This window comes from Anas platyrhynchos, chromosome 1 (assembly GCF_047663525.1).
Source record: "Anas platyrhynchos isolate ZD024472 breed Pekin duck chromosome 1, IASCAAS_PekinDuck_T2T, whole genome shotgun sequence".
NCBI lineage: Eukaryota > Metazoa > Chordata > Aves > Anseriformes > Anatidae > Anas > Anas platyrhynchos.
Window position 1 is genome coordinate 190,383,673 of NC_092587.1, and position 55,998 is coordinate 190,439,670.

Consider the following 55,998-nt stretch of genomic DNA (forward strand, 5'->3'; position numbering starts at 1 on the left):
GGAATTCAGTTCTCTCCCAGCTTCTAATGTAATTTAATCCTGGCTTATTTTCCGTTGCAACTCATTTTTCCCCAAAGTGATAAGTAGGTGTTGTTTGTCCACCTACTGGGATTCAGTTAAACTGAATGCCTTTTGATGTGCAAAATATTGCTTGCCCTGGCGGGAACAAGGTTATTGGTAATCAGTCATACAACACCATCTTGCTGAAATACATTCATATTATGTGGGCTTGTTAACAAAAATTTACTCTCTCTAAAACACAGAAATGTTTTCTACATGTCATTTAATATGAAGAAAATCAATTTATTACAGCTGCTTTGATCCTAGGAGCAGTGAGCTGTGGTACGCTGGAATTAACCCCTGGCAGAATAGAAGTTCCACTGCCTATGAAGGTAATTCATCACTCCTGGTTTCCAGCTGCCTGTGGGTATTACAGGCTCCCGCCCCAATTTTTTTTTTTTTTTTTTTTTTTTTTTTTTTTTTAAGGCAGGGACATGGTCTTGTAAAAATTTCTGCTATGTGCTTATCAACCTCTCAGAATTTTAAGCATTTGATATTAGTGTTAAATTATTGATTACAGTTTCAATAGCATCACAGATAACCTAACCAAGATGGCATAGGCTGCATTGCCTCCCACAGTGCTCTACCCCAAAGGCAAATCTCTCTCTGGGAGGAAGGGAACCTCTAACTCCCATCATTCAAATGTCTAAGAGCTGTCATTGCTATACCTGAAAAATAATGGAATAGAACTCTGCATAGAAGTTAATTACCATTATGTGTGAGACTCATAGGCAGTGATTATAGACATCCATAATAAATTTAAGAGAATCACAAAAGATACTGCTGATAGACAGTGATGTTTAATTTGCATTTATGGGTGCAAATTAAGAATATAGAATAAAACATTGAAGTGCCAGCATCTCTCTCTATTACTTGCTGTTCAGACAGCTCTAAAATGACTTGAACTGCTGCAGGTTCCCAAGTGCCTCTCTACAGCTTTTGGATCTCTACTGGAATTAGAAAGGAGTTTAGTGCTCCAACAGCACTGACATTTCTACATGATAACAGAGTCACTGCCTGGTTTTTCAAATAGTCTCCCAGGATACGAATACTTAGTTTAGCTTTTAACACAAAGGCATTCACACCACTGATCAAGGGAGATGTTCTGACCCACTCAGTAGATAGCTGATGTTCACAGCTCCCTTAGATCTTTCTCTTCATCCAGAAAATGAGGGTAGAGCATCATGTTGGGAGTATAGCTTTGCTGGGGCTCAGGGTCCCCTACTCTTTGCTTGCTGGATTTACCTCTTCTGGCCAGATTTGGAGCCAGCCTAAATCTGTGCAACTTCACAGCAGGCAGACATTACTTACACTGAGGCCTGTCTCAGGTGTAAAATAAAATAAAATAAAATAAAATAAAATAAAATAAAATAAAATAAAATAAAATAAAATAAAATAAAATAAAATCTATTCTGTGAGCCAGAAGAAGCTGATTCTCCTCGGAGAGAACTTGGTGGGAGTCTGAATGTGCTTTAGGGGCAGAACAATCCTATGAACCAAACTAGCAGCTCAGCTAGAGAAGCTCTGCTTTCCCAGTGCAGCCACATGCTTGTACCCCTTCCCCACAGCCCTCATGAAAGGGGCAAGACAGTTGGAAGCAGCAGCCTTGAGATGGCCAAGCTAAGAGCAACCCTCCTGCCTCTGGTGTCACGGTGGCACCCTGCAGGCTGGGGCAGGGCAGGATGTGAGGAGGGGGCTTGCCAGATCAGCTGCTGTCTCCTCAGACCTCTAATCCTGTAGTTCTTTTTCTGCTTTTTGGCCACAGTTAGTGACACTCACATCCACCACAAAAACGTCTTTCTGCCAAAAGTGTGCAAGAAAGGGTGAAAAAAAGAGAGGCTGGAGGGGCAGTGGGGGTAGAGACATTAAAACCCGAAGCAAAGTGTAAGTCCCTTGGCTTCAGTTTAAACTAGTAAACCCATGTGAATAGAAAACTGGGGGAAAGCAAAGGGGCAGATGATGACTTGGTCAGATGGCTTGGTTCTTGTCAAGAGGGTGCCTTGGTTGGACAAGGGCAGGTGACAAAGGTTAAGGAGCTGAGCTGATTTACTGCTGTTGAGGGCTTTTGTACTGATTTTATAGGATGTACTCACTACTGATTGGCCTGTGGTGAGATGGGAACTGCACAAGCACTTTGCTGATTGGACTGAAATGAATCTGCTCAGAACAGAGCACATCACCAGGGAAGATAGAGCAGAGCACTCAGCTGCCAAATGCCTTTGACACAAATCACCACAGCTGTTTTCTCAAAGTTAGTCTGGCCTTAGTTTCTGAGACAGTCCTCTCCTGCCTCCCACTTTCCTGGGCATACTGCCCTGAGTCCAGTGCAGGATCCTTTCTTTCCATGGGACTCTTCATGGGGCTTTGCCATTTTTTTATTTTTATTTTTTCCTCCTGCTTCCATGTTTCCTCCTTGGTTAATCATGTTTGCTCTGACAATGAGTCACAGAGCCCTCTCTACTCCAGACTTTCATCCTGATGTCCATATTGCAGTTCCAAGTTGTTCACAATTTCCTACCCCCCCCTCCCCTTCTTAAGCTTGGTGTGATGACAAAGCTCCTTCCCACTGTGGAGAACATTCCCGTCTTGTCTTTAGACCATGACCAAGGGCTCCTACTTTGCCTCTTAACCCTTTTCTTTACATCTGGGCTTTATCTACATCTTGTTAATGCTTTCTGACTGGCTTCTCTAGAGAAGCACAGCCTTTCCTATTTATCCCCAGAAGTGAAACTTGCCCCCAAGTTGTCCTTGTCTTCTCAGGCCCTGGAACCGGCAGTGTTGCCATGCTCAGTCCCATTCAGGATGCTGGCAGGCAGCCTATGCAGAGCTCTCTGTGTCAACCAGACCAGCCCCATGTTAATCAGACCTGCCTCCATATGAACCCCTCCTTCAACACACACTTCTGATTGCGTTTTCTGTCAAGGACCTCCCCAGCCAGGCTGTCCTCAATTCCAGCATATTACAGGAGTGGGCTCTGTTGTCCATTGCTTGTTTTTCACAGTCATCTCCATGTCCCTTTCTAGTTGCCCTTGCAATTGGGAAAAAGAGGCCATAAATATAGAGCAAGCTTCCTCGTGTCCCATTCTCCAGCTCTGCTTTGCTGAGCTCCCAGCTGTAGATGTTAACCCCAAGCTCCCCTGTCTTGCTCACTTCCCTTGTTTCACACTGTAAGCATTTTGGGGCACAGACCACCTTTAGTTACATGGTTTTACAGTTCTTCAATACAACAGAGCTTAAGAGGCTCTGAGAGGTCTAAGAATATGGCCACACAGATAAATCCTCTGCCATTCTCTATAGTTCTTTATGATCTAAGCTGCTCTACCCAGTTCTTGCTCGGAGCTTTAAAGCTAAATCTCTTTTTCTAATTATAGCTCCATATAGGGAAGAACAGTTTCCTTTACTAGAATAAGTAATGACCTGATTTCTATGCATGCTGCTCACAGGGGAACGCACAAAGCCAGTCCTACTATATTTCTACATGATCGTGTAGGAAGACTCCTGTCTAATCTTTGGCAAGTGTTATAGGAAGCCTGCACTGCTACAAACCAAGGAAAACAATGAATAATTCATTTTCTTATCTGTTTCAGGATTGTTTTCTGCAAAACATCTATTTTAATAATTTATGTGATTTTTAGCTGCACCATGCTGTAGATGCAAGTGCATAGAGGTGATACATTTTGTTTTTCGCAGCATAGCCTGGAGGATTCATTAGTGCAAAACTCCAGGTCGTATTGGACTAAAATCCAGGTAAGAACTAAGAGGTGAAAGTCAGGTCCATTAGCAAACTACAAAGAAAATAGGACAGTTCTCTGAAAATCAAAGATTATCACCATCATTCTCAGAGACCTCTTCCTATGATGCCAAGGTGGTCATATGTTGACGATGTCAAGGTCATCAAGAGCCAACTGTAGGACAGAAGGAAATACAGAGAGTTCCCAGATGTCCCAACAGTGTTTGCCAAATACCTGAAGTTAGCATTTATAAAACTGCATGTGATTACTGTTACAGCCTGTAACTGACTGACCTCAGCCAGATCTGTCCAAGTGCAAAGCTGCAGACCGAGGTTTCCTCTAGAGCTCACACAGGAACGACTCTGATTTCCAAGACCCCAATGGATAACCCTGAAATGCTGACTGCACTCATGGATGGATCAAAACCACAGGTCACGTTATGACAGAAATGCACAAGTTAACAAATGAGATGTTAAAAGCCAACTCTAGCTCACGAAGGGCAGGATCAAGAAGGAACCGATGATACAACTGCAAAAAGGAAAGCTGCACTTTGCTACCGCTGGTTCTTTGGTTGAGTAGCAGCAGACCTGGGCTCATTAACCCGAGCATCAGCACTCTGTTCACACACCTCCTGCTCCACCTAAGAGCACTTCTTTCAGCTGCTGACATGAAACATGCTGACGCTCTCTGCTTGCAGCAAAGTGCTTCAGCCAGCACTGCCGTGCAGAGCACCCAGCACAGACCACAAAGCAGGTACAGGTGTTTATAAAGATTGTTCTTCTTTTAATGAGGACAGTGAACTAATGCTCTTTACCCTCTACACCACAGGAAATTTTCCAGTCCAGCTTCCGTGCTGCTGCAGGAGACAGCCAGGAGAAACATTTCTCGAAGCCTCACTGCATGAATACAGGGAACTTTCTCTACTGCTATAAATGTGCGCAGAAATACACCAGCTGCCTAAAAGCTACTCTGCTCTTAATTAAAGCAAAACCTGCACCCTGCAGGGAGTATAAACAATAAGTCTACTTTACTGAAACAACTTTTTACACTTTTTTTGCCTCTTATTTTCTCCTCTCTAGAGAAAGCAGCAACCAGTTCCTCATAGGTCACAATTTGGAGATACATTGGTGGTAGAATGAATTATGATTTTTTTTTTTTTTTTTAAATGCTTCAGCCTGGGGCACAGCCACCAAGAATGCTCTTTGCCCCAGATTTGACAAGGACCTTGAGAGCAAGGATGTCACAGGCCACAGCTAAAGCACAAGTGGGCAGTAAAATAAGCTCCACAGGGGAGCAAGCAAGAGCTCTACAGGAGAAAGAACTTCACACATAGCTTCATTAAATCCATCTCCCTGCAAGACAGGAAGAAAAAAAATCACCCAAAGCAGCTAGATTATAGTGACACAATCTGACATGGAGCCAGATGACATTTGCTGATTTTATTTGAAGTTGACACCCTGGGAAAAGGCATAACAACTGAGAAGATCACACCAGTAAAAAGGTAGCAGGGGCCTTCACGCCAGCTCCATGAACTTCCATGCAGAAGATTAAAAATAAACCAGTGCAGACTAACGTGTTGCAGAAAGAATTTAAGTCACAGAGATGGGGAAGGAAAGGTGAGAGGGTAAGATTCAAAACAATGAAAACTGTTGTTAGAAAATGTTATAAGCATCAGGAGCGATACCCAAACCTCCTGTTTTATGTATTACTACCATGTATTATTCACAAGCTAAACATACATGCTTTTTTATTCGTTACATTTTCATACAAAATAGGCCATAGTTAATCTCTCCAGCTCTATTTCTGAAGTCATTGGAGAAGACTAGTTGTTGCAACAGCCCTAGAGTTCAGTTCTCAAAGAACACAACTTTTTAGCCCTGCAGGAAAAAAAAAAAAAAAAAAAAAAAGATCCCCATCTCCCATTTGAGCTAAGAAGTTTCCCAAGAAGTATAAACATTCCCCATTGCTTTATTTATTTAGTAAGCAATGCTCAAAGCTATAACCAGAAATACTAGAATGAACATGACCCAGGTCAATTTAAACCACTCTTCAGACTCAGGAAATACCACAAAGCTGTCACACCCACTTTGAACTGATCTATTAAGAGTTACTTATATCTGTATTACTGCCCATCCCCAAAATAAGACATGTAGTGCTTCAGATTAGAATGACATATAATTTATTCATATAATTCACAAGTAGTTGGACACTACTCAAAGTTTAATCTCCATATGCAAGTGATTTACACAAACATAATACTAAAATTGCTTGCTTAGAAGGTAAAAAATACCATGGGTATGAAATGCCATGGTAGATGCTGTTCAATATACTACACATTCTTTGTGTCAGACACTTTCACTCATTCATGTTTTTAGAAAAAACGTGGTTTGCCATTTTTATTTTATTTTTTTAAAGTAGTCTAGGAAACTTAGGTGGTTTTGCACTAAACCTTCTAGTCAATTACTTCTCCTAGTTCTTATGAACTGAATTGACAACCAAAGCTACAGTTTGAGTAGTTCAAAAAAATATATATATATTCATTTCTGCTCCCCTGAATTCACCAAGCATGGTGTGATCAAATCACATTGCCTTCCAACATGTGACACAGAATAGTAACCCCGGTACAGCCAAAGGAACATGCAGGAATTTATGCTTCAGCATGGTGGTGTTGGTGCCGACAACCAGTAGCTGCGAGTGTGTTTGCACTTCACTAGGAATGTATTAGCATCACCAGATCATTTGGTATTCATGTAGCTGTGGAGTCTGATTGTAATTCTGCATAAATCTCTTACTGAAACTTGTATCTCATAAGCCTCATTAATTCTGCATTAAGCATATATGGCTGTGTGGAGAAAATTGGACTTTAATGTGTTTGTCTGCATCAGATTAAGTTACACACATTATCTTCTAGACGAGGTCCAAACATATATTTTGCTTGAAATGCCAATAGTTACCTTAAAACATACCAAGAAGTTAAAAAGCTTTCACAATACAAGATCCAGCTACTTATTCCACATATACAAAAACACAGCTAGAGAAATACATTTCAATTGTTCAATGCTGAATTATGAGGAAAGTCTAAAAAAATAGAAAAAACTCTGATACCTGGACATCTATTCAGAATGTAACACTGCATAATGCCGCAATATGAGCACCCATTTAAAATGAGAAATCCCCCAAGAAGCATAAGGGGATCTAGTACTTGTGACAAAAATAGATGAATACTGCACCAAAAACATGCATACAATCGCCATGGTCTTTCAGTATGCTAGTGATGGTCTAAACAGTGACCTAACACAAGAGTGAGACAGTGTTCCCAAATAAAATCAAGTGAGTAACTACATATTGATTAAACTTTCTGATGCAGCAAAATGAGGGCACAAAGCCATCTCAGGGTTCTGGAGCTGTTTCAAGATTCGCTTGTGAAATTTCTCTCTGACACGGTTGAACTCCATTATATCCAGTGGGTCCTCTTCAACCCAGAATTTGTGGAATTCATGCATTAAGTAGCCTACAAAAAGAATAACAAAAAACAGATGAGAAATACAGTAAAGATTACAAAATTAAAAAAATACGTGATTAATAACTATGATGCACACAAAGAATTCTGGGCACTGAGGTCTGAGACTTCATGAACCTATAGCAGGGATAAGATTAAACCCACCTGCAAGACACCTGCTCCAACACTATATATGGCATAGCTTATGAAACTAAAACATCTGGAAGTGCTTGCTGCCATAGCATTGGCATTACACATGCTGGACATTTAACATAACAACTGAAGATTCATTTCAGGAAAAACATCTCATTTCATACTTATGTTTCCTTGATCTGGGAATATTTCCCCCTAAAAGAATTTTAGGGAAACTTTTTAGAAGGCTCACTCAGGGGCAAACTCAAGGCTTGATGAACACTGGCAGAACTTCTTCCAATAATTACAAGAAATCACCAAGCATCCTGACATATGGATGATGAGCTATTAATGTTATTTGGCCATGTTAAATGATACATGAACTAGAACATTAAACTAATGAGTAGGAGAAGATACTACTGATGATATTCCACTGGCTTTTTGTTTATATTGAAGTTCTGCCTCACTGATTTTTCCTCAATAGAAACAGCGCTTAAGTGCTTACTCTCCACTAAAAAACACATACGGGTAAGTAACTAACAGTTACAGCTTCCTCATACAGTTTTACTTGTATGTGCATGACCTTGCAGGAAGGGTTATTTAACATTTATGCCCATGATCCTGGAAAGACAAGCAAGGTGACACACAGAACAACTAGCTTTGGTAAGATATCCTTGCCTTAGGAAAAAGTTTGATGACAAATTGTGTTTAACACACAAGCTTTTACTGAGGCCTTTACCCTCTTAAATTTTGTGCCACCCTTGGGCTTGAAGAGGAGCCACCACCAAGAAAAACCTTACAGACGGTACTATCCAGTGAACTGGACACAACCTCTTGATCCCAGCACCCACAGCAGATGAACCACTGAGGATGCATAACCTTTCATCCCAATACAGCAAAATTTGCAAGTTATCTGTGCTTTCAAGAAGCAATGGCATTTGTTGTAAAAGGGGCTTAATTGCTTTTATTCATTTATTTCATTATATCCTAATCTGAAACAAAAACCACATATAACTCTAACTTAAATTTCACTATTTGCAAAGTCACATTTTTTTCCTTTCAACATTAATTTGATAAAATTTATTCAAAAGGTATCTTAAGCACATCTTCAAATCTTAGCAGATATTTAGGTACTTATCTGTCCTTTATTTATCAGGCTGACCACTGACAAAGACAGTGTAAAAGCTAAATTGCTGAAGCTTCTACCAGCCAGTGTATCTAGGGCAGCAACCCAGAAGCCATCACAAGAAGGGACTTCCCGCTGCAGTATGGAATCTGCCCATATAAGGTTCTGGGTGAATGAGTCTTGAATAGCAACCTCAAATGCCTGCATTATTTAACAGAAGATGTGCAGGTCACTAATATTCGCTATCTATACAGTCAATCAATAAAGAGTATTAAAACAGCAAAACAAAAAGGTCTGCTACCTAAATAGCCAACTTGAAAAGGTTTAGTTTTGTTTTTAATTAATAGGGAAAACAGTGCATCTTGACGTCTTATTATCAGTTCCTTGCCTACATTTTGAAAAACATTAGAAATGTAGCACCTGGTGCAGTGCCCTTCTGGCAAAGATGCACAGTAGGTCTGTGCTGTAGAAGGGATGCTCAATTACAGGGGAAAGGGCTGGGAAAAAAAAAATAATTCCCAGCAGGACAAGTCCACTGAAGGGTGCAGTGAGGCACTTGAATGTAGATATCTTAAAACAGATGGATTTATGGGGAAAATACCCTTAGTTTCTTATTATTTAAAAGCAGTTTAAGCAGGTAGGAAGGCATTAGTTCAGGCCTTTTGTTTTGTTTTACTCCCTGGTTTGATGGTGACATGCATCACAACTCAGAAGTGGATCCAAGTACTCTAAAGCCAGGACAGTAAGACCAGCACAACACTATTTGTGCTGTGTCAGCCAATTTACAGTACTCTTATCTGCAAGGGCAGGAAAAAAAAGCAGTACAAAAGTAGGAGTTCAAACTAAGTAGGTATCCCCCCCTCATCACTTACAGAAGGTCTGCTGAAAGTGGGTGAGTGTTGGTGCCTCTGGAGCAACATTGTAGAAGTGGGTCTTCAGAGCTCCACTCACGAGCAGGTTATATGCAAGGTCTGTTATGTTAATACCCACAATAGCAAAAGAGTAGCTGGAAGAAAGAAAAACATTTCTTGAGAGCTTGTCTTCTTTCCACAGGCTATAAGAAACTGTCACTGACATTGCAGGTTAGGTCATACTGAGGTGTATTGACTCTCCCTCTTGTGAGCTTCCAAGTGTGATGGAAAACTACAAAAACATTTGTCCTATCTGCTTTCTACTCTCTAATGGCAGTGTTTCCCTAGTGAAACATATGGTCGAAGTGAAAACAGGAGTTTCATCACCGTGCCAGTGTTCTCAGTGGAGCAGCACAGATTCATTCCTATGAAATGAAAACAAGCCCCGGAGTCCCTGGACTGACTTCTGATACAGGGTAAGCACTCCACACGGTGGCTGTGCCTGCAAGGTGACCTGACACTTGCTGTTTTAACCCATCTGCCCAACTGGAATTCAGTACGCACAGTTAGGAAAATAAAGGTTTATGCAATTGATCCCATGATGATATTCATATGGCTAAGAAGCCTGTGAAAGAGATTTAGCTGAATCACCTCCAATTTCTTCCCAACAGAGAACTAGCTACACAAGCAAAATCCTAAATCAGGGCTTGCTAGGAACAGAAAAAAGGGTATCTAACCTATGAACCAACACCCTGTCCTGCTAAGACAAATGAGCAAGGAAAGTATATTTAGGCACAGCAGAACTCAGAAATTAGAAGTTCTTTCTTAATTTGTAAACCTGTTGCATAAAGAGCTCAAGATTTCTGGCAATGACCATTTCCCAAGAAAACACAGTAAAGCAAACTTGCTTAGTTTTTGGATATTTCTTGAGGAAGAGTCCTTAACATAAGGCTTAACAGCAAGTTTCACAGAACAATGAAGTACTGGCATTAAAATACTGCATTACAGATTCTCAGTTACAGTCAGTTATACTTTCTTGAAAGCAGATCAGAAACTGCCTCTGACAGAGAGACAGGTGAGACTTGATCATATTATGCTTTAAGAAGAATTAAACAGATATTTATAACTGCACTATTCACAGCATGCACAAAAAAACCTTTTATTTGCTACAAGATTCCACCCCCTACTCCCAATTTTTACTTCGAAGTAGGTTTATCCTGAAATCTTTGATCAAAATGAAGATATGGTTAAGATGATGCATGTTAGCATGTACACTGAAAAAATCCTTAAAGAAGTAACCAAGCAATACCCTGCTCCCTTCAAATATGCAGCATCAGTGTTAACTGTTGTGTTCCTGGCTAAAACTTACCCAATTGCCTTATCAAACTTTTTCTTCTCCCATTCAGCTTTGCTGAATTGGCTGGAAAAAAAAAAAATCCAGATATTAACATGAATTGCTAGTTGACAGATCTCCTTCCAATTTCTTTGTTATTACAACATTAAACACACACAGACTATGTGTTTTACTTCTGTTGATAGGGCTAATCCTCTTTAACTCTGCTTCTGAGTGAATCGATTCGTATAGGGAGACTGGACATAGCTAGAAATATGTAGCTTGGTTTATGGCATCACTAGTAAACTTGGTAATGATGACAAAAGCCTACATCACTGCTCTCAGTAAAAGCCAGTTATTTTCTATATTGGCCATAAAAATAATCCACCTCAATTAATTTTGAGCTGAAAAAAAACAGTATACCAAATTCCTTTCAACAAATGTATGATGATTTTAGCCTTCATGTTCTCAAAGATGTGCATGACATTCATCACTGGAAATGCAATCCACTTGAGGAGGCAAACACGAGCTTTCTATCGCAGGAGTATTTTTAATGTCCCACCAAAATAGAAGTCATTCAACAGCCAAAATTAAGGAATTTCTTGTTGTTTAGCACAACAATGCAAATGTTTTCGAGAATACAGAAGATCCCCTCCCATAAAACAGGCCTGGAGAGGGAAGAATTAAATTTGTTGTACAACATTAAAAAAAGAAAGCTGCATGGTGCAACCATCAGCAGCTGATATTCTACTAACCAGGTTTTACCTGTATCTACTCAGAGTAAATTTAGAAGAAATCATTGCCTGCATTTACCACCAGCTATAAGCAAGCAAGGGACTGACCCTCACCAGCTGGCTAAGGCTTAGAGTCTGGTGGGAGTTTTGTCTTTATAAGGCAGCTCTGAGATTGCAGGCTTTAGATCCCAAATTATACATGTAGGCACTTGTGTGCAAGTGTCCTTCTTGACTACACTTGAATTACAGTAAGCTTATATTATACTAAAAACCATGCCCTGAACTCCAGGCAAGTAAAATATTTAAGAATTGTTGCCTTTAAGTATTAAAGATGCTGAGAGGTTCACACCCATCCTGACCCATTACCAGGTGATGTATGTTGGAACAAAATTTTGCATCTTACATGGCTTGGTGTACAGGATTACACCAGTCTATGCTTATTCTCTAAAAACTTTGTCATTTTTGTAGGTTGTGGCATAACATCTATAAAAAACCCCCAAGCAAGTGTTGAATAATAAAAGGTGGCACACTTAGGATGTGGACAAGCAATGCAGTTCAACAAAAATAGAAACTACATTGATCATTATCACATCAGAAACCAGCACTGCTGCTAAGCAACCACACCAGGAAAACACCACAGGCACCACAAGCAGCATCTATCTTCTAACGAATGCTCTTTCAAGGGGTAAAAATTGCACATGCTCACACAGAACTGCAAGATGGTCCTTGGAAATCATAAGAGTGGAGAACACTGATGGGATTCTCAGCCCTGACAGCAAATATTCAGCACCTGTGTAGTATTGTTTTATCTCCCATGTAAATCTTGTGTTCAGTTAAACAAAAATCTTGGCAATTTTCTATAATGCTTTTTAAGCATTGTGAAAACTCCTATTCATCACGGCACGTTAATTAAAAGCATCCAGTAGCAGCGCAATACATAAAGAGAAGACCAAACCTGGGGGGGGTTGCAGTGAGAAAATAAATGTGAGAATATAAAAGGAAATTCCAGACAAACTAAATTTGAGGATTTAAGTCAAAGATCAAAGTCTATTGCACTTCCACTCCCCTCAACCCTCCAAGCACTTTTTGTCGCAGAATTAGCATTGGTAACTCAACCACAAAATGCTGGGGATACCAAAAGCTATACAGGATTCAGATGTAAACACCCTACTATGGGGGTATTTAGCACTACTGGCAGAAGAAGAGAGGAAAAAGTATTTTGAGACAACTGATTACCATGGAACTGGCTAAGAGGCACCCATTCCCCCAGCAATTATGGAATAAGTCTTCTCACAAATTGTTGTTTGCAATACCAGCTTTTTGGCACCTGAAAGTACCCGATCTCTCAGAAATCAGGACATTGGACTAGCCAGATTAGACCAGTCATTAGTCAAGGTAGCCAAAGTATGTGAATAATAAAGTGGATTTTCAGCTGTGCTAATAAACTCTTGGCATAGAGTGCTTTTGATTATAAAGCCAGTCACAGCTGCTGTGACCATATTTGCACTGCTGAAACACCTCCCCAGAAGTTACCCCAAATCTGTTGGATTTGTTGGTTAGTTTATTACTAAATAGCTCTTAAAAAAAAAAAAAAAAAAAGTAGTGTCTTGGCTACAACAAGCAAGGTTGATTTTATTCTTTATATATTTTAGCATAGTCAGATGTACCCAGCCTTGAACCATTAGCTGAAGTTGGAATTAACTCTGCAGTGTTTAGAGAAAGGAATGGGAATCTGTGTTGCATTAAAGCTGTTCAGTTTATAACACACTAAATTACAGCATGGTTTGATTATTTACATGTAGATTCTTACAAAACTAAGAGAAAAGAAAAAAAGAAAAAAATACCTTAGTTCCTTCTTAGAGACTTCCCTTCATTATGAAAAGACAAAAGAATTAAAACAAAGGTAAATAAAAAACATAAAATCAATTGAAATCAGAAATTAAGTGAAAACATTTAATGCTAAGTTTCACTATTTCTAATATCCAGTATACAAGTTTCCTCTTGAATTTGATCAGTTTTCAAGATCAGCACTTGAAAACAGATAGCACGTGGCAATACTCACATGTCCAACAAAAGGAAAACACAGCCCCCTTCCCAGAACAACAGCCAGTACAGTACTCTCTCAGATTATTCTTTTCTAGGCTAAAGCATTACCTGTATTTAGGCTGAAGAGAATCAGAAAGAACTTGCTGGGCTACCTCAGTGTCCCATTCGGCAAAATACCTGAAGAGAGATGTTTCAGTTAAATTGTTAAACTTTGCCTTTTTGTTTAAGTCATAAGCTGTCCATACATGCCAGTGCCAGGCCCTTTAAATATCACTACATGCACTATGCAGAATTAGTAACTTTAACATGTTAAATTAATTCAACTACCCCTCAGACCCCCAAAGAGAAAGATAAAAGCAGCCTGAAATGACAAGTGGAATTCCATAAGCTGCTAGTGAGTGTGGGTTACCAGGCTCGCCTTTCTGCCCATCCTACAGAAGATCTATTGCTTATTACTAGCGCGTGTTGACTGCAGAACTCAAGATAAAGCAGATCAGGCTCTTTGATCTGGCAGATTCACTAAGCAAGATAGAAGTCAACACAGCAGACTGAAATATGTGGTAGGGAGTCACATACAGTGGAAGTTCAAATCAGGCTCTAGAGTCCAGATCCTTCACTGGTCTTGGCTAGAGAATGACAGTCATTTATTTATTTAAAGTGTCCCTCAACATAGAAAAACAGAAAATATTTATTCCCCTGTCCTGCCATACCAGGGAGAGGTTATTTTTAGCAAAATAAATCTTGCATCTGTTATCTGCAGCAGATACAAGGGCTGGAGGAAATAACAGGGACCAATCAATTCTTAAATTGCTAGCTCTAGATGACACCAAACACCTGGCCTGCATGAGGCAGAGGGAATATTTATGTAAACCTCACTGCTTAATATTGGGTATAGAAAAAATTTAAAAAGCAGTCCAGCTATAGAAGTTTGCCATCAGTGGCCAGACTTCAAGTATTTTACTTAAGAATTCAGTATAAAAGTTCCAAATCAAGAAAGATGAGCAGTGACATAACCCTCCCACCTACTCACTTCCAGGGCATTTTGTTTAAAGAGATCCTCCAGATATTGGTGAAAATATATTTTACAGTTTCTCTCCTGTGGGAAGAGCGTTAACTTACTGTGTTAGAGGGAGGGGGAAAAAAAAAAAGACTTAATGAGCAGTATAACCTCGTTCAATGAGAAATACTAAAAGAAGAGGGAGACCCTCCAGAAGAGAAGTCCCTCCCTCAAAAAAAAAAAAAAGGAAAAATAAAAGTTTTTTCAGTTTTTGATATGGAGTCCCTAATGCTTTTCAAAGTTTTTTTCCTACAGACTTGCTAAAAAACCTGCATATAATGCTGCTTTTCACAACTTCAGATGCACATAAATACATCTCTAAAGGAGCATACTTACACCAAGTTATATAATCCCAGCAGACCCATCCCTCTGAAGTCTGTTTTAGGATCATCACCTTGGAAACCAATTTCACACCACTGCTTCGAAATCCGAGCTTTCAGTGGTGAATTGGGCTTCAAGCATTTCCACAACTAGGAAGATCACAGGTAGAATATAATTAAGCCTCAACACATTGGCATGACTTTCTTCTCTTTAAAGCAAGGTAAATTCTTGTGTAAGAGATCTGTATAGCTATTCCAGCAACCAGAGCAGCAAAACAAATGAAATTCCTGGTGGTGAGGAAGATTGCAGGTGGAAGCCTAACCACTCAAGTTTTGCAGCCATTTCAGCCCTAGAAGGTCCTTCTGACTTTATCTGCAAGCACAGCAACATCTCACACAAGGACTTATTTTGATCGTGCTTTGTGTATCAAACTAGAGCCTGCCTCCATAAGCACTGAGATAGGAACGGGCTGGAAGTTGGTTGTAAATCACTGGCAGAGAGGCAGGCAATCAGCCCTCAGGTCCCTAAGGCTCTGCAGCAATCTTTTCTCCAGCATCTTTTGCAAGTCTCCAGAAGGGTAATAAATCGAGGGTGCTGGCTTGGCTACCACAGAGCTAAAAAGCAAATTAGAGAACATAGAAAGAAGAAAAGACATACAAGAACAGCACTTTCCACCTTCGTTTTTAACTAAGGGGTGAATCATTCATTGATTTCACATTAAAAATAAATAAATAAAAAGGAGAAAGTGATTTAACAAGCCAGATCCTCAGCTAGAATAAATCTACTTAGCTGCACTGGGCCAGTGACTTAGTGTCTAAATATCATGTTGCTAGGCACCTAAAAGCAGCCTAAATCGACACCTGAAAAACACACCTTTCTGCACATCTTATGTGCCATATTGCAAACCGATGCTTTCCAGAGTGTATTGAGAAATCAGGTGTTACCAATAAGCTGGTGAATAGGGCCTCGGGACACTTAGATAAAAGATAAAGCCTACCCAATGGAAAGAGCAGTATGCACATTTCTCAAGTAATCCACACAGAAGTTGTATTAATTTTAGCAATTCAGACTGCATTTAAAGTTGAGTACCTTTGGAAAGTTAAAACTTTCAATGATTTCACTTTGTTGTGACTGCATAAAGCATTATGCAGTGTTTAAATCATATTTAGTGTCTTCCCTGTTCATCCATTGACACTAAACACAGTATTATTTATTAGTTCAATCACATTATGTTAATCTTCCTCTCATTCATAAATTGCCCTCCTGGTAAACATGAATAAATGATAGGCATTAGGAACTTGAATTACCCATTGCAGAGATCACTTGGCAAAATACCTAGAAGCAAAGAAAATCTACTGGCTTATTCTTCCCCAGTGTGGACTGGAAGCTGAATTAAACCACTGAACATCTTTCTATTTGACATGACAATTAATTTGCAGCAGGCTTTTCACTTTTGCAAGTGCTATTGCACAGGTTACACTGAAGTCAGATGGAGACACTGATACTTCTTCCAGCATTAGGAATTTTACAATGTAAGCTGCACTGTTTAGCTTCCCTTCTGACAAATGCTCAGGTTTTACTCTGCTTTTGTCTTTAAATGTTACGTGACTACACATCACAGCTACCATTTTCAGGAGCAGCTAAGAACCAGGTCCCCAAATGCCAGGTGGCAAGAAAAGAGCCAGCTCCTCAGTGCTCCTTACCCATGATCACCTCACACCCTACTTCTTGCATGCTGGCCAGTGCAAGTGCACAATGTGTTTAGGAATATTTTCCTGGAGCAGGGGCAGAATCAAAGGAACTGCTTGAAGTTTTCAGTACTTAAACTTGCTTTATTTAAAAACAGTAAAAACAGATTTCAGTACTTTTATTTAAGAACAAAACCTGATTTATTTTTTATTTTACGACCTCTGACAGTTACGTAAAAAAACGTTTTTTCTGTACAAGTTTATGTATTCACTATTCTTGCAACTTCTCTGAAGCATCTTGCACTAGCTATGATCAGAAGAATCAGAAGAAATACTGGGATTCGTTATTTGACTATATTCCATCCTCTTTATTCTCTCCTCAGTTTCTTTCCAATATAAACAAGCTCTCTAGCTCTCTCCCTGAAGCTTACAGCTTCAAGTCCATCTTCCTCAAAAAAAAAACACTTACCTGGTGCTGTGCCAGGTTTTCCTTAAAGCATGAAGTAAAACCCAATTGGTATGGTTTTCATTGTTGTTCACATATTACCTAAAGAATGGTCTAATTTTCTTTTCATTTGAAAATACATTTGGTAAATGTAAACGTGCATATTTCCCACCCTGCCATCGTACACTGTGAAAGCTAGCGGCTTATCAATGGGATATATGAACAACGTCTTCAAAAAACACAAGAAACTGAGGAGAAAAAAAAGTTTATTCTCATTATGAGAATTTGAGGAAAAGGTGAACTGAAATAGGACATGCTGCTGTTTTATCCAGAGCTCAGCACTGAGCTGTTGCCTGCAATAAGAGCTGTATATCCAGCACCTAGACACAGTTCAGCCAAGTGACACGTGTTCATCAACAGTGAACAAGCTGCTTGCCTGCCAGGTGTTACACCCAGACTAGATGAGCATGCTGTACGGTCTGATCTCAAAGCAGGTACATGATGGAGGGAGGTGATAGTATCTCCTGATGTTTTAAGAGGTTTATGAACTAGCCCTTTGGAGCTGGCATGAATAAAGGACACCTTATCAGTGCCTCTTAAGCACCTACCTTCAGGAGCATTTCCTCATGTTGTGGGTTCTCTGAATCGTACGGCTCTCGGCGCAGCTTTTCAACCTCTACAACCAGATTCCTGTACCCGACAATCTGCAGCAGGCAGGCCTGAAGAGATACTCCCAGCCTGGGGGTGGGAGAAAAAAAAATATAATCCAACTAAGTCATTTGCAGCCAAGCCACAGCACTACAGCATACGTACCTGTTTAATTCACGAGTAATGTTACATCAATGAATTAATAATCCAGTATTTTATTTACTGCAAAACACTTTCCAGGAGATTAGTATTATATTAGATGAGGCCTTGTGAAAGTTATAGTCTTATTTAGTGCCCTACTTTGATCAAAAAATATGGATTTTTAAACTTGAAATGGTGAATTTCTACGTAGGGAAGTCTCGTAAGTACACACAGCAGCTTTCAAAGCCTATTACAATCACATCACTGAATCTTCACCCCCATTCAAATGGCAGCTTCCCAAACAATGCCCTGAGACCAGAGAAGTGAACTTAAAAAGGAAAGGGGAAACTCAGCAAAAAGCTAAAAACATGCATTTTATTTCCATGCCGCCTTAGCCTGCATAAAGAATATTATAAAAAAAAAAGTAACAGTTCAAAGATCTGCCTCTACGTAGACTTGTTTTTTGTTGGACTCATGTTAAGAATCACAATAACAGCTCTTTTCATTATTATGCAGATCAACCTGATGCATCCTTATAAAAAAGCTTTGAAGACTTTAAATTACAATTTGTTCAGTTTTAGTGTTTTTTTTTCCTAATAAAATACAAGTTATAAGCATGTCAGTTTTATATTACATTTTCAGTTTTATATTACATTTGAATATTCAATTATGTATAGGAATACGGCCTTGATTTTTTCTTTTTTATATATTTTAAATAAAGGCTAAAATGATCCAAATGCCTCGTATAAATTTGGAGAACACAGATCTATATCCTCACTGCTTGTTGGAACACAGGCTGTGCTGATATCAAGCTGCACAGATTCCTTATCTGCCCTATTTGGTACTCTGAAATACTTTGTTTATTCCATAACACTGTTAAATTTTCCTTAGCAGAAGGATTTTGACTGCTTATCTTCTGAGATTAATCCACAGAATAAGAGATGTCATCATTAGGCCATTTCTCTTGCCACAACTGCGTGCTATTTCTGTCTGTAACCCTTTTTGAATAACCTAAACAGCATTTCCCCCCTTTGGTGTTTATTTTTTGCATGCTTCACTTGCTATACCCTACAGTTTTATAGAAAGGCTGCATTTCAAAGGAAGCTGAGAAGCCAGACAGAATTGCCGTACTGCATCACTAAGCCATGGCCATCATGTTTTTAACTACTTAATAACCTCACGGTAGTTCAGAGCAAAACATCATAAGCAGTGGAAAAGCAGAGCAATTTTATATATTAAAATGTTGTGCTTAAGTTCCAAGCTGAACACCATATACTAAGCAAGCAGTATTTGAACTTGCTATTTAAAGCCAGTCAAGTACTCAGTGCAATGCTGTTCATGGAGGAAAGGGAATTTCTTCATGGAGGAAGAATTTCTTTTTTATTTTGGGGGGGGGGTGGGGGGGAAGGGAGCTCTTCTCCTTCCCTAGCAGCACTGAGCAGATGCAGATGAGCTGCTGCTGCCTCACACCACCTCCTGTTGTCCCTGTGCTGGCAGTGGTGGTTCTCAGAGTGCAGGAGCAACCTGCTCACACCCCCACCCCACGTGGAGCCTCAAACTGGGAGCATTTCACAGGCTGCTCCTGTAGTTGGTGCAGATTGCACGGGTCACCACCTGGTTATTCAACCTACTCGCTCCCACCACCAGATAGATATACATGCTTAGCTCAAATGCACTGACAGAGGGAAACTACTCTGGGCCTCCTCCCATTCAGATCACAGCAGCCCATCGCTGTCAAGAACAGCTCGGAGCAAACTTGCCTGGGATGCTAGCTCAGCTCTGCAAAGATGCTACATGAACAAAACTGACTGCACACAGATTTGTGCAAACACATAGCATGACACATCCCCATGTCCTTTCCCCAAGGAGATTTTAAGTCTCTGCTATGCAAGGGAAGGGCAGAGCTTCTCAACAAGACAGCTTGGATGCAGGTTTTTTGATGTTTGAGACCAGGCAAACCAATGGATTTTCCTTAATCCTGCCTAGAGAAATAGCTGACCTGCTTTTGCTGAAGTTTCTCCAGAAGAGTTTTGTATAAAGTAAGTGCCTCACATGTAAAGCTGCAGTCCAGATGACTGCAATTTAGTAGAACCATAAAAAAATGTAAAGGAAGGAGCAATTTAGTGGCAGGGTTTGTTTCTATGCATGCAGCACTACCTTGCACATCCCAGGCTCACATCCCTCACTGTTCTGAAGAGATCAGCAAACTAAGAGGGGAAGATGCCATGGAAGCAGGCAAGGGAATGAAAGACTCAGTCCTGTAAAACACTGAGCACATAATTTCTTGTCCAAAAAAAATTAAGCATTTGTTCTGTGCTTGGCATATGAACAACACCTGGATTAAATAAAAAATATTAAGTTTTGCTTTCTTATACGAGGACCAGAGCACTCGAATGCAACCTAGTTCAGGGGCAAGATACAAGCAAGCACCATTCATTTGTATCCCTGCTCTCCCTCTCTTGAAAGACAGCTTTTACTCAGAGGCCAAAGGCAAAGCCACAAGAAGATACGATGATCTCTGGTGCCACACAAATATTATTTTAATGAATTTCCTGTTTCTTCTTGGCATTGTTCCACCCTGTTACCCAAGTGTCCAATATTGACAAGTGAGTACTTCAATTAGCCCAACTGCTAATGCTGCGGTTACTAAGGTCCGCAGGTCAGGCTCTGAGCTATGCACATTCTGCATTTTTTTTCTGATATGTCACCCTCACTAATTTTTCATTGCCGATTCCCGCCCCCCCCCCCCCCCCCAATCTGAATTTCAGCTACCAGTGTCCTGTGCAACACTGAGTATCTAAGCTGTGGAACCCTCCTCCTTTGCCCACTGAAACACAATTTTTATACCAATAACAGAAGTGTTACTACATGCTCTTGAAATACGTGGTTTTGAATTTAGTCATTTGTTGTTAACTTCTTACCGCTAAGATCTTGTAGCATTAAAAAAAAATAAAAATCATCCGTGTTGTGTTGGTAAACCTTGTGTTTTAATAACTCAAAGCACTTTTAAGACAGAAGCAATATATTGGTTTGCCAGTTACAACAGACCAATTTCTTCCCTGCCCAAAAGGCTACCTACAGCCTTGCTAAGAAGCCATCACTGTCACTTCCACGACCACCTGCCTTGGCAGTATTTTATCCCTGGGCAAGTGGTCCCCATAAATCAATGCATCAACAATGTACTAAGCATGATTCAGGAAGCAGCTAGACAAAGAAACTCAGGACTTGCCTATTACAGTCCCCACAAAAGATCGTTCATTTTTCCATCAGCTTTTTGACAGCAAAGCTTAAGCTGTAGTTTTACACTGAGAAACAAAATTCATCTTCAGATTGTGTACCAAAATAGCTATGAAAAAAGTTGTCCACAGACTTGGGTACTGAAAAGAAATCAATAATTTCCCATTTATTTCATAAGGAAGTCATGAACTTACTGTGGATTTATATCTGGGTTAATCTTTTTCAGCTCCATGATGTCATCTATAGTTTTTTCAATAGCATCAGGGTGAACACTTACTGAAGTTTGCAGACGCTAAAAAGAGGTTTTAAAAACACGCATTAATTCTTATGGAAGCTATTGTTCAATGAAAGGTAAAAACAGTAAATTTAATACACAAAAGCTTCTAGCTTAAAAGCCCTGAAGAGCCAACTCCATATGCACACCTTTCCAACGTACTCAACCCTAATGACTAGCTTCAGAGCACCATCCTCATGTGAAAACTTGAGCTGCTTCCCCATGCCCTTGGAGCCAGTTATGTCCGCAACAGCTATTAGCAAAGATGATCTGCATTGTGGCTTTCAGTTGAGAAGCAGCTTCAAGCCACCCACCTAATTAGTGGGATCGCACCCCTTCATTTTGACACCGCCCTCTCCCAACATATTGCAGTAACACAAATACATTTTTCCTTCCTCTTGCACATCATCGCCTTGAAGATACCTCCAAAAGTTCAATATCAAAAGTCACCATGCCTTCCAAAAAATTAAGGAAGAGTTTTCTGGTGCTCTGTCTTAAAATTACATAAATTTATACTGCATCTAAACAATTTTCTTATATAAGGATCTGCCTTTCTTATTGTGCTAAAAGTACATTTGGAAGTACCATGCCGAACTATAAACTATGTGACACCATTCTCATTAGTGTCGAGGTAAGCTTTTCAACAGCTCTAGTTCTCATACCAAGGAGAAATGAATGCCTTAGTAATCTTAATGCATACACAAACATTTTTTTCAGATGAGTGAGAAGCATTTATATTAGTACAACCAATGCTATAGCGAAAGGATGAATTGGAAGTCTTGTCCATTAGTGCATTTAACAAGAAAGCAGAGATCTAAGTTGTCTTTGCAATCTAAGTAATGTTGACTTCAACCTCTTTTTATCCTTGCTTTAAAGGCAAAGAAACAAAAAGTTGTGAAGTCAGTAAGTGATTGACTTCAAATTACAGAAGTTTTGGATAGGATGAGAAATCCACCTAAGAAAGCCTAAGTCTCAAAACATCACCCTCATCTCTTCCTTGGTTTGTTGCTCCCTTGATTCCCCCAGTGCTAGCACCACATTGTGCTGCTGGGGGAGCACAGGACACTCCCCCCAGCTTTGGGAAGCCACCTGCTGTGATGGTCACAGCATCTCCTCAGGAGGAGATGCTTTTAACGTGAGACCATATCAGATTCTAAAGTGATTTTGTGGGGTGAGTAAACAGCTGACTGAACAAACTACTGGATACAACGGGAAAGTTGAACTGAGATCTTTCACTCACCTTACTTTTTGAACCTTTCAGTGATGCCTCTGTAAGAGAACAGCATTTGAAATAAGAGCGTCAGACAACTTTAAATGAATCCAGTATAAATCTAACTTATTATTCCTTAAAGTCATACTATTTTTAGCACATGCAGAAAGGTACAAAGGCATGCAAACTGATTTCTTCAGTTACCTATTTTCATAGTTCTGGCAGCTCCAGGCTTTGTGTTGTAACAGATCCTTTGCAACTCACATCGCCCTGTTAGTTTCCTCACCACAAATTTCAGGCAGCGCCACAAGAACTTGCAGTAGAAGTACAGGCATACCTGGATAAACATCCTGTTCAAAAAAAAAAAAAAAAAAGAAAGCCTGATAATAAGACTTGAGCAGATTTTGTTTAGACAAAGATACCACCCAAATAGAAGGTACTTCCTCACCCCAAATTCTCATTGCATAATGGCAGCTTTAAAGCAAAAGCAGCAGTCACAATACAAACATTTATCCTAATAAATGTTACAGGACCAGAGACTTCCTGAGGTTCCTCCTGGCCTGAATTATTCTGTCATCTTATGAAAGCCTGAAAAATAAACATCATGAGAAATGGTTTATTTTAAAAGTTTTTTGGGTTTTGTTTTTAAAGCATTGCAGCTGTTACCTAAGCCCACACACCACGTGCTACCACAATTACATAACACACCCCAAAAACAGGTTTCATGGGCTACATCTCATTTGGAGAAAGTTTCACTGTCTCATTTCTATGGTTATGAATTCCCAGTCCCTGCCACAATACCCAGCTGGGAGCACCAGGACATGAGATGGGGCACAAATAGCCCAGTGCCCTAGGGGTCAGAAACACATCTCAGAAAAGTCAAATTGCAAAGACTTGACAATGGAAACACTGGCATCTGGACATGGTTCTGGGCAAGCTGCTCTAGGTGGTCCCATGCCCTGCTTCAGGAGGGCAAGATGGCCTCCAGAGGTCCCTTTCAACCTTAACAACTCTGTGGTTATACTCCACAATTATATTCTAGGAAAACATCAATACAGTTTTAATAAGCTAGCTTGCTGTTGAATGGTCAGAAATAATTAGATCCATTACGTTGTCAGCTGTGCATGTGTAGACATTAGTAGCCTATTATCTCTTCTACATACTGTTGACACTTTCAAAGGAAAGTCAGTTGTTAAAAGGCTCCATAATACCCTTTTCAATTGAGTTTGTTGCTTATTCTGAAATACTAAATTCTAGATACTCAAATCAGTATAGGTTTATTAAGGTTTAATAAGAGCTATACTTCATTAAGAGCTCCACCACTTCACAACGCATCCAGAAGGGTATGTCGCAAAAGGACATTCAAGAGAAGGAAGATAAGTTCACTCATGTTAATGTCCACACAGGAGTTTAATCTGCTTTACGTTCACTTTAGCTTAATCCCTGCAAAGGGGATTAAGCTAAATAAGAAAAATAAAGCCATTTTATGCCTAAATTAAGGGCATCCACACAAGTCTTTAACGTGCTTTAAAAACATCCACTTTATCTTCACACTTTTAGTTAATTCACTTAACATTCCTGGATGCCTGTGTGTAGGCAACCCCCTTGTCTTTATGCAACATGGAGCCTCTGTTGTATATACAAAGTGAAACCTAAAGAATAAGCAATGAACTCCACATGGGAATCAAGCTTTAGGCCAGCAAAAAAGTTTCAGTTGCTGACCTTGAAATATGCGGGTCCTCCTACCCCAAGATGGGCTGCTCACTGTTATTAAGAATTTTGTATGTGCTTCACAGTGTCATTTCAGTATTAAAGAACAAAACCAGTTATCAGAAGGTAAATCCATCAGCAGCCAAACAGAAGTATAAGCCATTTAAAGAGCAAGTCTCATTTAGAGTCAGCTAAAGCCTTCAACTGCAACATTTAATAGTGGCTTAGAAACCAAGCCACAGGCTAACACTGGGTGTTTCATTTTTTTCAGTAGATATTTGATGTCAACCATCACAGAGTTGACTAACACCCTTTCCTCCCCTATCAAGGATCAGCACACAATGCACATACAGCCAGCCCTCAGCCTCCTCAGCACACCCCAGCTCTGTACTCAGGCTGAAGGTCCAGAGAAACGGACTCAAGAGGGTTAACATCAGACTGAAAGGTGGAATGTAGTAAAACAAAGTTCTGGGCTTTCATCGCACATTTGTAGTGGAAATTGCACTCACTTTATTTTTGGCCTGTTTTGCTTCCAAGGGTTAGGTCTCTATTTGAGCAATCGATTACCCAGAGATCTCATTTATATGGAAAGAAAGGAAGAAAAAGACTCACTTAACTTCATATAACAGCCCATATGGAAAAAAAATACCTTTTAATGAATGAGAGACCCACAGAAAAGGGCAACTCTTGTAAGAAAGTTAATGCCTACACTTAATTACCTCTAGTGATGAAACATCACAATTCATTTCACTAGTAATAACCTTCTTTCTTACCATGGTGTGGATGTGGATGAATTCCCAGTAGAAAAAAAGAAATAAAATGTTTTATGTGTATCTGAATTAATTTTTGGGTTATATGTGCTGCTTTAAGGTTCAAGGACAGATTAGTAAATCAAAGAAAAAATTCCACATGGGATGAGCTGTTATCTTCCAGGGTTACAAAATCACATTCACAACTGAAATTTTGCCTTGGCGGTGTTTTGCACAAAGAATAACCAAGTAAAAATGCATCTAATAAAGAACGTCACTACACCACAAAAACACTACATGTGATTCACTAAAATATACTTTGCAGCTGTAACTAAGAAAGCAGACAAACACTGGTTTTGACTAGTACACTAGTTTTGACTAGTTAACTTAGAAAGCTTGCCTTTGAGGTTACCTTCAATTTTCTACTACTCATCCATCTCAAGCTTACAACAGCTGAAATCTTCCATTTATAACACAAACAGCATAAAAAGGAACACAAGTTTCTTTTCAATGGGTTGTTCTTTACAAAAAGGCACTCTTGCTTGCAGAAATCCTGTAACAAAAGCATACTCAAATAAAAAGAAAAAAAAAGATAAATTTTATTTTAGCTGCTAAGCACTTCAGCAAAGCAGAGACACTGGCAGCTACAAACAAAACACAGCCTGCCATTACCAAGAGCCCTCACAGAAGCTTTGCAATGAGCCACGTGTCTGACTGCCACAGTGGCCTCAACTTGTTTGTTTTAGAGTCTGATTCCAAGCCTTCTCTCCACTGAATCTCAGCGTTTTTGGCTTTTTTCCCTGCTTGGCCTTGAAGGCTGTCTTGGCATAGAAAACAGTGTGCCTCACTATAAGTCTGTGTTTACAGTTCTTAAAAGGGATTGCACAGTGATAACTCTGTTCCTGAGGTGAGCTTCAAGAGCAGGAGTATTACAGAAAGGAAGGTGTTCTGAGGAGACTGATACTCTACTCTTCCCAGTCCTGATGCGAGCCCCTTCTCCTCCTCCAGTACTACATACTACTGTACCCATCTGCAGATTGTGTTTATACATGTGAAGGGCTTCAGAAGAGTTCATATGAACATTCTCTCAGGTAAAACAAGAAAATTGTGCATAACCAGATGCTAATGCACACAGGCCTAACCAACAGGCAATTCCCTTGCTACAACCATACTACACAAAGTTGTACTTATTATTAGGGCTCCAAGACGAAACAAAAATGCTATTGAAAGTGAGCATGTGTTTCCTTGCATGACTAGAAGAGACTTGTGAAATGCTATCTGATATTTCAAGCTACTACCACAGTCTAAACTGGAAGTATGCCTAATGTAACATTCAGTATTCCACTGGCATGTCAGGAAGTCAGAGTTCCTGCACAGGATTCTTGAAACTGATGAAAACTGAAGGTACTCAATCCCTTTACTGATGTTCTGAAAGTAGCAGTGATTTCATAGCTAGTAACAAACAAATGCCTTGAGTAAAATGAAAGTTAATACTGGCCATCTAGTTAGAATGATTGGACTTAAAGCTAGATAAATACTACAAAAAACGAGAACAAAGAGCTAAAAATAAAAGTCAGTAGGTTCACTTACACACCGTTTTCTTTCCTATGCCCTGTTTTAGGTCCTATGGATGGGAAAGGCATTTCTGCAACTATTTTTCCAGAAGGACATACTCAGCTCAATGAGGAAAGAGTTGCACATCTGTATTTCCTTACTGAGTATTCTGATAACATCTTTAGAAGTTGATGACACAGAAGTTAACCATGGATGGACAAGATGACCAAATAGGTGAGTTAGCAAATGACACCACATTGTGAAGATTTAACTAACTTGACTATCTTTAGCTTATTCGTGCACCGTAAGCTGTGTATACAAGCTCAACCAAGAAGTAACTACCAATATATTTTTTGCCATACATAAGTGTGCTATTAACTCTGTTAAAACAAGAGATTTTTTTTCTGTGCTTTTTCAGACTTGACAACTGAAACCCATTTTAGCTCTCCATTTAGAGATGAAAGCAAGTCACCATGGCAACTTAAGAAAACATAAGAGTAGTTTTTAACAGCAGCTTTCCACACTCTTCTCTTGCTTCCTACTGACTTTGGTTTTATTTCATCTGATGTGACTCCAGTCAAACAGAACTTATGCTAGTGCTTACAGACTGTTTTGCAGTAGATCAAGAAGAGGTGTAAGGTTTCTAGGATTTATTGAAAAAATCTGCCTGCTACAGCTGGTTCTCCAGCTTGCTATTATTTCAGATTTTTAAGAGAAGTTACAAGCTAAGTGGAAGTGTCACTAACAGACTCCTCAAAAACCTTTTTACAGAAAAAAGGCACCAAAGGATTAAACATTTCACTGAGAAACAGCTCTATTATTTCATAAGTAATACTTCAAACTTCAGGAATAATTCAGAGGAGAACAAGCTGAGAAAGAAAAGAAACCTACAACAGCCGCTTTCTTTTAGACATAGCCTTAGATTAGAGGTATAAATATTGGAGTCCTGTAGATTACTGGCCAAAGACACTCTCCTACATATGGAGTTATTCCAGTTACTGTGCTGCCTGGTCCAAACAAGTTGTTCTTTCCCCTGGATAGCAACAGCTGTTGAGAACAGGTAGATGAAGAGGCAGAGTAACTTTAGACTCGTATCTTCAGTATAGCTGAAAGTGACACTTGTAGAAAATATCTTGATGTCAGAGTAGCTACCACTACTAGTATAAGCACGTCCCCTCCCTTAGCTATTCTGATGTGCAATACAGCCTGGGGCAGGTGGGAATGCACAAAGTAATTTGGACCAAGGGAGAATGCATAAGCAACTGATTCAATTTATGACTTATTTTGAATTCTTGCATTTTAATTGTTCAAGTGCCTTAGGATTTAAGTTTATTAAAAGCAGTCTTATTACATGGCACCAAAGCACACATTTTTCTCACATCTTTTTAATTATGGCCTTATTCAATGTTGGAATTTGATTATAAGCTGCATTTCTAAGCTTATTTTTCACTGGCAATTTCACTCTCCAGCTAGAGCAGAGATAGTGACTGTCAGTGAAGATCAGTAACTTCAGGGTGAAGCCATTATGCATTAAGACTACCTTAGAAAGGATATCTAAAAAAAACACATGCACAAAAAGGAAAAAAACAACAGAACCTGCATAACCAAAGACCCCATGCAAACAAAACCAAAAATCCCTCAGAACTAAACTACCCGATCCACACCTCAAGTAAATATATGTATCAAAGTAGTAAAACATCATGCTATCATTTTTTAAAAGGGATGTTGCATGGTTGTCTATTGTTTTAAATATCAGTAGGAAAGGATTCATCAACTTCATGTAAAATACATTTTGCTTATGTAAACAGCACGAAGCAAACTTCTTACTGCTTTCCTTTAAATAGGAGGCTGTACAGGTGTAACTTGTACAAAACTAAGCAATTGCATTTGTGGAAGAGAGGTCAGCATTGTTTTACATGCCCATTGCCTTTCATGTGAGGTCCCTACAGCTCCATGTATTTGTGGATCATACTCAGGAAAGTGATGTTTCCCCTCTGCTCAGCCCTGGTGGGATGCATCTGGAGCATTGTGTCCACAGCTCTGCTTGCCAGTACAAGAGACACAGACAGAGAAGGGCTGTGAAGGTTAAGGGACTGGATTGTCTGGCCTACAAGGAGAGGCTGAGACCTGGGTGTTTGGGGGAATCTTATCTGTGTGTATAAATACCTCATGGGGTAGTAAAGAAGATGGAGCCAGGCTCTTCTCAGTGGTGCCCAGTGACAGGACAAGAAGCAATGGGCACAGAGGGAAATGCAGGAATTAAAAATAAACAATATTACGTTTAAATGTAATTGTAAGGTTTGTCAAACAGTGGAACAGGTTGCTCAGAGGTTGTGGATTCTCCATCCCTGGAGGTACTAAAACCTGACTGGACGCAACTCTGGCCAACCAATTGGTAAGTGACCAATTTGAGCACAGGAGTTGAACTTAATGATTTGTCTTCCAGCCTCACTAACCACAGAACTATGCAACAGTTAAAGAATACACAGAACATCCTAAATAGTAATAATAGTTTTGGGGAAAACAAACAAAAAGGACCCCAACAATTCATTGATGGTAAATACAAAGCAGACTACGTAAAAAGAGAGACAAGAGATTTTAACCTAGTTATGAAAAGCACATCCATCATCTAACAGATGAATAGTAGTCACAGCAAAATCACTCACATTACACTGATTCCTTACTGATTTCCTGAATAATTTCTTTATTCACATCTGCACTGTTCCTTGTTAGGTCTCCAGGTGACTATCTACAACCAGAAGCTGCTGCAAGGAAGCTACTGTCACTATTCCAAGAGAGCAGTGCAGATTGTCTTCACTTTACAGATGAAAACTCCTCTATTCACCTATTTACTGGCACTTTCTATGTTGCAGTCAACAAGATGACTTGCAGTTTATGGAGACTTAAATGAACTTATCAGTTTTAGGCACAGATTATCTATCCACACAGCGTGATGTGGAATTGCGCAAATACATGTATATCTGAGCTAGTTCACATGCTGGAAGTTGTGGTACCAATCCAGTGTTCTGCCCCTTCGCTGTTCCTTTTCTGTTCTATCTTTATTTTCAATTTACTATAGAGCTATTTCCTCTATTTTAAAGGAAAGAAGTTTCATACCACAGGATCTGCACTTATGCAGCATGATGATTTTGTCAGAACTTCTTATTCTTTATTTCAGTCCCAGGTTACATGTACTCCTTCAGAACTAACAGTGGGACAGTTTATTTCATCTGTGCAGTCTCTACTCCAAGGCTGAACTCTCCACAACTTTTGAAACTCCTCTCTTGATTATCACCCCTGATTTTTTACCCTGTCCTACTGTTTTAGGGTACCATATTGGTATCTAAACTTACAGGAATACCATCCAAGTAGGAACACAGGTAAGATGAAAATTTCATAAACTATAGGTACCATCAGCACCAACTAGTCTAGTTCCTGCTCCATGTTGTGTACCAAAGGAAAGCTCTTTACTACTGAGCAGTCCTCACCAGCAGTACACTGCCCTCAGCATGGCATTTGATCTTCACAAACAGTTTACAACAATTTTAAGCAAATTCCTGGTCTGCTACTATTGGTGATGGACAAACACCAGGGTACACAATATATGTTAGCTTATTCGTTTTCCAGCTGATTTCCAAGGTGGAAGGCTGAACATCTTTGTCTTGTACACAAATTTGAATCTGCTTAATCTGTTATCACAAATCTGCAACCACAACAACCACATTCAGAGTTGACTGTTGCCATTAAGCAGTCTTCTTGGAGAGTGACCATAGCTCATTCATAAAAATATAAGAACAGTAAGAAGTAAGAAACTTGAGAAATACTGCTAGCAGTCCCATGTCAAAAGGATTAATCTGAAATAAGAAAAATCCATATTCTTCTAGAGTAAACAAAATAGAGGCTTCATATTTCATGGGTTTTCTTGTTTGAGGAGCTGTCTTCTATCACATGCTTCCCCCCCTCACCTTGCCTTCTGCTCCACATTCAGAACACTGGACTTCATTATGAAAGTCCTCTACTGTACCATTTCAGTAAGTTGCTTTTCTCTACCTTTGTTTTCAGCACCACCTAGACTTATCCTCTAAGATTTTAGGATGAATTTTAGAAATATAATGGAAAGAAGTAGGAGTTGGTTTCTTCAGGAGCACCACAGGAACCTAAATACCCAAAACAGCACGGGTACTGCATAGGAGCTTCAGGGGCCAATCCTCTCACCACCCTGATAAGGTCAGTAGGAAACACATTAATACTTAGCCTAATAGCTCATTAATTCTTAGCTGTTTTTTGTGAGTGTTAGCAAATAAATAATTGCTTTACACTTTTCACCTGTGCATGTTCTGCTTACAAAGTCTTTTTGCAGCTGGCTCAAAGATACCTGAAAAAAACAAACCAAGCACCCCACAGAAATGCCTGGAACAAGGCTGGCATGGCAATAGTCATTACAAATGATCAGCCTAGAGGTAATGATGCTGATACCCATAGCATAAAATATTCTTTACTATAAACAGTCTAAAAAGAGAGAAAAATAGTGGCAGATGCTCTATACAGAAGCATATGTTTCAGTCCTCTTGAAAAGGTTTCTCCCAGCCAGAAAGAATATGATTGCTTTGGCTTAAAGACAAGTTAAGCACTTGAAAAGTATTAATTTATAGGAGTGTTCAACGCTCTCAGCTGACTACAGAACAAAGATGACATGAGCTTTCCCAGTGGAAGTTAGCGTTTGCAACCAAGTCATACACAGTAGCAAGTACTCGTTAGACATTTCTCCTAAAATGGAGCACAATCAGCTTCAAAAATATTTGTATTTCTTCAGCAAGCATCTCCCTTCTCTGCTTTCACAAGCAGCACTCTAAAAATCCATATAGCCAAGAACAAGGGGGGTGGAAAAAAAATTAACGTTTTTCAAGCACTGTTCTTGTCACTGTTTCTCCCGTTTTCCCCTGACACGTTGAGCACTAGAGATCCACAACTGATATGGTGCAATCCAAGTGCATGTGACGCTTCCCACATTCTTTGTTTTTATGAAGAACTGAAGAGGAAAAGCTTGAATTTAACAGCTTTAGAGAAATCTAGGTGAACAGAAAGCAATCTGGTATAAATTAGTTATCAGTTGTATGGAAAGTGTAGAGCTAAAACACTAGACTGGCAGCAGGGAAGTAATTATAATCATTTAATACTTTCGAAAACCATACAGGACATTTACCTCAGGAAGTGTTTCATGATGGCAGTTTTGCTTGTGTTACAGGAGCCGTAATCAATTGATCACTGATAGCCTCTTCTTTGCAGGCGATAGCAGTGCTGTAAAAATAGAATTGAGATGCATTTACTACCAGAGAAAAAGAAGTGGCACTTATGCTTTCTACATGGCTCTTGAAACAACACCTTTCCCACATATTTCCATGGGTATTTAAGAAATCTTATGTCAATAAATATAAAAACCATAATTTAACACTCTTCAGCCTGGGCATATACTTTGACCAGACTATCCATGTCTCTTTTCTGAGAAGTCAAATATTTGAATAAGAGCACGAAGTAAGAACATTTAGATTTTTCTTCAAGCTTTTTCAAACACTTGTGTACTTCAAACACGTGAGGCTTACAGCAGCTTCCAAGTGGCAGTTTCAAGTGACACTCAGCTCTCCCAGCTGTTTGCAAGCCCTTTGCTCTACAGAATTTGCAACAGCACTTGGAGACATTGGGTAAAAGCAGCTTGTAAGCAAAGAGTGACTGTTGGGTCCCAATTTAGTTCGTAGAATCATCTAGTTTGGAAAAGACCTTCAAGATCAAGTCCAGCCACCAAACTGACCTACCTACCATATTCAACATACAGTATGTTAAGTGATCAGCTTCCCTGGTGTCAAGTTTTATGAAGAAGCGATACATATGATGTCTTAAATTTGAACAGGCTGACCATCCATTCAGAGATCTGGTGTCCTACAGTTACTTTTCATTACCGTTACATCTCTGTTCAAGTGGAGAAGAAGAAGAGTTCAGGTCAAAAAAAAAAAAAAGCCAACCAACTTTTAAGCGTAACCCTGCCCATGTTCCACATCCTCTCCCCCCATCACCTCTTTACTGTCGGTTTCCCAAATGCAGCATTCACATATGAGCAATAAGTAAGAGATTCATACTTCTCAGATTAGTGTCCTTCATATCCTGCAAGAGTCAACACAACATCCTTTTTTTTCTGCCAGAAAACAGCATTGTTCCACGCTGTTGGGGCAGCTTAATCTAAGATTTACAGGGAACAAGATAACACTTTCGAGTTCTGCACCAGTACAAACCACACACACAGGCTTGAAAGCTGCACTGTTAAGAAATTATTTAAGACCTCATTCTTCATTAGCACTGCAAGCAGCCTGCTGAAAAGTACCAGAAGGCCTTCAAAATCTCACCTCTTTTGTCATACAATGGGAAGCTTTAAGTCCAGAGAACCTCAATTTTTTTTTTTTTCCCCAGGATCCAACAGCACTGAGGAGATAAAAATGTTTTCACCCTACCCTTTTCTTATTTTCTTTCCAATATGTAACTTGCAAGTTTTACATTATGCTGTTTCATGTTGACAGGAACAGAAGCAGCATTTAAGTTGAGAAAAATACAGCTATCTTGTTGGATTACATCACATACCGTTTACTAAAAATATATAATCCCTGGACTGTAAAAGCTTCATTCATTTATATTGTTTTTGACTGGCTGAATCATGTTGCTGTCCCCTGAATACAGCTGTAATTGGTGCTGGCTGCAGTGACACCTTCTTGCAAGGGCAGAGAGGGAGGCTAACATCAAACCCTGATTCGTTAATGAACACGGTAGGCAGGCTCCGAATGCTTCCCTCTGCAGCTTTTGATAGGCCTTTGATGACAGCAAGCACAGGCGGCATGGGAGACAAGCAAAAACTGGAGGGGATGTAACCTGCTCCCCTTCTCCAGTCTAATAATTTGCTGTTTAAAAGGTAGTCTGTGAAAGACTCTCACAGCCGAGTCTCAGCTTTTTAGCATCAACTCAAACAAAGGCAGCTTCACCGTGATGTTTGACCCAGGAGGGCAGCAGTGTAAGGAAGACGCCAGAAGTGCCAGGAGCTGTCAGATCAACCCCTCCTAAAAGGGTGCACTGGCCTCCGCCTCAGAGGGCTGCTCCTTCTTGATTCTGATCAAGGTCCTTGCTGGAAATACATCAGGAGTAAAAAGGCAGCAAAGGGAAGAGAAGTCACACTTGCCTGCACTCCAGGATTGTCTCATCAAAGCATGGCTTGATAGGAGCTGCAAAGCAGCCCTCTCTTCAAGTAGAGTTACCAACTACAGCCAACTGTAAGTACATGGACAGAAATCAATGCCCGATCAGAGGGCAGGAGTTTTCGGTCATTTTCAAACACGTAGGACTCGAGGTCAGCATTCCCAACTTCTGCATGCCTCCATAAGTGATCCGATGGTAGAATTCAGCAAAGACTGTGTGTGTGTAGAAAATGTTTATGCTAAGCAAATTATTGCCACAATTCACAGCCAAGTAAGTTCAATTATTCATAAGCCTGTAGAGCCACAACACCTAGTTTCCACAAATGGCTTTTCCTCACAAAATGTAATAAGTTCTTTTCAGTTGGAGAGGAAAAAAAAAAAGAAATAAAACTCCAAACAAAATAAATGAGTACTCTTAATTTACTTCCAATGTTGTTACAGCATCTGAGCGAGCAAGAAAAGCAGCTATAGCTTTGGACTACGTTTATATCACTTTAGAGCAGTTTGTCCCAAAAGAAGAAGTATCTGTGGTCACGGAGAAGAAACTGACTCTTACACAATTTACCCTTAATTGCAAAGTTTACAACACTTGCAGATTTGGGGAGACCCAAAGATCAGTTTCTCAAGACCCAAACTCCCGTGGAAATACCACTTTTTGCCAGGAAGCACCAGATTCACAGCTGAATGCAAAGAGCCAGCAGGCCCCCAGTGGGGAGCAGTTTCAAGCATGTTGGTCACAGCACCCACCCATCGCTCCAGGAGCCTGTGATGACACTCTCACATGGTGACGCTCAAACCATGAGCTTGCTCCCACTTTTCCCTCCCACAACACTTAAGTACCCCATTCACTGTAATGGAAGTGGTTTCAACCAGTTTATCTTAAACCACACAGGAGTTTGCCTTCCTTAAGCTAGCTGCAATTTTTCTTCACTGAGATGCAGTACTATTACGTAGAACAGCAAAACTATTTTGAGTTCTGTATCAAAATATAAATTCCTTAAACAAGTATTAACTATTTGGACTCATGAGGCTGTTTATGGCCTTCTAAGTAGCAGAGCAAAACAAGCATCGATCTGAAAGGTTATCAGATGCTGTAGGCTCAAAAAAGTCAAGAAAAAGACTTAAGTCACATCCTTCTCTAGAGCTGAGGGCTTGCTTTTTCCATCTCCAAGAAAGCTGCAGATGCAGTTGAGGAAAAGATGTCTTATTTAACGTAAATCACCATATTCAGAGTAAGATATAATACTAGGTAGTTATCTTCACAGTATTTATTTTGCAAGCTAATGACTCACCTGGCATATTGCAAACATTTTTAGAAGGTTTATATCCTAATTATAAAGAAGGAATAGCTGTGCTGAGGAGACAAATCATCAGAACCATTAAGATGAGCAGGCTGAACACAGGACTTTGTTAATGTGGATGATTAGATTACAATTCATCCAAACTTTCCTCCTCAAACAAAAAAAGAAGACAAGTTTGAAGTAGAAGGCAGTAACTGTACAGTCATCTTAAGTTCAGGAGAAAAAAGAAGACCTTATTTTTAGGTTTAGTTGCAGTTTTAAAGGAGGTTCTTCTAAATTGAATAGCAGCAAGCATCATGACATTGACTTCGGATGGCAACTTCTGTTTCCAGTAGCATTTCAGGTTGTCGCCTTCCCCTCATTGACCCCAGTGGCCTACACACATGCAAGCGATAACCCTCTAAGTCTTATGTCATGGGAAGTGTTTTCTTGTTGTATATTTTTTGGAGATGGAGGTGTTAATGTTTCTCTATCCTGAACACCAATGTGCAATAGGTTGAACTAGAAAGGGGACGAAGATCTATGTCATTAAGTGTCCCAGGAGGTCCGACACATAGGGACAGCAAGCTGGCCAAGAGCCAGCAGTATGCAAAGTAAGCCAACAGCACCCTGGGCTGCTGCAGGGCAGGAGAGAAGCCAGAGGAGCTGGGCTTGTTCAGTCTGTAGTAGAGATGGCTTTGGGGGACCTAACAGCAGCTCCCAGTGACTGCTACGAGGTCAGAGGAGACAGAGACCGGCTCTTTACAGCTGCATAGGGCAGGAAGGCAAGAGATAATAGTGCACATAAACTGAAAGAGAAGGTTCAGCCTAGATATAAAGGCAGAACACACAAAAACAATCAGGAAGAGTAACAGGCTGCCCAGGCAGGTTGTGCAGGCTCCATCCTTGGTGGTTTTCATGCTGGACAAACCCTTGAGCAGCCTGGGTTGACCTCAGAGCTGAGTCTGCTGTAAGCAGAAGATTGGGGGAAAGCAGAAAATCAAAGGCTGGAAGGGAGCTCGGGAGGTCAGGATCCAATCATTCTTATGGGGAGATCTCAGACATCCCGAGTTATGTCTATTGCATAGAGTACTCAGAGTAACATCAGGGTACCCAAGGTCTTGCTATTTTATTAGTTTAAGAGCTACCAACTTCTCACTAGGAATCACATATAATTGGCAGTGTTTCCCATGAAATGTACCTAACAGCACTTCCCAACTTGCATTAATACCTGAGGGTGGAATAAAATTCACTTAGTTATTTAGCAACCCAGTAAAAACAGGATCTTTGACAGTCTTAATTGCAGTATACTCATTTATAGGTCTTTACATGTTACAGCACCTAGATCTCTACAAATCAAAAGATATCCTCGGAAACTGATCCATTGCTGAAATGGCTCCTGGGAACAGGTCACCTCAAACTAAAGTTTTATGGAGTCCAAAAGTGTTGACTCAGAAGTGGCTTTGCTCTATGTTAACAGAAGCAGCCACTGGCAGGAGCCACCTCAAAGACCAAGAGCTGATACCTGTTGTGTGAGCTCAGTTTCCCAGCTCAGTACAGAAGGGAATTTTCATTTCCATGTGCTCAAGACAAGGCTGTATTCAACTTCAAGTAGAAAGAAGCCTTGGAACGAAATGTCACACTTGATTGATGAAGCTAATGAGCAAGGCTTGACTTCAGTCACACTGTCACAGGTAATAAGATTTTCTCTCCTAATCTCCATTACGCATTGACATTTTGCGTTTCTGTATTTCACTAGGAGAGTGAAGGAAAGGATAGACACGCAGACAAACTTCACTGAATTTTAGTCCTGCCTAAAATATTCTTTGACTATGAGCGCATAAAACGCTTGACCAATACTAAGAAAGAGCCCTCAGTAAAAGCTTCAAATAATATCAGGGTTGGGGAGGCAGGGGAGAACATGAAGTCTCCCCCCAAACTGCAGAGCTGTTAAAGTCTCTGGTTGTACAGTCTTACCAACACTTCACATCTGTCCATTACTGCCTCTTTAAAGTGGTAAATAGCCTCAGAGATGTGTGACAGAAACAAGGAAGCTTCAAGAGGGTCTCACAGTACCCGTAAGAGTAAAGAGGGGACTGCCTCTGGAGTCAAGAAAACTCACTTGCCAAACCTCATATTGCAAGTTACCTCTAACAGCATCCAGTCAAGTCTACACACTGCAATTCCTCAACAAATAACAATCACCTAGAAACTACTAAGTAGACAAGCCACTTTTTGCCACAGATAGCATCAGACCAAAGCTCAACATCATAGAAGTCTCTCACCAATTCACTGTTGATCTTTGCCATTGAAAATAAGAAGACTATTGTTCCATACCTGACTTGTTAAAGAGAAAAAAATGTCCTAGAAACAGAGGCACACTTACTAATTTCTATTAGCTCTGCTGTATTACAGTGTTCAATGATGTTGAGGAAAAATATATTAGGTTGCTTCAGGTCAGCAGTGAAGAATTCACTGGGCACATTCTATTTCTAAAGTGAAATTAAAGTCAGAGAGGAAGCTTTCTGAATCCCAGATTACAGTAAACTTCCAGAAATGCAGCCAGATGCTTACATATTGTAATTCATTTAAGTGTCATCTTCGTCTTCAGTGTTTCTATCCTTAACAAGCTTGTTTTCCCCTTTAAGTATTTTATCCAGAAGAAGACTGAGTAAATAACATCAGCTAAAAAAATAAGTCTCATGCTTGAAAATTGAAAACAGCCTTCAATCTGTGGCAAAGTTTTTTTTTTTTGCTCCATGCATTATAAAAATGCATAATTTCTAGCCATTTCTCATGAACTTTCACTTGACCCCTGACAAGTTCACCCAGCAGAACAGCAGCAGCATCTGGGTGGCTCGGGTCTGCCTACATGGCTTTCTGTGCGATGTTTCTGGCCTACTTGCTCTGTTTCCATACATACTCTACAACAGCTTGTACCACAAGGAAGTCTGCTCTAAATAAAACATCACACTTTGTAGCAACATTCCTTCAAGCTTAGAATAAATCCTACAAGACTAGATGCATAAAAATCAAGAAGAGGCAGCCTGGTTAGGTCCCAGACTCTTTAGTGCAGAAGGTCCATGGAAGGAAAAAAAAAGCAAAACCACCACCAAAAAACACCCCAACACACACAAAGTAACTACTTTCAGTGAAGTGACACCCTTTTGCATTTCCTTCATGGTTTCCACCTCACTGCCTAGATCAGCAGAGGATATAGATAAAGGGGAAAGATGAAGCATGGGCTTGCTACCAAGATTAACTGAAGTCCAGATTTGCTTTAGAGCCCCACCAATTCCCAATACACAGTAGCTTATGTGGAAGAAACATCCTATCAATGGGTCACACACATCTGCAACATCGATAGAATTGCACCAGAGATGTCCACTCTGTTCTTTCCCCTACCTTTCCAACATCTCTTGTATCTACTTGGGCTAGGTAGAATAAATCCAGCTATCAGATAACACAACCTCACAGCATGCACCAGCCTGAAAGCATGTAGGACCATGGACTTTCATATTCGTTTGGTTAGCTGACAAAAAGACAAAACAGGGGCAGCAGAGGTGTCAGGGCAAAGGCCAGACAGTGCTTTCAGGCTATAGGAAAGCAAAGCAATTTATTTGCCCTGGAACTTGGTAAGGGTCAGACAACTCATTCTGATTTAACAGGAAATTGGTTTATGTGGTACCCCATTCTCCTGTCAATGCATCGAGATGACTTTGACGTGCCAATGATAACTTTTCCATGGAGTTGTCCAAGGCAGACATGCAAGAGTAAAGCATATCAGAGCTTATGTATGTCCTCCTATGATTTTATAGGCCCACTGTTCCCTAAAACAAGGCTCAAGAATAACCACTTCCCCTTAAGCAAGTCAGTAGATAATGCCACGAAGCAGCATATTTGTGAAGCAGTGAGCACCCTATGGCAAGGGTTATGCTCCAACTGTTAGCTGCCTGAGGTCATGCAATCTGCAGATGGACCACAATAAATGAGCAGCATACTATTTAATCTGTAGTCAAGATGACTAAAAATCCCACTGCACTTTTTTTCTCCTCCAAATTTCATAGCCTACTATTTTATTGCCTGTGTGCTGCTCAGTGAGATGTTCTGCATCCCCAAGGGCAGGAAACCAGGACAGTTCCAAGTACACGACCTTGCTAGATGCTCTGGGTCTTCTGAGCTGCAAGCACTTAAGTTTTGCAGGGTAGATCGCTCTAGTTTTATTAATGTCTGGGGTGAGGAGAAGTGGAATAAAGAATCTGTTTGTCCAAGGAAACCAGAAAGTTTTGTTAAGTTGCTGCTCTAAATACTGCAAACTCCATGCTTCGACTGCAGCCAAAAGCCCTTCTTTAGGGAAAAAAGAAAACAACAATAACTACAGCAACCCTTCTGTAGGGGGGGATGAAGACCAAAAACCAAACAGTAACATGGTCAAAACTCAGGGGCACCTTCCAAAGTCTGTCATTCAGACAGGCCTACGTACCAGCAGCTACCAGTCAACTCTTCAGCTTGCAAGATTAACAACACTTGTTAATGGAAACTAAAATTTGGAAATGTAATGGTGAACACTAGAACTGACTGTATTTAGATTCATTTCGCCCTCTGTATCTTAAGCTAAACCCAGGCAGCACCAAAAATCAAACTCCGCTTCTGTCAGAGGTGGAAAAAAGCTAGGATGGAGTTCAGCGATGAGTACTTTCACAGCGAGGAGGGAAACAGTAACAAAGACATCCCACTAACATGACTAAGGAAAAGGTGATAAAAATCTGCAAGAGGTAGAGACAGGAAGAATAGTTTGAAGGTTCATACAGTTATACCAGCTGGTAGGCAAGACGGATGAGACACTTTCATACAAGGCTCAAAAAGAATTTTTCTGTGGTAATTGTGGAAGATGTTCTTACTGAAGAAGTAGGAAGATGGTCAGCAGCAAGGAGAGTGAGATACCATGGTGCCCTCCTTCCTCTGCCTCCTCCTGCTCTGTTCTGACAGGCTTTGTTTTATTTTAGGTGCTTACTCTCAGGTAGGTAAGGATCCTGGTAAGGATCAGATGGCAGAAGACTGGAAAATGGCGAGAAGACAGCGTGGGAAGGAGAAAAAGAACAAACATGAAGACCATTGGAAACTGGTCCTGAAACACTATTACTAAGGGGGAAGAAGAACAAAGCAAAGCCAGGAAGAATACAAACTAGGACAGGATGATTGACACCACTGCCATAATGCACTCATTCTTAACACAATCCAAAACCGAGAGCCTTCTTCCTTCAACATCTCTTTCTACTTAGATTAATAGCAGGGTGCAAGCATTTTATAGTTCTACCCTTTACTACAAAAGCAAAACAATGGTTAAAAAATAGTTTTATTTTGCTTCTTTAAAAAGAAGTTTCCAAAACATTTGCAGCAGACACATGATAATAATTCAGGAATATGAACTGGTAACATACCTGAGATCATAGACTATGTGATACAGCACAATGAGCATACACAAATTTCCTCCAAGTTTTTGACAACTGAATGATGACCACAATTTCACTTCTTGTGCTTCAAAGCTACTCCCAAATTGCTTGGTTTGTATATGTTATTAGCTGGACATTTGAGATGCATGAGAACAAGAGAACTTCTTGCTCATGTTGTGCCACTCAACTTACCCCTCAGAATCCCAAACTATCACTACAATATGATAAATGAGAGGGAGGGGAAGGCAAAGTCACTCTAGCTAAAACAGTCCAGAGTATCAAAACTTGTACTGTAGGTGGTAAGGACAAGCAATGTTCAAAGAAGAACATGACTACCTCAGATTCTTGGAAACTTCATAGTGGTGCCCCTCCAAATAGTTTGGGTAGACTGTATTGCCTCTTCTTAATTTGCACCCAGGGTGTGCGCCTAACTCCTCTCCCTTCCGCAAATGGTACAGCAAGAACTCCTCTTTCCCTCCTTCAGTCCATCTGTTCTCCTCAGGCTGCCTTAACACTGACAGCATGAAGGCCTAGCAAGCCCAAATTTAGCAAACCCCACATCGATCTTCATGTTTCACAGAGGCACAACCTGTTTGATGGCACACATCCAAGCCAATGTTGATATGGATGTGGCTTTGTGAAGGCAAAGTGGGAAAGGGAATAAAAGACTTGCTCTTATAACTGCCTGCCAGAGCTGTGAAAAAGGACTACAATTTCCATGACCACAGGATTTCATTGTACTAAGGTGCCTATTCCTGTCACCTACCTGTCCACCTGATTGTGCAACTATCATCAGTACATCAAACAAACTGTTGCTACACCACAGACAAGTCTCAATACCTGAAGAATTCTGAATTATTTTTTTTAGTTTTATTTTTAAAATTTAATATAATACTTTTAAAAATCAGTGGCAAAACCTCTGTCAGTAATCAGTACAATCTGGAAATGGCCACAGGAGCCCATGCTCAATGATGTAGTACCACAGTTTTGGGGCCCTATGAAACTTACCAGTTCACTTTTGGCAGACTCAGACACAGGCACACAGTGTGGCAGATGGAATACACTAAGGAATAACACCTCTGCTTGTGAAATTGATACCCAGTTGTACACAGACTGTTTCTGTAAAGAATGCTTATTTTGGGCTTTCTTTCTTATGCACCTTCAGAAGATATCGGTTAACTGTGAGTGGATTAGCAGCATGGCACAAAGAGGTGGAGACAGGTTCTTGTATGACTGATTTTCTTGGGTTTGGTCCTACCACAGTCTCTCTGCCTCAGCATCCTTCTCCAGGAAGGAAGATGCATACTTAGCACACAAGCTACAGCTAGATCACACCAACAGAAGTGGCTCTGCCAAGGAAAAAATTGGTGCCAAGCATCTGAAACTGAAACTACGTAGCAGGAAAAGGGGGGGGGGGGGGGGGGGAAGTGTTTTTTTTTTTTTTTAAATAGAGAAACACTTGATGCAGATGCTGGACAAGCTCCAGCTCAGTCCCTGGGACTGGATGCCCAGTGGCAGGCAGGATGCAGTAGGAAAACTCCCAAACAGGTTTTCTCATTTATTTTCAGCTGCTCCTAGGCTAGTCTACAACGTGAGCTGAAGAACAAAAAGCAGGGACAATTGGGACATTTGCTTCAAAAAACACTGAGCTAAAACGTTAGTGTACATGTATCTATTCAGATTAAAAATGCCTGTGAAGTAATTCTGGGTGCAATGACATCAGAGGGGGATGCTCACAGGTACACAGCGTCCTATGGCCACAGCGCTCACAACTGTACCTCCCAGATCTGCTTTCACAAATCACAACTGCACCTGCTCAATCTGCAAATTGTTTTCAATTCCACTCTTTTCACCTCCTGTATTTCTCCTATTCTCTAGCCTCCCCTGCACGTCTGTGACAGAAGCTGGCCAAAACATAACAAGGCACTCAGTCCAGGGATCTGCAGACAGATTAGTACATGAAAACACCAAGCCCAGCCACTTGGTTACAGGCAGGTACTAGCTTCCAGCACTTACCCTGGATATATCTTCTTGAAGGGCCTCTCAGCCAGAACAGAAAGCTGAGAAGCGCTTGCTCACATCTTGTTGGAAGCAAGGGACAGAGCACTCAAGGATGAACTGCCAGAAGTGTTTTAAGCTTACAAAGCTGGTGTGGGGCTCTTAATTGGTTTTGTGCTGAAGTGGATGAGAACTGCTCACTCAATTACAGCTGAGAGGTACTTTCAGGAAACCAACATACTTTGTGGAGTCTCAGTAATTGAACGGGGATGCTCCTGGAGCAGGACTCCTGGTTTCATTTCATCAGGAGAGTTCAGTTCTCTCCTAGTGAGCCTGCTCTGAGACCTGAACCAGCTCATGGCAACTGGAGAAGGTCTCCAGAGGACGCGCCAAACACTCAAGCTGGCTGCGAGCCAGCTCACTGGTGTTAACATACCCATAATTTGTTTCAAGGCAAGCAGGTTAGTTTACCACTCAGCTGCTTGACTTCACTGTGAGAAGGGATGCTCACACAGTCCCACACGCAGTCGAGATGTGACTCAGGAAGCTGCTCCCGCAGCCCCTGCCGTCATGCTTCTCTTTCCACAGCCTGGCAGGAACAAGCAGCTTTTCCAGCTTGAGCTCAGGCGCTGCCACACGTCTCCCAGCTCAGACTTGGCACACGGTGCGGTGCAGCACAACTCAGCACTCGAGCTCATGGTACGTGGATGCTGGGGATGCTAAGCCTGAACCACAGCCTCGGTGGTGCGCTGCTGTGACCAGTCCCTGCATCTCTCCTCATTAGTTTCATTTTTCATTCTGTTTTTCCTCAATTTATCCTCCTTTCCTGATTGGATTTTCATAGTCTGGCTTCCTTCCAGGTGTTCCAGCAAACCATACCTTCTTTAAAGGACTGAGACCGCTTCTTGCCTCCTTCCCAAAGCCTGAATTCAAGAAGAGTAACATATTTCATGCATTCTTTTGGCCTACATCACAGAGCAGAAGATTTCAAAGGAATGTCAAATAAAACAAGCCTTCCAATCAGAGACAAGCAGATGTTCATTTAAAAAAAAAAAAAAAAAAGCTTCATGAGCCAGAGGACATTAAATCCAACAAGATTTGATCTCCAGGCAACCCCAGCTTGTTCTCCTTGCAATTTTCTGCTAACACTTCAAATGACCCCCTGGGAAAAATAAAGCAGGCCTGGCTCTGTTTACCCCTCATGCCCTGTCTGTACAACAGATTTTTTTTTTTTTCTAACATTGGTTACAGCTGATCACAGCTTAACTGTAAGTAGAAATTCTCCAGACAGCATTAAAACACAAGAAGCTTTAAATACAAGCAGCAGCTTGGAGCCATACATACATAAGCATTTGTGCAACAGCATTTCCTCTGCTTCCATCCTTGTAGAGCTACACTCCTGCAAGCAAAAGCAAGAGTCCTTTGTGCAGGGAAGAAGACATAAAATAATGCAACACAGCCCTGAAGTTTCCCAACGTAAGTATAGCTTATCTCAAGGGACTGTAATTCCAGGGCAAGAGCAACAGAAAGATCTGCGATCAGAGAAGAAATTATTGGGTTCAAAAGAGTCTGTGTAGTCAATGTGATGCTGTCCCATAGCTAATAAAGCCCTGTCTCAAGAGCTGAGCAGGCAACAGATTTGTGGGCATTTGAGTTATACGCTTAGCCCTAGCAGGTTTTCATAGCAGAACATGATTTACTGTGCATCGGTGAACCAGCAGGAGTGTTAACAAGTGTGCTGTTAGCTCGTTTCCCATTGTTTAGTGCTTTCCTGGAAGTATTTTCTGCTGGCTTTCTGTAAACAGTGATACACACAGTATCTGACGCTGTCACATGATTTCACTCCTGAAAAGTCATAGGCTTCCTGTCTCTGAGCATCTATTAGGCTCGCTGATAATCTTTTGTTGCAGGAATGTGGTTTGCATTCGTTTCAGCTCAAAGACTGCTGGAAATATGCAAGTTACGAGAAATGAACAAGTCAAAAGATATTTCTAGATGCAACTCCACCTGTTCCGTTTAGAAATGCAACGGTATATGTATAAAAAAAGAAAAAAAAAGAAAAAAGCAGGCTCTTTTAAATACCAATAAGTCTCTCTTGGATTTGCGTCCTGCTAAAAATGCCAAATAGATTTAAGTATAAATACGTACTGAATTACTGCACATAACAAGTCTTTGGCTGTTCTCATCTATGGAGACGAGATGTTCTTACCAGAGGCACACTCAGCTGCCTCAGCTGTTCCAGGCTCCAGCGGCACAAAATAATGTTCTTTAACAACACCTAACTAGAGGTTTGGGAGGGCAGGCAAACAGCGAGAGGGCTGCAGCGCGGGGGGATGATGCGGGATTTAGGGGAGAGATGCCATTTCTTCTCTTTTACTTCATTTCGGGATAAATTAGGCTAGCTGTGGGCGGGGACTGGGGGGAGATGAATGAAGCCCTGGGTTTACTAAAGCATGCAAGCCGCGGCAGAAATTTCTTTCCAACAGTTGCTAAAATGGCTCCTTTGTTCCAAACGCCTTTGTCACGGAGCCGGCTCGCTGCGGTGCCCCCCGGACCGGCACCGGGGCCACCTGGGCGCCCCCCGGGCTGGCCCCTTCGGGCTCCTCGGGGGCGAGCGGAGCAGGGAGGGGAGGGCGGGCACGGCGCGGGGGGCGACGAGCATCAGCCCTGGAGTTACTCGGGAGCCACTGCAACTTCAGCCCGTGATAGCCCGCGGAAAAAAAAAAAAAGAAAAAACAAAAAACACAAACCCACCCGGGCCAGGTGCCCCTGAAGCCCCCCCGGTGCTCCCCGCCGAGGGGGTCCCGCGGGGTAAGGGGCATGGGGAGCAGCCCCCCGGTGCCGAGCTAACTCACCGCTCCGTTACAGCCCCATGGCGCAGCGCAGCCGCCGGCCCGGGCCCCGCTCCGCTCCTGCGGCGCCCGGCGAAGGTGAGGAGGAGGAGGAGGAGGAGGAGGAAGGCGGTGCCGCCTACCGGAGGGCGAGGAGCAGCGCCCAGCCGCAGCCTCCGGGCCCGCCCCGCGGGGAGGGGACGGGGGGCGAGGGGCTGGGGGGCTCCGTCCCTTCAAGGGCAGAGCCCCTCGCCCCCCCCAGGCACGCTGTGTAAATAGGGTTGCATCTAAACAGGCTGGCCCGGAATTAATTAATGAATTCATTCATGACCCGGACAGCCCGTCCCGAGGAAATACCTGTGTCTGTCTGTCTGTCACTGGGGGTCACAGGCGTGCAGCCCGAGGTAGCCCCAGCAGCGCTTCAGGTTGCCCCGTGCTGTAAGGCGACCGGGCTGCCCGCCCCCCCTGCCACAGGAGGCTTTCTTTGAAGCCGTGAGCCCGCTGTCAGGCCACGTTCGCATCCCCGCCTGGTCCAATAGTGTCTTAGTTTGGGGATGTCCTTTGAAATAGAGGTTAATTAGCATTTTCCAAGTGTTTTCCGTGCCTGACCTGAAAATAGCGCTCTGCGTGCCTGTTAAAGGAACATAGTTTAATTTCTTCCAAGTCTCCTTTTCCAGTCACTTCAGTCCTGCTATCACAATGCTTTGGACCTTAAAGATCATCCAAATCCAGCAATTATCAACTGTTACTACAAGTATGGTGAAAATACTAAGACCAATATGTTACACATTTAATGATGGCTAGGAAACCCTCAGAGGAGCCCCACCAAGTGATGGGCATCAGGCAGCCTTCCTGCCTCATCTCTCATTTGAGCCATGTCTTGCACAGCCAAGGAAGGTTTCAAGCCTATTTCCATGTGTGAATGCAAACAGAAAACTAATTCCTTTTCCTGTCTCCTGTGGTACAGTGGTGTTCCTATTAACTATATCCCAATGAGTTGTTTTGACACTACAGACCCTTGCTTTCAGTTTCTGAGCCTGTTGGGAACTGTTCTAGCACTAGATAGCAGAAGCCACTTTCAGGGGCTTCAGTAGCAGGGTTCAAAGATGCTTCCCAAAATTGGTTTACAAACTAAGCTTCGAGAGACAATTCACTCATAATCCTGCAAGATGCATCATGAACATTGAAAGACGTATTCACAGCACAGAAGTAGCCCCTTTTCCCAGATGCCATACTCTTGCCCACAAACAGGAAGGCATTTAAAACATAAGCTGGAAAGGATCAATGACTGTAGCCCCTTCCTCTTGCAGCAGATTTAAGAGATTAAATCACTGGGCATGGAGTTTCCAAAGGGCCTCCTGCCCATTCCCAGGTCATAGCACCTGGTATATAGTAGTCATATAGTAGCCATTTAGGACCAGATGAGATTACTGACAAGCCCCTGTTATCCAGCTGCAGTTTGATGTACCCATTCACCCAGCATCTTAGGATGGAAGTTACCTGTGCTTACACCTCTTACATTGAGGATCACTGTTCTCATGGAAAGTTAAAGCTAAACAACATTTTAAAGCTATCAGGGGCATGGATTAAAAAGCTCCTAGCTCTTATGGTTATAAGCAGAACTTCCTACTATGTTGTACTTTCCATCTAACAGCATAATTATATTTAATTTATGGCAAATGAAAGAAACTGTGTATTACAGCAGAAATACTTTCCTTTCCTTCACTACTTCTAAATACAGCCTGTACATTAGAAAAAAAAAAGGGGTAGAGGACTCCACTAGTTGAGCAATGTCACACTTTCTCAGCAATAGCTCACACAGCCTGCTGTATGCAATAAAAACAAACCAAAGCAGCAAGGGCACCTGCATGATTAATTTAGTATTAGAAAGAAGGTGACAGAAGTGGTCAAAAAAAAAAGAAAAAAAAAAAAGAGAGATAACGACCTAGCTCAGATATTGGTGAAAAATCAAAAGCTCAAGTCCCTCATTATTTTGGTTGGAAACTCTTGTTGTTGTTGTACCATTCACTGATAAGGACAAGATTGATAAAGAGCATGCATGCCATGCCCTTGTGAAGAACCTGCTGGGTTTTGACACCACACAGTGCTTTTCCCAGAAGTGCCACCCAAGCGTTATTAAATGCACCATAAGGAGCTACTCTTCAGCTAATGCTTTCATAGTGTTATTTCATTTTGACAAATAAGATTTTTCATGCTTTAGTAATATGGACAGTGGCTAAATGCCTTAAGTAAAAAAAATACAAATACAGCTAAAACAGATAGAAGAATGAATATATTTTACCTAATACTAGAATAGTCATAAAAATAGTAAGGAAAGATAAGAACAGAATAAAAACAACCCCCTATTTACATAAAGGACTTTCTTACCTCAGTTGTAAAAGCCAGTAGCCTAGATTATCATTCTATTTAGATTTTGCTCAGAATAAAACATGCAACTCTCAGCATAAGTTAAAACCTTTTCAGGCAACTTTTAATCCTCCTCAGCTGCCCCAGCCTGCAGGGGACCCTTTTGTCAGCTGGGAGGTGTTGGGGTGTGAAGACCCACACCTTCATCTTTAGTCCTGTTGCTAGCACTTTGCCTGGAACCTGTGGATCAGCTGAAAGTTTGTATTTTTTATTTCTTAGTGCTTGATCTTCTGGCTCTACTGAGATGGGTGTGATTTAAGAGTCTATAATATATTAGGCAATTGGTGACAGTGCTGTGCATTTAAAAGAAAATTGCTGTAATGGAAGCATACTGCTAAGTAGAATGATACTCATGATATCAAAGGAACAATAGTGGATTAAGTACTGCAGGACCAACTGCTGTGTGTTTTTTATTACTTTGAGCTGATCAAACTTTTTGCTTGTGGGGAAAAGCTCTGTATTAAAAAGGCTATGCTTTCTCCTGGTATTCTTGCTTACTGGAAGACAAGAAGGGTGATTTCAGCTAAAATAGCTATTTGCTCTCACTCTGTATGAAAATACATCACACCTCGTGTCATTTGGAACCCCGTGCTTTGCATGAAACTGCTGAATGTGGGCTTTAGAGCCCCATGAGAAATGACCAAATGCTGGTCTGTGGTGAACTGGAGGCTTTCCAAAGTCGCAAACAGATGACAAAGGAATGCTGTAATTAGCAAGTCTGATGCTAGCACTTCTGTCAAGATGTTGAGGGAAGAATCAAGCTCAGATTACTCAGGGTATAGGATGGCATCACGCAAACCGTGTCTTCTGGGAGGTGTCATATGGTTCAGGTGACCAGGACACTCATGTAAAAATACAGACAGGAGGACAACATTCGTCTGAGCACAGCTTATCGCAGTTTTCTGCACACGTGCGTTTGGGTGTAAGCTCCCTGCCAAATAAAAAGTACAGTAAGGGGGAGGAATCTGAAGTTTGGGAGGCTGCTAGTGGGAGCAGGAATCGCAAGAGAGGTAGTGAAAGGTGCCAATAGTAAATTGTTTTCTGTACCACGTATGCAGGACAGGTGCTCTCAGTACAGTTCTTCCTCCTATGTCATTATAGCCAGAAACTTTTGTACATCTGCCTGAAGCTTTATGGTTTTCTTTTAATAAATAAAATGAAATATAAGAGGAAAAGGGGAAACAGGCCCCTAGGGGATTCATACAAATCAGAAACAGAACTAAATATCTCCAAATTTGCTTATATGTAAGAATTATAGCACTTTTGGAGCCTTTCATCTTAGGATACTCATGTGCTAGTTGGGCTAGCATCTGTCTTGTATGTCTGATACTGCACAACATATCTACAAACCTTTTGATCTTATTCTGCATAATCATGGCATATCCTTGCTGGGATTTACTGGGTGAGGTCTGGGGTTTGTAGTTCATTCCTCCCCACTCCAAACAGTGCCCAGGTAATGGCCATGATCCCAAATTATGTGATGCAGTAAGGGATTCCCCTCTTTGGTCTGCATGGAAATTCAAGTAGGTGCTGAATCCATTCCTGGGACAGTGTCCTGTGCAACTGACAGATGTATGGGGACTTTCCTGCAGATATCCTCCCCCAAAATGCATTCCTACAAGTGAACTGCAGAAAACTATGGAAATATGTTGTAAAGAACTAACCTGCTGTGGTGAAGAGAATAGTAGGATGACAAAATATGTTTCCAATCCTTACCATCTATAATTTTGTTTGCTTAAGAAATCTGGTTCCCCAAATTAAGAACTATTATCTTACTGTGTGTTAAATCATTGCAATATTTGAAATTTGTGTCAACATTCTGCTTTGAAATATTGACCAGCTGGCAGCTCTTTGTGCCTAGCTCAGGACAATCATCAAACACAGAAATGTCCTGAGATGGTGTATTGCATGGCTCTTCTGCATTGATATTATTGCAACCGCAGCACTTTAAACACAACCTTCACAATCATTTCTTAAACCTCTCTCCTAGATATGTTGTTTATTTACAGTGCTACACTTCATTTCTCTTGTATTCTTTCACAGAAGATGCTGTAAAGTTTAACATGGGAGACAATAGCAGAAGCATGTAGATGATGGTAAGAAGAGAGATGAAGTGTGTCAGGTTTACTCATATGGCCTTTAGAGAGATGACAGCTAAGTGAGGCAGGCAGTATGCTCATTTAGCTTACCCGTCTCTTGAAGCAAAGAATTCTACCAGAATGGGCTTTGTCTTCGTATGAATTAAGAGCACTTAATGTCATTATGTTTTAACTTAAATCAGTGTTTGATATTTTCATGTAGAAATAGTAAGAAAAAAAAGACAAGAATTTCAATTATTATATGCTAAAAGTGCTTGCATTTTTATCCTAATAAACGTGAACAATCTTGAATATGCTGATTAACGTCAGACTGTGTCCTAATCTTCTTCATTAAGATCTGTACAAACCATATTATACATGTGTGAAGAAGAAAGAACTGTAGTTATAATAAAGAATTTTTTTGAAAACAAATTTTGATCAAGGGAAAAGAAGAGACACAAACGATCTTTACCAATTCTACTTTTCCTGTATCCTCTGCAGTTAAGCAGATCCATACTCTGAATGCATATGCTGCATTTCTTTCAAGGATTACAAGGTGTTACACAAGCAATGATTCATAAAGATTCACAACCCTTGGTGAGTTGGGTAAATATTTATTCAAATGTCATATAGACTGACAAACTGAGTCACAGAGAAGTGATGTTTGACAAAAAATCCACTAATTTTGGATGAATCAATTTTTTTTGTCCTATCCAGTTGAAATACTTGCAACTTCTGTTTTTTTTTTTTTTTTTTTTTCAGATGTGTTGAATATGCGTACGGACCCAGAGAAGTCAATGAAAGCTGGATTACAAGAGCAAGCAAGTGGAGTGACCCAAATAACTGTTCATGATTCAAAATTTTAACTTAAATTCCTTTGCTTATGGTTGCACAGCTATTCTTCCAGATAAAGCAAATCTATTGCATGAGCAAGAGCTAATGAGACCTTCTGAGATGATGCCTGGAAGGGGCTGAAAGTATAGAGTCGCAGCCCATGGAACAGATTGCAATATTTTCTTCAGTCCTGTTGAAGAACCGAGGATTTGACCTAGGGAATTGCAAAAAACTTGAGAAATCTTAATATTATTTAGTTATGTGTAAACAACGCTATGCATTTAAAAATCAGCTTTGCAGATTGTGTCTGGACTGCAAACACTGTGTCCTTAAAAATGCATTGACTGCTGAAATAGGCGTATTCACTTCCTGATATTCTATGATTGTCTTTATCTTACATTTATACCCTGAAGGATAACTGTAAGAATAGTGGTCTGCAGGTATGCAGGAAAGCAGACTGCCTACCTAGTATAGATATATATCAAGGAGGATCCCTGTGTAGAGTTGTTTTCTGAGCACCTACTAAATCCTAATTGCTTGTGACAGAACTGGGTTTTGCCAGGTTAGTGTAAGATTTTGACTGTAGGGCTAGAAGAGAATAATACAATTCAACCAGTAATTCCAGAAAATAATGCTTCCTGTCTCATTATAGGGAACAGGTGTAAAGAGCAAGAAGAGAATGTAAAGTATGTGCAGGCTTTGAAGAAGAGACGATCATTTTCAGCCTTTGTGCTTTGAATCTAACATGACTTTCAAGGCTAAACTAAAAGATGTGTTGGTGTGTTCAATAATTTGGAGGGAGATCAATATTTTGTATGTTTCTTTCAGTACTTCATATTATTCTTCTACACATTCTGACATCCTAGAAATTATACTAGACTAGCACAAGATAATCTTCTCCTGACTTTGCCTGAATAGCAAAGAAAAAGTCATCTGGGCAATGAAAGCAGCATTCCTTGATCAGCAGAGCCAACAGAGGACTCTGTTATTTTTTTGGGAGAAGTGGTTCTGAAAGTGATTTATGGATGTAATCATCTCCAAGCCTAAAGTAGATGGTCCATGGACATGCCATGTAGTACTGCAATTGTATTTTCAAATTAAAATACGATGATAAAGGTGTGTAGTGCCTGATGAGAAACTGGTAGTGGCTCATTGCTTCAAAGTGCATGAGGACTGCTGTTCTGGAGCAGTGGGAATGCCAGTAGTATTCTTACAGCAGAGGAGTCAAGGCTCTGGAAATGTTTAAAATTCTAAGTCTCCAAGATTGCTTATGGTCAGAGAAAACTCAGAAGATTAAAACTGAGGGCAAAATAATTGCCCACAGTGTGTGATTTGCTTAGTATCAGTGCATGTAAGATTTCAGAGGCAGGGTACCATTCGCTGAGAGGTTTTATATAAGCAGAAAAAGCTGGCAGGAGACAGCATATCAGGAGCTGCACTGGGAGCTTTTAGTTGATCTTCATGGATATTATGCTTTCCACTAATTGTGTCTAGGGAATTTACATCTCTTAGAATCTTCCTTAAATCAAATGAGGAAACCCTCTGTCAATATTTGTGTGCATGTGTCAGGAACCTTGCAAGAGCTGGAGCTCTGTACTGGCAATATTGATACTGAAAGGTCTTTAGACCTGTGGCATGCATGTTGGAATTACAGTTGTTTCTGTCTTATGCCTGAAAGTTTAGAAGAATTTTCTGAGGTCTTTCCAGGAAAGGATCAAATATTTGCTGTTCATAGAAGCCTCCAGAATTGTTCTCCATGTTCTAGTGATGTATCAATGATGATCCAGCAATGCAGGCACACCTTTGTAGTGTATCACAGAATCACTCAGGTTGGAAAAGACCTCCAAGATCCTCTAGTTCAACCTATAATCTAGTACTGACAAGTTCACCACTAAACCATGCTACTAAGTTCTACATCTACATGTTTCTTGAAGACCTCCAGGGATGGTGACTCAGTATCTGGCTATGGAAGTTAAAATTTTCTCCCTGCCAAGTCTGATAACACACGTACATTGCATTAATGCAATCTCAATGTGTAGCAGAAGTGCTTGGTTTAGTTAACCTCTGCCCAATCCTAAACATTCATTGAGCTTTTACGTTCCCTGGCTGATGAGGTCTGTAGCTGTTCCAACGCAGCGCTGAGATCTGCCTGCTCAGAAACTCAGAGAAAGTTGTATCATTGTGTCAAAGAAACTTGCTGCACAGGAGGATGGTACCTCACAATGATGGAATTGAACATACCAATAATTTTCTGTTTATGACACAAATCATACAATGTTATTGTGAGATTTATGCTATGTAATGTATTTCTAAAAGTTCTTATACCCTGAATCTAAAGATTTCAGGAAAAAATCAGCTTATATTAAAGGAAAGGGAAAACAAGTATTCAAGCACATATTATTTAATGTTCTGATTCTATTCAGAATAAAATATTTTTGTTTGCTAGTATTTGAAAATCAAGATAAATCCTGCCTTCACTGTAATAACTGGCACAACCCCCATTGATTTTACCAGGGCCTAGATTTCTCCCTGTCTCTGTTCTTGGTCTTATGCAATCACTAAAAGATTCTGAAAGATATTTGGGGGTTGCTTTTCTTTGTTTAGAAAGAAATATGCAATCTAGCATCGAACAGCACAAATACAGAATCAAAATGACATGCAGCACAGAGCCAGCCTTGCTATCTTCCTGAAAAATATAAGCCTTTGGCATTGCAGAGGTTTGTTATGGAGAATTTTACTATTGTAAGCGGCAGCAGTAGCACATTTTGAATTTAGGTCAACAGACATTTGTCAAAGTCCCTCACTATTACATGAATGCTATCCTAAAACAATCCATCTGTGTCTCATCACTTACTATGGTACTCCTTTACAGTACCATACAGTACCCACTCTCGGGTGATTTTGAGCTAAGAGGTTTCTTATTTCTGTAACAAAATGTTATTCTGGAACATATCCTATTTGTCATGATTCTTAAACTGCAGCTTCTTAAATCAAGAGATTTGATACAACAAATCCTGCTACCTTCCTGTGATATTCTTTTAATTGGCTTTGAAAATGACGGAAATCCAGTGTGATCACATTAGGCTAAAGCATGGCTTGGATTGCAGCAGTATCAAAGGGAGTGAGATTGTCTATATAACCTGTGTTTTGTTGAAGGAAACAGAAGTGTTCTTACCTGTTTGCTTACTATCACATGAAGTGGATGGGGAATTAGAGAGAATAGGCAAATATGTCAAAGGTGAAACAGCTAACAGCATAGTGAATATTGTAATTTGCTCCTGGAATAAGTCATAAGCATTTTATTCCTCACCTACAAGTAAGCGGGAGCATGACATTCTGCTTCAGAAGATGTTTCCTGATTATCAGTTACAAAAAATAAAATGAGACAAAGCCAAGTCTTTCCAACAGAGATTTTTTTCTTGTTTAAGAAAAATATGAAATTAATTTGTTAATTAATTCCAAACTAGAATATGTAGTGAATTTTCAAAGCAAAATATTATTCTAAAAATGGATTTTTTTTTTTAAGAAAAAATTAGATTTCTCCCAAAGTGCTTTTTATCAGTGATTATATTAACATGAAATGCAAATGTGTTTGAATCCCTTCTTCTGTAAGCTATTTTGTGGGTTAGTCAGTGATGATATTGTTAACCATATGGAGATGTATTTTTACTTGTGGTCAATAAGCACGGTGTTATCTGTGGGAGGAATCTGTGCCCATGTTAACTGGCATTAGAAGGGACTGCACAGCCTTTCAGGGCTTAAATTGTAAAGGAAATGGTGGTTCTGATTTGACCAAAATAAGCCTATATTAAGAAAAAAACAAACAAGCAAAACAACAACAACAACAAAAAAACACATGGCCATTTCTTAACTGTATTACTTTTAATTGGTGGAATTTTCTTATGTGCAAATGCTGTTTATAGAAGTTATATTGATATGCAAATTGATACATTTACAATGGAAAAACTGAAAGATTATTCCAATATGCATGCTGAATTCTTCACTACTCTTAATCATAAGGGGATATTTCAAGAAAAAAAAAAGTACACAATATGTCTCTTCTTCCCCAGAAAGCAATTCTGAAGAGAATAAAGCCGAATAAACCCAAACGATGGCTGGAGAACATAGGATTAGGCAGCTGCCAGAACCTCTTGGTTTGTGCTCTGAAATGTAACATCCCACTAAGCCTATGTTCTATTTCTTACCTACCAGCAGTGAGTCCCAGTGGGATAAAACACACATAGACCGCCAAGTACAAGAACTGAGAGCCCACACAGTCAGGGCTTTGAATTGGAATGTGGGCACTTGAGAGAAACAACCTTTGGGCAGGTATTTTCCACTTGTCAGAACAAATGGTAATGAAGTACAAACTGAATTCATTAAAATCATCCTTTCAGTAGTTTTTGGGTTGCATGGTTTCCAGGGCTGAGAGCCTCACAGAATATCCTTATAGAGACAGCAGCTGCTGGCACTGCGTGGTTGTTCTTTCCCCTGTTCATTCTGGCTTATAAAAAGACCAGACACTGCTAATACTTAGTGTCTGCAAGGGTTAACAAGCTCCCCACCATACTCTCATTAGGTAGACATTTCATATCCATGCTGTATGTGTGAGAAAACTTAAGCATAAGATTTTTGCTATCACAATATCTCGTGAGGGTACACGTGGCCTGTGTGGGTCAAAGATGGAGAGTGATGTAGGGCCACGGACTGTGGTGGAAGGAAAGAAGTGTGGTGCCCTTTCTGACCAAATACTGTCTTCACGGGCTAGCAGATGTGCCCAATCAACTTCATATCCTCGGTGTGCTTGTACTATGGGATAGCTTTGTCTGCAGCACAGGTCATGGTATATACCCCAAGCAAAATATACCTTTTTCCCTGGGTAAGCACAGCCCTACCGAACTATATGGGGAGACTCTGAGTATAGATCTGGGACAAAGTCATGGAGCTGGCTTCTGACTGCAGGTCTACAAGGCTCATTGGCTGCCTTGCATACCACCCACCTGGGAATCCCACATCAAATTGATCTTGAAAAAGGTTAAATACCCACAGAGGAGGTTAAGAGAGAGAAAAGAAACCAGCCTGGTAGTTAAATAGAGAAAAAAAAATGCAGTTTTTAGATAATAAGCTATAGTGAGAATAGTGTGCTAATAGAAAAAAAGTAGGTAATGCCGAACTTCAGTGTTTTGGAGAAAAAAGGGGAAAGAGGTCATATGGTGGTGGTGGTGTAGCATGAGGCTAGATTAGTTTATGATGGCAGAGAAAAATGAAGGGAACAGAAAATTTAGGTGTTTTCTCTCTGACTCAGGGGATGATTTTAAG

The 55,998-nt window shown here is 40.6% G+C and overlaps 1 protein-coding gene and 1 long non-coding RNA gene across 8 annotated transcripts; one reads left to right on the top strand and one right to left on the bottom strand.

Moving 5' to 3' along the window:
• Positions 1-5,953: 5,953 nt before the first annotated feature.
• ELMOD1 (ELMO domain containing 1) lies at positions 5,954-47,877 on the bottom strand. Of its 6 annotated transcripts, none has more exons than XM_072032727.1 (13): positions 47,729-47,842; positions 32,361-32,510; positions 31,750-31,844; positions 22,738-22,883; positions 22,564-22,592; positions 21,244-21,341; positions 17,632-17,761; positions 14,906-15,039; positions 13,621-13,689; positions 13,311-13,334; positions 10,769-10,819; positions 9,421-9,554; positions 5,954-7,302 (listed from the first exon to the last, which is right to left on the bottom strand). In XM_072032727.1, exons 3-13 carry the CDS (start codon positions 31,764-31,766, stop codon positions 7,130-7,132), a joined length of 1,005 nt encoding a protein of 334 aa, XP_071888828.1. In that variant the 5' UTR covers positions 31,767-31,844; positions 32,361-32,510; positions 47,729-47,842; the 3' UTR covers positions 5,954-7,129. The 6 variants fall into 6 exon arrangements, with proteins under 6 accessions (XP_071888828.1, XP_071888829.1, XP_038031680.2 ...); XM_072032728.1 differs by lacking the exon at positions 47,729-47,842 and adding an exon at positions 45,365-45,383; XM_038175752.2 differs by lacking the exon at positions 32,361-32,510 and having other exon boundaries at positions 47,729-47,877.
• LOC106019082 (uncharacterized) lies at positions 47,848-54,060 on the top strand. Of its 2 annotated transcripts, none has more exons than XR_011806515.1 (3): positions 47,848-47,964; positions 50,347-50,442; positions 50,608-54,060. It is a non-coding gene; the product is annotated as an uncharacterized lncRNA (long non-coding RNA). The 2 variants fall into 2 exon arrangements; XR_001193639.5 differs by lacking the exon at positions 47,848-47,964 and adding an exon at positions 49,811-49,863.
• The last annotated feature ends 1,938 nt before the right edge of the window (positions 54,061-55,998 follow it).

What these genes read in the sequence shown, in the direction of transcription:
- ELMOD1 (XM_038175752.2), bottom strand. An exon ending in ATGAGGAAATGCTCCTGAAG is followed by an intron (nt 15,040 to 17,631) that starts GTAGGTGCTTAA and finishes TGATCTTCCTAG; the next exon opens with TTGTGGAAATGCTTGAAGCC. An exon ending in GTCTCTAAGAAGGAACTAAG is followed by an intron (nt 10,820 to 13,310) that starts GTATTTTTTTCT and finishes TTTTTTTTCCAG; the next exon opens with CCAATTCAGCAAAGCTGAAT.